This window comes from Brachyistius frenatus, unplaced genomic scaffold (genome assembly GCF_029030835.1).
Source record: "Brachyistius frenatus isolate BFR_SWC_R1_liver_20210118 unplaced genomic scaffold, ASM2903083v1 Contig_22, whole genome shotgun sequence".
Lineage (NCBI taxonomy): Eukaryota > Metazoa > Chordata > Actinopteri > Embiotocidae > Brachyistius > Brachyistius frenatus.
In genome coordinates, this window is record NW_027210621.1 from 4,734,396 (window position 1) to 4,787,579 (window position 53,184).

General features: G+C 41.5%; 3 protein-coding genes across 3 annotated transcripts; 1 reads left to right on the plus strand and 2 right to left on the minus strand.

The window, feature by feature from the left end:
- Positions 1-4,562: 4,562 nt before the first annotated feature.
- abcb7 (ATP-binding cassette, sub-family B (MDR/TAP), member 7) lies at positions 4,563-27,192 on the minus strand. Its single transcript, XM_069697036.1, has 16 exons — positions 26,953-27,192; positions 25,380-25,463; positions 25,214-25,291; positions 23,094-23,213; positions 19,548-19,680; positions 17,491-17,759; positions 16,760-16,848; positions 16,560-16,647; positions 13,696-13,870; positions 12,981-13,138; positions 10,613-10,776; positions 10,320-10,449; positions 9,707-9,878; positions 7,914-8,017; positions 7,093-7,200; positions 4,563-4,863 (listed from the first exon to the last, which is right to left on the minus strand). Exons 1-16 carry the CDS (start codon positions 27,094-27,096, stop codon positions 4,645-4,647), a joined length of 2,235 nt encoding a protein of 744 aa, XP_069553137.1. The 5' UTR covers positions 27,097-27,192; the 3' UTR covers positions 4,563-4,644.
- Positions 27,193-27,254: 62 nt separating this feature from the next.
- Positions 27,255-32,183, plus strand: uprt (uracil phosphoribosyltransferase (FUR1) homolog (S. cerevisiae)). Its single transcript, XM_069697037.1, is given in 8 exon segments — positions 27,255-27,575; positions 27,578-27,717; positions 28,541-28,583; positions 28,669-28,738; positions 28,891-28,953; positions 29,517-29,678; positions 30,339-30,437; positions 31,959-32,183. Coding segments are annotated over 8 exon segments (759 nt in total). The 5' UTR covers positions 27,255-27,500; the 3' UTR covers positions 32,066-32,183.
- Positions 32,184-32,276: 93 nt separating this feature from the next.
- Positions 32,277-39,633, minus strand: zdhhc15b (zinc finger DHHC-type palmitoyltransferase 15b). The gene is made up of 11 exons (XM_069697038.1): positions 39,462-39,633; positions 39,064-39,090; positions 38,858-38,952; positions 38,610-38,730; positions 38,264-38,333; positions 37,918-37,950; positions 37,711-37,831; positions 37,423-37,555; positions 37,115-37,241; positions 36,656-36,774; positions 32,277-34,811 (listed from the first exon to the last, which is right to left on the minus strand). Exons 1-11 carry the CDS (start codon positions 39,577-39,579, stop codon positions 34,768-34,770), a joined length of 1,008 nt encoding a protein of 335 aa, XP_069553139.1. The 5' UTR covers positions 39,580-39,633; the 3' UTR covers positions 32,277-34,767.
- Between the last annotated feature and the right edge of the window lie 13,551 nt (positions 39,634-53,184).

Here is a 53,184-nt window from a genome sequence, read left to right on the forward strand (position 1 = left end):
TATCAAGGCATAGACGCCCTCGGCCACATCCTCGTTCCATTGTAGTGGGATGGGAGCGAGCTGACTGTCTGGTGCAGAGGGATCGCCCTGAGTCTCAGGCTGCTCTGACTGTTATCAGGATGAAAATAAACGCAGAGGTCTTCAGCAACAGGCCAAGAAAGGGTCAGCAGGGATTTGACGTGTGTGGTTGAATCCTTCTTATCACCTGTGCACTCTGAACAGCTTTCATGGGACCACAGATGCAGCTCTTTGGGCGTGTTTGGAGCATCTCCATATTAAATCCAGCACTGAATCACCGAGCAGGGTAATAAGATATAGTCATGTAAAGAAGGCAGCAGGCTCTTTGAAAATCTCTTCTTCAGTGGAAGGTCGTGGTTTGTGTTTGGCGCAGACTCCTGCTGCGGTCCACATTAAGGACATTATTAGAGTCCTTTGTGTGCTTGCCTTCCTTTGCGCCTGGAGAAAGCTGCATGGTAAACAGGAAAATGGCTTCCTCATTACCTCCTCAAAACATGCAGACAAACAGCTCACAATAGTACTAATCACATGCATGCCACACAGAACAATTAGGGGTCATTGAACAAAAGACTGAGTGACTCAGTTTTTGAACATGGACAGAGAGAAAGCAAACACCCTCACTGTGTAAGTCAATCTCGAATTGCTTGGTAACTTCAATACTTGAGAGTGTTATGTCCTTGACTGTATCAGACACACACACACACACACAAAGCTTTGCCTCAGCAAAGAGGAGGAAAAGCACCAAAAAAAATTCAGCTCTGTGTAACATCGAAGGCTTCTTCAGAGAACCCGGGCAGATCATGGTGAGTTATGTTCGCTGAATAATTAGCGAATAACCTGTTCAGGGCAGCAGCTGAACGTTGTTGGGAGTCACTAATGAATAGTCTCATAATCTCTTCCGGGGTTAGATTAGAAGGACACCATTAACATCAACTCATCTGCCTGGACATCTGACGCATGAAAGGAGACCCATCCAAGCAGCAATCATCCAGTTGGTTTCCTTTTAAGCGGGGCTTTATCAAAGTCTACTTTCATCTATAATGTGTGACTTCCTCGGGAGGTGGTGGAGGCATCACAATGCGGTGCAGCGGGGCCGGCTCTGTCACGTTATGTGAATGTTTTTGTTATTGTCGGTTTCAATTATAATCCTGCCGAAAGGCCTCACAGAAAGTGTCGTCTAATGTCTCTGGTCCCAGAGGAGGATCGAGAGAGCTGCAGGGGTTCTTGAGGGGGGATCCACTGTCATTCTGTCCACCAGACAATGAACACAATGAGACAGTGTTAGTGTCACTATTGCGTTCACAGCTTAAACGCTTCAGCCTCTATGACAGCTCTTGTCCACTTGTTTTCAGTGGACGAATGATCAATAATAGGCCACACTAAATACAAAATCTAAAACAATTTATTTGACTGTTGTCATTGGCGACACGGATTATTATCTACAAGTAGTTTGATAATTAATTAAGGGATGCGTATTTTAATGTTGCTTTTCATGAATACACTTTAAATGTATTGAACTGTAAATATTAAAGCAACTCTCAGAATCGACAGGTCCTTTAATATAACAGGACTAATAATAATATAGTATTAAGATACATGTATCAGAGTAAAGTTTCTGAATTACGACATTTTAAATTTGGGTAATAAAATCAATTAAATACTTGATAAATAAGATTTTAATGCAAATATGATGCAAATCCAGTATTGCAAATATTTCCTGCAGTGTTGTGAAGCTTGTGAATCTTAACAACAGTCAACTCACGACTCCTTGTCCAATTTGCATAATCCATTTAAAGAAAATATTGTTTCTTCGGTTTTCAGATTGTTTAATTGGAATAATTTTAGAGGCTAGAAGAAGTCAAATTACCAGGTATTAGAAGGAATGCTTTGAGATTTGGGGGAATTTAATCACTTTCTGGTTGAGAGTGGTATTAAGATTGATTCAACTCTCAGTCATGTCTGCACATTAAGATACAGCTAGTACTTATTTAGCTCAGCTTAGTTTACCTTACCACAATGACTGGAAATCGACCTTGTAGCACCTCTAGAGCTCACTAATTATCACCAGTGGTGGAAGAAATATCCAGATCCTTTACTTAAGTACAAATAAGCAATGTAAAAATGTTCCATAACAAGTAAACATCCTGCATTCAAAATCCTACAAGACTAAAAGTACAGAAGTGTTCGCAGCAAACTGTAGTCAAATTATTTAAGTAAAAGTTCTCCTTTGGTCCCTCTGACTGATATATTATCTATGACATCATCAGATGATTTATACTGAAGCATCAGTGTGTAAGCATCACGTCGTTGTTGTAGCTGCTGCCGGTGGAGCTAGTTTATATAGTTTTATCTACAGGGACAACAGATAAATCTGAGCGGTTGTCAGATGATTACTGGGAGAGAAGAGAGGAACAAAGTTCAAATACAGAAATCTGCTTTTAAGGTTTTGGGGGTTTTCTCTAATCTTTGATTTTTTTTTTTTTTGCTAGAATATTGGATCTTTTGAACATTTATTGAAGAAAAAAAATCTCGTGAGAAGTTTCAAGGGTAAAAATCACAATTTGCTGGAGCTGTTAACAGCTCATACAAGCTGAACAAGTTGAAAACCACTTGTTTAATCATTAACAATGTGTTGTACTTTAAAAGTTTGTTATATTTCCCAATGTGTCATCTTCATATTAAAAGTAGCTAAAGCTGCCAAAGAAATAGTGGAGTGGAAGTATAAAGTAGCATCAATTGTTCATACCGTTGTAAAGTACCTCCGGGGTACCAGCGTACAGTGCAGAGCAGATGTACCGAGTTACTTTTCACCAATAAAACACATTATGCCCTATTTCTTTTAATCTATATGAAATGTAACAAAAAACAAAACAAAAATCAGATTTTTGTACAGGTGGTTATGTGCATGAGTACTTCCTACCGTGGCTCCATTTGATCTAAGAAATAGTTTAGAGAGCTAAGAACTAGTCAGGCATTTAACCTGCTGCAAAACAATTTTTGGGGGGATTTTTTTTTTTTAAAGAATTAAACAAATAAGGTACATTAATTAGCAAGTCTTTATGTTAAAATGAGTGTACCAGCTTCTGTTGCTTTAAGTTTGAGATTGTATTGAGCTTCTCCTCTAATTCTTTGCCAACAAAGAAATAAGCTTGTTCCTAAAATAGAGAACCATTACTTTACCAAGTAAAAAACAATAATAAGATTGTGACCCCTCAAAGGGGTACCAACCCTCAGGTTGGGAACCACTGACGAGTGTAACACAGACACAGGCATTAAAGAGATACAGTTGCTCTATTGGCATCAAAGACAAATAATGAAAATCATCTTTCAGTACATATCGTCATATTTCTCAACACTGATCAGAAGTCTCTGAAAGCTGTTATTTAGTGAAAAGCCAACATTTATTAATCAATCTGTACTCACATCAACATGATACTATGCAACAGGCTTTACATTGTGTGTATTGTACAAGACACCCAACTATTCGTTTTTCATTTATAGATACAATATCATAGCAGGGTTTGTAATAAAATGTGCAGCGAAACCAGCCCTCAGAAAATGAGGACAAGAGGAGTATGGCCAGTCTTTACACAATGACATGTGACCTTCAGGAGGAAGACTAATCCAAAGAGCTCTTTTAGCACTGTTAAAAACTCCACCAATAAGTTGTTTTTGAGAGGCCCGTCAGCCAAGGCTAAATGATATGTAAAAAAAAAAAAAAAAGGCTTTCAAGTTGTTGCCTCTTAATGTAATGAGAACCATTCATGCTTTATTAGAGCTCCTTCCTGTTATATTTATGTTTGCGACTGTGACATACTGCCAATTCACCGGGGAGCCGTTTTGTGTGTTCACAAGTCCAAACATCCAAATTATGTTGCACGTTGTCTCTGATTTGATTTGATACCAAATTTGACATTTTTAGAACAAATGTTGAAAACAATGTCGTGGGCAATGTGCATTAAGAATCTCAGAGGAGTAGCCGCTTTGTGAAATAGTGTTACTCAAACAGACATACTGCAAAACGCTCCTGTCATCTCAGATTTGAACTGTGATCCCTTAATTCCAGAATAATGTCTACACATCCTTAATACAAAAAAAAAAAAGCAAATTATCAATTCATATTATTTTGAAAATAAAAAAAATTAAATCAATAGCAATTTTGTGTCAACATCAAGGCATATGTAAGTCATTACATGTGCTCTCATCTGTTTCCAGTGCAATGGAAGATGTCAATAAACCTGATGTCAAAAATGAGCAGGGGGGGGGGGCAACCATGTTGACTAACAGATGTCTTACACACACGTATGTGATACACAAGGTCTCTTATGCTTTGCTTCAGCTGAGACAACTGGCATATAAGCTCTATCTCTGGACACCAGCCAGTGCTAAACACACTTGCTCCCTGTTCTGCTCCTCCTCCTTCATTTTGGCGAGCGGTGGCCTTTATTCACATGAAGAGGAGGAGAGAGATTGCGTGGGGGTTTGGCTGGAGTGGGAGTGAGTTGTGGAGGGGTGTGGGGGGTGTGTGCCCCCCCCCCACCCCCCCCCCCCCCAATACCGCACAGACCAGGGATTCCAGCGTAGGCCATCTGCGAGGGATGAACAACAAGGAGGTGGCAGCTTCTCTCAACAGGAGCAGTTCCCACAGCCCTTCACACTGTTGAGAATCTCCTCCTGCAATTTTTTCCTCTCCTCCTCCTTCTGGGACAGACGCTCCGCCGGCGGATCGGGCGAGTTCTTGCTGTTGTCCAGGATTTTGCTGTTTTGGGCGTTCCACAGGTCTGCGTACAGGCTGCCAGGGGTGCCCAGGAGGGCGTGGTGGCTGCCTCGCTCTGCCACTTTACCCTGGCAGAGAAAAGGAAGACGTCAAAATGAAGGTGCCGTTGAGTCCTGTAGTTAGCATATCTTCATGACCACACAACATGGACCACACTCTCTGCGGAGACTCGGCTCCCCCACCCCCACCTTAGTATCCCTGCCGCCTCCCCAACAACTGTTGCATTCCTCTCGCAAAAACACAACTCGCAGACACGTACGCACATCCACACACGACAAACACACATCCCTCCCACGCAGTCGAACACAAACGAAGGCACCCCCTCCCCCCACCTCCCATGAGCATGCAGAGGTGTTGGCATCGTCTTTAGTGCGCCCGAGATGAGCATGTGACTGCTTCCGCTCGTTATTTTAATGAGCACCCCAGGCGGTCCTCTGCTGGTGACACCAGCAAACGCCATGGCGACATCACACGCAAACATGCCTCCTCGCCACGACCCTCTGATCCCTGCCATCTGACTCTGGAAACGTGGAACGACACAGGCTCAACTCGCCGCAGTTCAAAGAAGGCTCTTCTCATTTTATCTAATCTGACTCCAGCACTTGTGGAAAATGTCACTTCACCCGTTGTATTTTACATTAACTCTTACTTTCCAGATAATAACGACTTCACTCGGTCTCTTTTGTGCTTTGCGGCGGCTCCAAGCCGTACAATTTCTCTATTCACCGACTATATCTCTGACGCAAAGAAAATATTCTCTGTTTGCTCAGTTTAAAAGACCCCTCCAGTGGCGTTTTTCATTTCCTAGAAGACTTAACCTGAGGGAAATAAGCAGTGCATACAATAACTGATCATTTCTGTTTCGCAGCTTCGGTGACAGTCTGACAGTCTTTAAAACACACATTCAATTCATTCAATTTGTATTCGTATAGTTGCCAAACCCCACGGCAGATTCAGACAGCCAGGAGTTCTGTCTAAAATCACGTCACATATAGCACACTTACATGTTGATACTCTTACTTGCGCTGGACATGAGTTTCGACAGACTAGCGTCTCAAATCGCACACTGTGGCTGTGCACTTACTGGAAATAACCGTAGCATTTGAATGCATCATTTTTGCAACATATTGGCAACTTTTTTGACACATTAAAAACACTAGTGGTGTCTGTCCAACAACAGTATGGTAAATGCTTTCGGGCGATTTTATGCAGCAGCTGCAGCTTCTTCAGCCACCGCAGTTTAAAAATACTTTAGGTCGGTGGATCCTCCCTTTCTGCTACGGAGCCACGATGGCGACCGTCGAGGGTGAAAAGCGTCCAGCATTTCATGTTTACTGCTTGACAATGTTAACGCACGCGAGAACTCAAAATAGTGAGTGTTAGTACATAAATACGTGATTCTAGGCGCAGCCAGGGTCTCGTATGTCACACGTGAAACCAATCCAGTCGAGTTGAGGGGTGGAGCCTTCCGTGTCATTGGTCCACAGGTGAACAGCAAGCAGCGATCAAGGCGGAGACTATTTGCATATTCATAGAGCCACGTAAAGGAGTAGAGTGACATTTAAGCCACGTTCAGGCATTAGGGAAATTTTTGCTTCAACAAAATTCTAAATGCGTAATTTTGATGAACAGAGATGAGTTGTTTGGATTTCATCAACAACAGCAGAGAGACTTTAAAACAATCAGGTTTGTGCCATTATGGCACGTCTAACCTCACCAGAAACACAACTGATCAAAACTGCATACACCCATTTGAATGGTGATCTCCGTTGAAAGACATGTTTAGTCCTGGATAAGGCCTCATCAGTGTCTGGGAAGCTGGCCCATACATTATTAGTCACCGAGACAAACAAGACACGCCATCTGACCAAAACAGCCAGTCGAGTCTGACTGCTTTAATGAGCCCTTATGGAGAAAATAATACATTCACTTCTACCAACAGTGTCCTGTTGTTGTTGAAGTTAATGAGAAAAGCTAAACAAAGCATGTTTTCCTCACGTACATTGAAGAAAACTAACTGAAAAATAAATAAATGAGTGCCAAAACCAGGGGCAACTTGCTAAATTCTTGCTGCTGGCAGATACAGTGCGCTGAAGGTTACGCAGAGTGCAGGTCATCGTCCTTCCCTTCAATGTGAAATCATCTAATTGGACTGGCAATTAACACAGGGCATGTTTATACTTGGTAACTCTCAACTGTCATGTAATTTGCTTTTCATGAAACTGACATTACAACTGAAAATGTTAATCAGGGAAGGTACAGGCTCAAGTAAAAAAAATAAGTGGATGAGGTCTTACCTCATTGAGCACTATAATCTCGTCTGCGTCTACGGTGGTGGAAAGCCTGTGGGCGATGAACACTGATGTCCTGTCCTTCACCATCTCCTTCATTGAACTCAGGATGTTCTGAACGCACACAAAGACAAATAACACATCATATCGTTAAGCTTTACAAGAGTATCCCCTAATCCAAAGTAAAATTTGCAGTTTGCAATAATGGGAGGCTGAATAAATAAGGGGGGGAAAAAAAAAAGTGCATGACTGACAGGATATATATGAAATGTACCCCCTCAGTCAACACAATGTTGCCCAGCAACATCCACCTTCATATGCTTCTCTTTCTACTGTTTACATATGTTAATTTAGAAACACCATCGCGATGAGAAGGAACAGAAAATCTCAATTAACAGCCACGTCTACTGCCCGACTCTTTTTCCAGAAGTTCAGAGAGGGCGTGCTGAACTTTCTCATTAAAAGTAACATTTACAAAGACTGTGTGATTTAAGCTGAGCTGGAGATTAAGTAGGAGAAAACAGTGGCAGGTGGCAAGGGAGAACATGGGGGTGGTGTGTGTGTGTGTGTGTGTGTGCGCGCGTGTGTGTGTGTGTGCGTGCGGAGGGGTGTGTGTGTGCGTGCGGAGGGGTGTGTATGTCACAGCAGGTATGTGACGCATGAGTGAGCTGAATTATTGTGTACCTACATCAGGTGACTGAGTGGGTGCTTGCAGTTAAATGTGTATGCAGACGCAATGAGGTGGAGGTGCAGCACAGAACGGGCATTTGTGGGTATGCCATGTATGTCAGTGTCTGTCACACGTCTTCGTGCGGTGTCAGGCCAACCTCTTCAGTGATGGAGTCGAGGGAAGATGTTGCTTCGTCATACAGAAGGATGGGTGGGTTCTTTAGTATTGCGCGGGCGATGGCGACGCGTTGCTTCTCTCCTCCTGAAATAAAACAACAGACGTCATAAATAGGAGGCTAAAGCCAAAAGGTGCGATATGCGAGGTTAGAGCAGGTCTCTTGTCTGGCCCTTCTCATCAGATAATTACCTCCTAACAGAGGGCTAACACTCAGACAACACCGATGCATCGGGCTTCAGTCTGGTAAAACAGACTTCCATTTAATTGTGAAGAAAAAGCAGCGGGACTCAAAGACTTCTCCCACTGTCGGCCTCGGCCTTTATTACATACGAGCTGTGCGCGGCCTCTTGAAAGCAAGCGGCATTCAGCGAGTGTAAACATTGCTGACAGTGGAGAACAGCAATGAAGGAAGTCAGGAGCGTCAGAGCCCAGACTGCCCCCTTCCCGGTGCCCCCCCCTCCTCCCCTAAACTCACTGGCAGCTGTCACGTACGGCAGCAGTGAAATTAATGAGAAGTTAGTCATGTCTTTATTTTGTCCGTTCTCTCGCTCACTCTGTCACTACACATAAGGAAATCTGTGCTGCCAGTAATTGCATCTTGAATGTTGAGTGAAACTGCTCGCACACACTGTGTGTCTACGTGGGCTAAATGAGTTGCAGAGTGATTCCAGGAACGTAATACTGCACATTCTGGTGTCAATCAAGTGAGGGTGACTTTGACTATAAGGCCACATTCAATCAAACAAGTTCATACAATAAACTGAACAAAACGATGAAATAATGATGGCGTGATCACAGGTTTGAGAAATATTTAAAATGCCATGTTTATGATTGCACTGTAATCTGGAGCCGTGCAAACTTGAATCGTCCAAGGGAGATCCTCGTGGCCTCTCGGTAAATCACGAGGATGTTCAGTCACAGTCCTTTTTTCCCAGACCGGTATTATTAGCAGGGTCAAATTCACAACATGAATATATGATTCTGGCCACATTGTATTGAGGATTGTTTGCACTCATTAAATCCTAATAGGCGTAGAGCTCGGGTTAATTTTGAAGCTACTGGAGCAGCCTTTATGTGACGCATGTTGCGCACCAAAACTAACAAAGCCGTGAACAACAGAACCCCTCCTCCCTATGTGCGTAAATTGCGACACCGTGTCAGTAAGCGGCCATTGGAGAATTTTGAATAAAGTTGCAGGCATTGTTATTGTACCGGCTTTAACACCTCCATATTGGCTGGCGTGGCTTCAACTGCTCGTGTCGGTTCATCTAGCTCTACAACCGCAGCCATTGTTGGAGCTACATTTCAAAACAAATACTTGACTTCACCATCATCACACTTAGCCACCCCCACTGATTGCTGATTGGTCCGCCCATCAGAGCTGTCGTAATTAAACAACAAAAAATGTAACACTCAATCGTCACGATCAATAATAATGACCATTCCTGCTTTAATAAGATACTGGGTGAGTCACAAGAAGAGGTCATTCATATAATTAAGTTCAATAGCTAAAAAAAAAAAAAAAAAATCTTATGTTCACATTATTTTATCATTTTACCATAAAGCAAAAATATAAAACAAAGAAAACGAAGAACCAGTCTTGCATCGCAGCATAACATCATTATGACTTCAATATATTCCCCTTCCTGAATTTCTATGTAGGAATTAAACTCTCTGTTTTGTTCAGTGTACCATCCAGGGGAAAAGACTAAACACACAGCTCTTTCACTTGCTTCTATAGAGAGATCCTATTTAAACAGTGGTGCAGCAAACCTGACAGCTTGAGGCCCCGCTCTCCAACCTGGGTGTCATAGCCATGGGGCATCCTGAGGATAGCGTCATGGATGCCTGCTAGACGCGCCACTTGGTACACCTCCTCTGGTGTGGCGTTGATGTTGCCGTACTGCATGTTGTAGAAGATGGTGTTGTGGAATAAAACAGCATCCTGTCAACAACACAGTAAAAAAAAAAAAAAAAAAAAAAGGGGGAAAATGAGGCTTCAGAGTGTTTTTCTTAATGGAGCAGAGACAGAAACGGAGCACTGCAGATACAAAGACAAGGATAAGAAGGAGAACGAGAAAGAATGCAAATGACAAAAATATGTTCATGTACCATCTGTTCAGATCAGCTCACTGCAGTGAAAACCTAACTGGAATCAGCTTATTTCTAATGCTACTGTTAACTATCCATGTTACATTGTTCTATGCTGCCCCCTTGTTGTGCATAATTACAAACTCTCAAATGTAATACATCTACTATTCAAACACAAGGGTACACATACATTTCATTCCAGATACAGAAAAAATATCTATGTGGTGTTGATAAAATTACTTCTTTTTTTTCTTGCTTGTTTTGGTTTATTTTTTTGTGTTGGAGTGTTTCAGACCTGAGGTACAACCCCCAAAACCTTCCTCAGGCTGTCAAGGCTGACGTCTCGGATATTCTGCCCCGCTATGTAGATGTTCCCCCGCTGGGGCTCAAAGAAGCGGAACAACAGCCGCACAATGGTGCTCTTCCTGCAACCAGACGTGGAACCAATCATTTGCATCATTCTGTCTGTGAGCTGCACCCCCACAGTCTACTGATGATATTTGACGATAAGACTCTCTGTACTTGTAAATGAGATGACACACACCTGGCTAAAGGTTTGACATTCAGTGTATTTCTCAGGTGACCTACCCTGATCCGCTGGTGCCAACTACAGCCACCTTCTTCCCAGCAGGCACTTCGAAGGACACTCCGTCTAAGACTTTCTGGCCCTCCAGGTATTCAAAGTAGACGTCCTCGAAGCGGATGGTGGCCTCCTGCGGTGCGATGGTTAATAGCGGGGCGAGATCCCTCTCCTTGAGCAAACCATCAGAGGGTTGAGACAAAATGGAAAGAGAAAAGACTGATACAGAGCAGCCACTGGAGAGAAGGCCCGACATGATGCAACGTTACTCCAACACCGTGTAAAGAGGCCTAATGCTGGAGCATGGAGCCTACACGGGCTGCATAAAGCAGAGACATTCACAGCAAATTTGAGAAGTCGTTTTAAAAGATCGTCTGAATCTTCACACGCTGCCCTTCATGGTGACTGAAGGATCAATAGGCGTAAAAACCTTGGGTACATACTGAGCTCAGCCGTAGACCTCGGATGCAGCAAAGGTCAGCAGGGAATAAAACACTGTCCTTAGCCTCAGAGTAAAAGCCTGTTCTGCTCTATTTCTACACGACCTAATAGCAACATAATCACCCACAATCCACCTGTCAATTAATACAAATAACGCACAGTCCATTAGTATAAACAGGTGATCATTTGACACCCCCCCTCCCCCCCAATGTGGAAAAAAGCCAAAATCTTTTTTTATTTTGGTATTTTGTGGCACAGTTTGAAGTGAGGGGGAGTTTTAAATAATTTTACATCTGCATAATAGGCCAACGTGTTCCACAAAAAAAAAGGGGAAAAAAAGCATTCAGATAGTAATGGCCTGCTGGGTAATGCCATACGACAGGGAATCACAATGGAGAGGAATATTACTGATGAGTTAAATAACAACTGGACAGATTCATTTCTCCTACTGTAATTACAGGCTGGAGATGGGAACGGCCTTCGTATTGTTCGGCAGCAGGCACACATTTGCACTTAAGTGCACTCTTCTGATGCAAGATGGGCTGTTGCGTTGTGTTAAAAAAAAAAGATAAATGCAATGAAATGTCCCACAAAAAATAATTGATAGCCATTACATTGAAGAAAATAAGAGGCTTATATGTTCTAAATCTCAAATGTTTGGGCAGTTTTTAGCTGTGAAGTTGAAGAGCATGATCCATTTTAAATAGCAACTTATTATTCCTGTGTCTTTTAAAAGGTCAGTTACTAGATAGAAAGTGCCACAAAAGCATATAAAGGGCAGTCAATGCTGGTTGGCACTACAACTGAATTAGTCATAGTTAATGAATTAGTCAATTGACAGATTTATTATTCAACAACTGATTTGATAATTATTTCACTCACTTTTCACAAAATACTGAAAAAGTTGTTATTTGCAGCTCTGGCTGGCACAGTAAACCACGGAGGCGCAACCGATAAACGCTGCACTGCAGATAAGAGTCCATTCAGAAGAAAGTGGCTTTTGTTAACAAAACCATGAAAGAAACGGAGGCAAAAATGAACCTTCAGCGGCAGTCGGCTACTCTGGGATTTCACCTTCACAGTCTCTCTGGAAAGTACCACCAGCTCATGTGACCACAGGGTGAAATAGACCAAAACAAAGCTTTCAAAGAACAAAACATAAACATTTCTGTCAATAATGATAGTCTAAAATGTATCTACAGGCACATCTGCACGAGTGCACCAACTTGAACAGAAAACCCTTTACTTAAGATCCTTTCCTTTATCTTCTCGAGTGCCCAGTCACTCTTCTGTTTCTCTCTCTTTTCACTATCGCTGATCATAATCAAACTTGGGACCCAAAACAACACTAAACAAGCAGCTTGAGATTCTATATTTGCATACTGATAAATTATTTAAAACACCGGAGTGAATTAAAAAATTAAGACTGCAATCGGTAAATGTTGGGAAACCGGTCCTTGTAAAAACAAAGGAAAGTGAATATTAGTCACAACCATGAATGCATTAATTAAACTGACCTCTGGTAACAAGCGTTAGAACCAATCACCAAGAAGAAGCCACCGCTTTGCTGGAATTTGTTATAATATCAACGAACAAGTTACATAAATGCAGCGAGTAGTCATGCACTACAAGTGGAAATAGATGAGGAGGCACCTGAGTCACACCAAGCACGTAATTACTGTTTGACTACAACCTATAATTTTTTACAGCACATGTGCAGTCATAAGAATAAACTCAGTCCCGTGTTAAAATCTTTTACCCCTTGCTCAATTACACACGCCGGGTAAAAGGCTTTATCACGTTTTGACTCTACTTTGACTTTTCAGATGTTAACTTTCGATTGTAAACTTCGTCTTCTATGATCCGTTTCACTAGAGGAAGGAAAAACTACCGCAGCAATGTGTTAGAAAGTGCGTGTCGGGCGGGACGAGTTACCTTGATCTTGGTGTCGACACTGAGCAGGGTGAAAAGCGTGTTCATGTCTATCAGCGCCTGCCTGGTCTCTCTGTACACCGTACCCAGGAAGTTGAGCGGGAGGGAGAGCTGGAAGAGCAGGCCATTTACCATCACCAGGTCTCCAACGGTCATCGTACCTACGTGATCCCCGCAGAACAACTTTAAGGGAAGCATGTAACCGAGCTCTATCGTATCACGTATTTATCTTTCGATGCAACAACGGAAAAAAATAACTGTCAAACCAATTGTTTTTCTTTCAAGTTGTGAGAGCAGACAAAGCATCTCCACCCCCTGTGATTTCATTTTCTGCATCAAGCCTATTTTATTTCCTATTCATGCCACTTTTTCATGTTTGCTGTGCTTTGTTCTCATTTGGTCCCCATTATCCCGTTCAGTCAGGGTTTTATTTGGCAGTTTCATGTGTCCATTGGATTTTGTTTTGAGGTTGTTGTTGGTGTTTTTTTGTTTTTTTTTAAAGCTTTCATATTTTTTCACCCATTTTTCTGTTGCTCCGAATCGTGGGCTGGAGGAGGTAAATTCAGACCTGGCATTTTTCACCTTTAGACTTAGATGCTGTTACATTTTGTCATTTATGTATTAAAAGAATGATTTCACAGAAGTTGTAATCCCCTCTGCACCTTCAACCTTAACCCACATTTACACATTAACCACCCAAAACTCCGGCCTCACTCACCTGCTGCGATGCCCTTGCTGGCCAGCAACATGATGCCGGTGAGGCCGACACTGAAGATGGCACTCTGGCCAAAGTTGAGCATGGCAAGCGTAGACGTGGTTTTTAAAGAGGATGACTCATAGATCTTCAGGAATCCATCATACCTTTCAGCCTCGTACTTCTCATTGTTGAAGTACTGCAGCCGAGAGGAGAGACGTGAAGAGAGACAGGAGAGGGGAGAGAGTTGAGCACAGGCCAGAGACACAATGAAAGGATTTACAAAGGGGAAGGAAGTACGAGTTGAGAGAGAAAGAGGGAGAGACACAAATATGGTTAAGGTTAAAGGTTACGGAAGCAGTGTCAGGCAGATGGACACTTTAGCGCAGCCTGCCTCAAGGCTGCATTTGTTCTCAGTGACCGCTCTGGGCATAGTCTGCATCTCAGTTGGCCTCTAAAGCTCTTTTTCATGTCTCCTGTCCTCATCTGCTCTCTGCAGATTTTAAAGGGCGATAGAACAAATCCAGAGTCTGCTTTGCTGAGCAGGCTGCGGATCTGAGCCGAGAATAGTAATCGAGGTAAAGCAATGGTTACAAATATTAGGCGATTATAAATGGAAGGAAAGCCTAAACGTCACTAAACAAGAATTACCGCAGAGTATTCATCACTGGCACTGTCATCACCCTCTGTATTTACATCTGTAGCAGCGTACAGAGACACCTGCATTACCAAGAGAGCACAGATAGCTCTAAAGTGTTACGCCACACAAGCAGCACTAATTCTGATTAAGACATACAGCTATAATTTACAGAAAAGCACCTCATGAATCAGCCACAAGCACATCTTTTAAATTCAGCACATAAAACGGCAGCATAATCATAACAACAGTCCTCCACAAAGTCTACTGCCAATTACTTAATATTGTTGCTCTGCTGCTATTTGTTTAGCTTGCAGTATTGTTTCTCTCCTCTGGTTAAGTGGGCGATTTGCTTCTGTAGCTAACGGCAGTGGGTCTGTGCAGTTACTGACTTGCCATTGATTTGCATATAAGGAAAGGCAGCGAATCAGTGAGCGAGAGAGAGAGAGAGAGAGAGAGAGAGAGAGAGAGAGAGAGAGAGAGAGAGAGAGAGAGAGAGAGAGAGAGAAGAAAGTAGCACATGGAGGACAAACCGAAGCAGTGCAAGGCACGGTGTTCAGGTTCTCATCCAGCCCTTTGTGAAAGTGGAACGGATTTCTGAGTGGGCGGAGATCTAATTACATATGCACACTCACAGCTCACAGTGATGCTAAATCCGGCCGCATTGACACAGATGACACAAAATAACAGAACAAAACGTTACGAAAAACAGGACGCAAAATAATACAGCAAAGAAAATAACATGGTAACTCAAAATATATCTGGAGCAACCAACAAAGCACCCAAAACTCAATGTCGATTATGTTTGCATGTGTACAAGAGTCTTAATACAGCAGAAGATGCAGATTGAAAATAAATACGACAGTGAGAAAAGTATGAAGAAATGTTTACACACCACATCACATCCGTCAGGCGTCTGTGATACACACACTCATCCATGAACCACCCGCGCCCTCAGCTGACATTTCTATTCAAAATAAAGCCTCCATTGGCAGACACCTTTCAGCTCTAAACTATAATTGAAACACAATTTGGGTCACTGACAAAAGTCCTGAGTGTCCAGTGAGAAATGTCTCATTGTTTGTAGCGAGTCGAGTGACATTTCCACAAATGGGTGGACAATTTCACAGAGAGAAGAAGAGCATCGCAGACAATGGGAGGAACAGAGACACAAAGAAATATGATAAAAGTAAAAATACACAAAATTGTGTTTATAAATGTGCTGGGGCCAAAAAGATTAGTCAATTATTCAATTGACAGAAAATGAACCAACTATTTTTATATTCATTTTTCATGCAAAAAAATAAAAATAATAATTCCACTTCCATCTTCTCAACTGTGATAATTTGCATCGTTTTGGCAATTCATGTTTTTCAGTAGTCTATGACCATTTACAGATAAACATTATTAGCTGAAATGGAAATCACGACTAGTAGTATAGAGTAAAAGTCTTAGGTCAATACGTATAATTTATCAGAATAGTTATTGCTGCATGATCTCACGGTTGAAGGCTGACAACAGTTATTCAAGTATCACTAGAAAACAACTGAAATTTATGTTCAACCATTTGAGTTAAATTATTTTTCACAAATGTTTAAGGAAAGATCCCACGATTCTTTTGGGAATAACAGAATTGTTATCTGTGACTGTGAGAACTGTGACCCACAATATCTTACAGAGCTTTTCATCACAATACAACTACACTGTATGGAGAGACATACAATAGTATTGTATCGTTGGTATGTCCTCACTGATTTTCTTTTTAAGGGAAACAATTTGACTGATCAGTTCAATTAACACAATCTAAGACGTACCAAACAAGACAGACAGGGAGCAGTTAAATATCCAAGCGCCATGGAAGAGGATTATTTATAGTTAAGCTACTTATTCATTAACCATAATAACAATCATAAAACATAGAGCATGTCAATAATTGAAATTTTCCTAAAACACCGAATCCCTTCATAACAAGGTCTATGATCTTACTTTGGTGTGACACTCCTCTATAATAAATTGGACAAATACAATAACAGTAAAAATTGGCTGTCAACCAAAAACTTCACTGCTCTCAAAGACATTTAAAATGATTTAAAATTTTACAAATTAAAAGACAAATTGTGAAAGTAGTGATCATGCCAGAAACCCCATCAAAGTAGGAATGACGCGGTAGGAGGTGTTGAAAGAGGAGCCGCTGGCGTGTGCGTGTGTGTGCTTGCGTGTGTGTGCGTGTGTGTGTGTGATTGGAACTTACCTTAACAGTCTCATAGTTCAGCAGCGAGTCAATAGCTGCATTGCCTGCTTCATTGTCTGCTCTGTTCATTTCTATCCGGAAGCGAGTCCTGCGTGCAGAGACACGTGCACGATCAGAGAAGCACTATATGTTAATACATATTTCTGTCTAACCTTCACAACACGCAGGCACAGAAAAAGTCCAGAAATCCTAATTCCTACCTCCACTGAGTGATGAGAATCGTGAAAAGGGTATATGTTGATAAGGTGCCCAAGGCCACTGCTGCAAACTGTCCACCACACTTGTAATACTGCAAAAGAGAAAAGCACAGTAAGAACAAGCTGTAACTCAACAGCTTTGTGATAAAAGGTCACCAGAGCACCGCACTCCAATGGTGGCATCACACAGTACTTTGAGCGGGGACTGTTTTTGACCATTCCACTATGAAATTAAGTGTTACAAATGGACGGGAAACTACAAGAAGTAATCGTGCTAATGCTTTAGCTATTTGGGCAATGAAGTCTGCCCTCATTACAGGCAATCTAACATTATGGTCCAGAGTGGAGTAATATCATGAAGCTATAGATGAGTCGTTCTTTCCGTGGTGGCCAGGGAGGGGGGCATCTGTTTAGGGCATATGCGGCAGGAAGACATTAAGCTCCTACAAAGCTTTGGGATTCATCACTGACACTAATGGACTCTCTGTTCCCATCAAAAGTTCACGGGGATTCATATTCCATTTCGAATGTAAATGAGACAATATCACCGAAATTAATTTCCGCACAATCTGCTGTGAAGAGTGTCAAGGTGAAGTTTAGTGTCCTGAACTAACATTAAGGACTGAAACAGCAAAAGCAACAAAGAACAAAAGCTGGTTGTTTCTGGTAGTATGCTACAATAACAAACCTTGGGATTACCATAATCTGTGTCTCAATTTAACCTTGGGACTCACCAAAATGGCCCCTACGAGTCCCATCTCAAAGACTGTGGGTCCTAGATTGAAGATGATTGCACTGAGGACAAAGGAAATGCCCCGGGTGCCGCGGTCAATGGCTTTGGACAGTGCCCCTGTCTGGCGGCTGAGATGGAATCCCAGATCCAGATTGTGCAAGTGGAGAAAGACGTTCTTGGCAATGCGACGGATGGAGCTCTGGGCCACCTTGCCGAACACAGTGTTCCTCAGCTCGTTGAAGAGGGCTGCACAAGCCCGTGAGGCACCATCTGGGATAGCGGCGGAGACAGAGAGTTTAGGACACCTGCTGTGAAAAAGCAGGGTGGTTTTAGCAGCAGGGCTATCAAATGAGAATTTATTGTCATCTTAAAACACAGAAGACTGCTATGAAGCAGCAAAACAAGACTCTGACCCATACTTTTCCCATCCTATTAGAGGCATATTGAGGCAGTTGACGTTAGACAGGTTTGAGGTTCATTGACTGCTCTGAAGCGAAGGCTTGCATGAGGCAGCAGGACAGGTCTTTCACATCATCTCTGGTCTGCAAGCTCTGCAGTACTACAGCAGCAGCCTCCCCTCTGTAATTACAGAGCAGGATGCTGTCTGACGCCTCACTAGTATGGCGGGCCAGCACACTGCAGACTGAAGGGAGGGAGGGTATCTGAGTGTACAAGTGTGTGTGACAAGGGAGTAGACTACATGCGTGAGCAGAATAATAGAGGAGGGAGAGGAGGTTTTAACAAGAGTGTGATGGAAAGATGTGAGTGCGGGTTGTCAATGAACAGGCTTAATTTCACCACCGATGAGTGTAGACTTTCTCTGAGGGGTGAAGCAGCGATTCAGCCTTTCTTTAAGGTCTTCTTATTAAAGCTTAATTCGGGAGGTTTTTTTTTTTTAAAGACCATACTTGACATGCAGCAAAACCAAAGTAGTTCAGTTCAATAAAATCTCCAACCTAATATCAAAATTTCAAATTTCTTGATCTCGCACACTGCTCATAAATTGTTATAAAAGCAGATGGCTAGCATGACTGTTGCAAATTGATATTAGCCTGTGTTTGAATGACACACGGTCATCCTGTGGCGATATCACCGAGTTGTGTGAATACATGACTCGTCTGCTGAGACCAAAGACAGGGTAATAATCGTTCTGTCTGCCTGTCTTCATGGGGCTGTAATGTGGCGTTAAATAGGAATGCTCGTGTAATGAACAATGTGTCCACATCTGACAAGGTAGGATGAGCACTGTGCAACCTTTTCAGCCAAATTACACTGCAGGCTCCAAATACCAGGTCCCAGAAGTAGCAAACAAGGAAGCAAATAAATGTACACGATTCCTTTCTTTAAGAGCATCAACTACATTCTTCCTTATCATCCTAATTCATCTTGTCTGTAGTTCTGATTATGTCGTCCCCTTATTGAACATGTAGCGTTAGTGCTCATTCAAATACAGTAAGTGGCTACAGGGCACGTGTACATTGCATCCAAGCTAATCCGAGTCAAGACCAAAGGGACTTTGGGGTGTGCCATGGGTACACAATATTTATTTATTTTATATTGCTTTTCATCAGCAGCTCAGAGAAAAGCAACTCTAATAAGGAAGGAACTTGACATTCACATCTCGCCTCTGATTCCTTTTGTTCTCACAGGCCCATTTGGACAAAGACGAGAAAAAAAGTGAGGTGCTCAAGGAATGATGTGAAAGAAACATCCCTGAGCCCCGAACAATGCTAAAAACATAAACAGCCACTTTCAAAGGACATCTGCAATTTCTTCTCCAGTGCTTTAGAAATGCAGCCACCTCTGTTTGACTTGGGAGCACACAAGTGTCATACTGAATAGTCATCAGTAGTCACAAGAGGGTCGTGAAGATTAAAAGCAGTAAACTCAGACGCAGAAAGAAGCTCATAATGTAAACAATTTGAGGGAGAAGCAGAGGTTGCGGAGCAGCATTGATATGAATGTGGTGAGAAAGGTCAGACGGTAGATAATAGGCAGTCCCATAGTCCCCTCTGATGAGCACGGCACCTGCCAGTGCAATACAAGTCTGGGACTTACAGCCAATCAGCACAGCCGTTGCCATGGTAGCCACAGTGCTTGGCGCGTCATTCAGGTTCAGCATGTGTCCCGACATCTGGTTAAGCTCGTCCACTGCATACTTAAACATGAAGGGCACCGTCACATTGGTGATCTGGGAAGGCAGAGAGGGAGGGAGGAAACATGCAGAGAGGGGGAGAAAAAAAAAAAAAAAAAAAAGAGTGTGGAAACAGTTTCAAATAGCCTATTACTCAGACATATGCTCGACATAGTCCAGTGCCATTCTTCTCGTCCTCTGTGGTGCCCCTCTATGCATGCACACCCCACGTGCCTGAAAAGTGGATTTCCCTTGTTCCTAACATTACCCATTGAGATGCATTCAAGGATGTGCATGTATCGTATGCAGTGTGTGCACGTATATGAATTCTTCTCGACTGGCTGTGATGGTGCTGGTGAGGAGGCTGCTGCTTCCTGCTAATGGAATTGAAATGGTTATTAGGGCTAATTAAAAGCACAGGGACAGCTGTGTGACTCAGGCTGGGCAGTCCGCTGCACATTAGGACTGAGAACACGGCGTCATACTGCAAAGCATTTTCATTTGAAACCCATTTCATTTGAGCCTCTCAACCCCTAACACTGGGGACGGTTACTCTTTGTTCCTTCACTCCCGTCGGATACAGAATGATATCATTTTAATACAATAGTAACAACAATTGTGAAAAATTAAGAATATAAAATAAAACCATGTCAACCATAGTGTAAAAGGAGACCTTATAATGCACCGTTTTTGCACTGCAAAACCTTCATCTCCAGGGCTCTTGCTTTATACACTTGGGTATTATAATCAGACAATAGAAGTCCTCCGAGTTCCTCAAGGAAAAACAATATCTGCCACTTTGCTACCAAGACAACAGAACATGACACAAAAATAGCCCGAGCCTATTATCACAGGGCCAAAACATGTCTTCAATTTTACCACAAATACATGATAAGGTTTGATGTGCTCTTTTAATCCATTAACGGCCAACACTGGAGATGAAATCGACACTATGTCAATCTGTACCTGGCAATAAGCCATCCCATAATAGAGATGCTCTGTCAAGCAGCAGAGAAAAGGCTGCAGGCTACGAAGAATTAGCCTTGAGCTTATAGTAAGACATACAGACTGGCACACAGACACAGAGGGCTTTGTTTGAGGCCAACAAAAACAAGCGCTTGTCTATAATCATTTACTTGAAATGAAAATGTCACTGATAAAGTGGCTCGCAGAGGTGGGATGCACTGTAACCACATAATTATTCAGTTGATTTAAAAATTGCATCCACACTGCCGGTGGTTTAGGTTCAAATAGGCAAGCTGGTGAAACCGAGGTGAACTTCAACCAAGCAGTAAAATAGGGGGAGAAGATTAGATTGCATTTGCGTGTTCTCTCCTCTTTAGCACACACTAGAGGGAGCCATGCTGAGTGGCAGCAGGACGTGTGCATTTAGGAGCTGTGAATTTGTGATTGTTTTCCAGGGTGTAAATTAGAGACCATCAACAAAGGAAGAGGAAATAGATCAAGCACTGATTAATGCATGCAATTAATTCTTTAAAAAACAAAACAACACTATCTGTTTTAAATGCACAATTTTTTTTTAGTTTTATATGGGTTCTTTACTAAGTGCAATCACCTATTGTGAGTCCTCATGTGGTTTGAGCACAGGGTGGTCAAAGCAGAGAGATTATTTAATTAAGCATTGATACATTTCAATTATTATTTTCACAACTAGACCAGTGCTTTGATGTGTTTTGGTATTGGCTTTTAACCAACACTTTGACAACACAATCGTAGGTAATATTCAAAATCATTAACTTCTCAAGGTTTACAAGCTGAAGTATGCACTTTATAAAAGTAGTGATTAGAGGCAAATTTAAACAAGAAGGGCACCATCACACTGGTGATGTGGGAAGGCAGAGAGGAAGGGGGAGGGGGGTATGCAGAGAGGAGAGTGGAAACGGGTTTCAAATCGCCTATTAGACAGACATATGCTGACATAATCCAATGCCATTTTTCTAGTCCTCTGTGGTGCCTCTATATGTCGATGCACATCCCACATGCTCAGAAAGTGCACAGAAAGTGTATTTCCCTTGCTCCTTACGTTACCCATTCCCCGTTCAGGCATTGCTTGAATTGGATGCCTCCACGTAAGTACAGTCATAGAGAAACAATGTGCCAAAAATGGCTATAAACTAATGAAATGTCCAACCCTGTGGATTTCTCTGGCTACTCTTTTCAATTGCTTTTGAGGCAACAGAAGACCAAAAGACATTTTATGAGCGGTGATTATAAATCCATTCATACAGAAATAGGGATGCGCGGTTGCAAAATGTATTTACTATATTTATTTTCTTGTCATTTAGGAAAAGGTCAGTTTAAAAGTCACGCTTTGAAAAAATAAAGCTGACTTCCAGTTTCACACTGACTGCTACCACAGCAGTCAGTGTGAAACTGGAAGTCAGTCGGTGTAACTACCTCAAACGTACCGTCCACAAGCCATTTTTATGCAAATGAAAAGCATAAGCTATTAAATATTCAAAATGATAATATAAACTGTGTAACTGCAAAATGAGGCATTAACCTCTTATATTTTTTCAGATTTCCATATTTGCTTGTTGCCTTGCAGGCTCAGTTTTCCATAAAAACAAATACTGTGGGTGATGAACGCAATGTGGTGTTCTCAGCTATTGGACTTCAGAGCATCTTAGCAGAGCACAGACACATCACATGACCAAGCTTTTCATATCGGTCCTGTCTTCCAACAGCAGTGCCAAACAACAACGATGTGCTGCTGACAAATAATAAAAGCAGACATGATGTTTACCGAAGCTAGTAGTGCCCCATTTTGCTGTGAAACAGGTTTTAAACTAAAGCAGTGACTCTGCAATCTTCTCTGAACGTGAACTCTTGGTTTGTGTTTAGAAAATGTGTCATGCCTTTTCAAACTTCTTGGGATTCCTGACATTGTGTCAGACAACGTATGAACTTCGATTGTCTTCTGACACTAAAGTATCTTGATTCTTGGGGGTCAGCTGTACATTGTGTTTGCAGGCAAGAATGACTCTGCAACTGTGAGAATGGATGCTGATTGAAGACCGATGAGGGGGTGTTTTGTAAGTTACCACAAAGGTAATGGTGACCAACAGTGAATCAGATTTCATACCGGCAGCACCGTGTACAATCAGCTGAGTTTATTTTGTCAAAGCATCTTGCTTCAGTCTTTTAGCTTGATCAAGTTGTATCTGTAAATATCTGGGTCCCAGTGTAATCAAAGAGGGCATTAGCTGTTGTAAGAAACTTTTACCTTAGAGTGGAGGATATTAACAAAAAATAATAAGACTAAAGTATAGTGAGGACAAAAATGAAGCAGGGACTGGAGCTTATTCCTCAATGACAAACAGATAACAATATCTTCATTTGGGAGGTCAAATCTAATTTAAAAAGACCAAATTAAGTGACAAACAAAAACAAATGAGTACATAAGAAAGATGTCATGAAATTGAATAAACTTGACTTTGTAAACTTACCTTGGCTCCAGCGAGCAGGCCCAAAGAGATAGCAACACGGGCCCGCAGGTCTGGTCTATCCTTTGGCCAGACGTAAGACAGCATTGCAGACAGAATCTTGGCTGAATTCACCTCCGTTAACTGTGCAGAAGAAACAACAACAAAGTTTCTTATTAGATTACAGTACAGCGTTTTTATAAAATCAGTCTTTCTTTTGAAACACAGATCATACGTGTAAAATGGTATTTACCATTTTCTTAACTTTCTAACCTGCCTTATGTTTGCCAGTGTTTGCTACTAACATCAATTTTGCAGTTAGTGTGACAATCACAATAACCTAAAGATTTCTCTCTGGGCAGACACATGGAACATCAAATGTCAACGGGACTCCCCTGGGAGATCTGGCTGCAGCAACGACAGCAGATTCTCCAGGTGGACTTGAGGAACCAGTCTGACACTACAAGTCCCAGGAGACACCTGGGCTGTCATCCCAGCTGAGGCTGAGAGTCCACTGGTGCCAACATGGCTGTTTACCCACGCTCCAACACACATCTGCCACAGGGACTCTCCGCAGGCCAAAGAATATGCAATAATTCCTCTAATCCACTCAATATGGTGGCACCATGTTACAGCACGGCTGCATGGCAGCAGTTCCAAGCAAATTACAGTGAAAGTGTGCCCAACACCTGCCTTTAATCAAATACAATCAAGCAATGTGTAACGCTGTGATGGGGGGGATTAACATTAACACTTTAATGCACCCTGTTTCCATCTGAGAGGTGGATGTTGATATGGTGGAGTCCTTTAAACACCTAGGAGGGTACATGGATAATAAATTGGACTGGACAAGCAATACTCAACACAACTACAAGAAGGGCGTGAGCCGACATTACTTTCTTAGAAGGCCCAGGTCATTTATTGAATCAAGAACAACACTGAATTGATTGATTGGCAGTAGACTGTACTATTTTATCTGGTCGATGGAGGCAGGGTCTGTTCTGGAGACCAAACTGGGCGCACTGAAGGGGGTGACTGAGAGGACAATACAGTCCAAACTTCTGGACATCTTGGACAACCCGACTTGCCCACTATGTCATTCTATGGACAGCAACAGAAGCACTTGATTCAGAATGTACATATTGTAGATGTAAGTAATATATTAAGATAGTTCCTCAAACACTCAAAGTGATGTTTTTTATGACAACACTTGGTCATGTTTTTTTGAAAATATGTTAAACCACAAATGCTGCATATATCCCTGTTCATGTTGTTGTATTTTAGTGTTTTTTTTAATGTTTTGATTGTAAAATGCATTTTAGTGTTCTGTCACAGAAATTTTCCCCAGGAGGATAATTATAGTGCATTTTTATCTGTCTATCTACCTATCTCCTGATAAACATAAAAAACTTTCAGGCCTAACAACATTATTTGTTAAAGTCTATCTTAGCCAAAACTCTTCTGTGTTGTAGATTAAAGGCTCTTCAACTTATATAAAAAATGTTGACATGTATATATCATTTTGTCTACAATTAACAAGTACAACAAAATAGTTTTGATAGCAAAGTCTCTTGTTAGAGAAAAAAGAAAAAAAGCCGTGCAGACACTGTTCATGTGACAGCGCAGAGATTACTGTTGTAGTGCTTAAAGGATTCATTTAAGTAATTAGTCAAGGGTTTCTAAAACTTTTGGCCTAAGCCCAATTTTTACAACAGAACATTTTGTAGACATGTGACAGCAAGTAGACATGAGTGAGAAATTAATTTGTACCGAATTTAAAAGAGCATGGAGGAGGAAATAAAATATTAAATAAATATAGCTGCCTTAAAAATCTTATACAACAACATTGACACATAAAACAACCCCGTGGCTGGATCAAACTGAAATGATACGCAAAGAAACGAGGAAAGACAACAGCTTTTAGCTTTGGTTGATTTAAGGAAACCAGTTTGTCAGTGTTTTTGAAAATGATAAACCGAAAGATGAATAATAAATTTTTTTTTTTTTTTTTTTAAATCAATACTGACATTAACCACTGGTTGCAGCCAGACTCCAACGCATTTTATAAGTTCAAATGTGTTATTTATCTGATGTGCATATGCAAAACAAAAACTCATTGAGTACTGACAAGGTCCTGTGCTCACCACATTTTTCGGATCTGCACTTAGACTTCCTCCTGCGTGTCCGTGCCAACATGTCCGTTTGTCTGTCACCTGCAAATGCTGGAAACATCATCAGAATAATGTTGTTATTCTATGTTGGATTTTACTAACAGACACAGATTCACGATTATTTCTCAAACCCACTCACTTTTGCCGCCTCCAAAATCTGCCGACTGTTTTCGCTCCCGTGTGTGCTCCATGTTGCTGCTCGTAGGTGTGGATGGGAACTTAACTGAAACACATGAGGAAGCATATTTGATTGCCGTTTTTCTTTTCTAAATTCAGAAACACTGAAAATACAAAAACAGAAGCAAAACAAACAAACAGAGGTAAAATCATCTGTAAATACATGTAATCCTAACAGAAACAAACAAGCAAATAATATTATCTTCCCTGGATGTATTTACCAAAATGCTCACAGTTTAAAGTCACCAGTCTGAGTTCAAAGGTCATAGAAGGGTTGGAGGTGTGCTGAGCAAACACAAGAAGAAGCTGGTTAAACTGCAGGACGCGTTGAAGAAGCTTCCATAGATGTTTAAAAAGCTGCGTTTTTCAGAATCGACTTTAAACAACATGATATTAGTTGAAGCAATAAAAATTCTGAATCTTTTAGCGATTGTGAAATCGTGTTCACAAATTTGAGAACTACAGAAACTGAAACTCAATTTAAGTTCAGTCACGGGTTATAAAGTAGGTGCAGCTGCTAGATAAATACATAATATACTGACCTTAAAACTTAATAAAATCTCCTCTTATCTGTGACAATTTAGCACACTGTAAAAAGATAGTGAAAACAAACATCTGGGATGAGCTTACAATTGATCTTACTTAGACCAGTGGCATACAAATACTTCACACATTAACTGAGAGTGTGATCATTGGTTTGTAATCCATTTTGAGTTCGTGATGCCTAACTTTTAACCTCTAGAAAATGCAGAGTTGGAGGCTTATGAAGTATAAGTCGAGCGAAGACTGCTGCTGTGAGCTTCACTGACATGGATGGAGAGCTGGAGGGAAAATAATGGAAACACCGATAAAAGCTTTCAAATAAAATCGGGACCCCCAAAATGGCCATAAAACATAAAACACCACACCAAAACATTGTAGACAACACATGTCACCTTCATATGACTGCATCGGTGAGGGCAAGATGTACTTCACAAACAAGATGTCCATAAACAGTTAACCAGCATGGGGTCAAGTAATCAACAACAGTCTGTTTACACGAGTTATCACTCGTATCAGCAGGTCAGTCAGGTCTTATCTAAACTTGACAGTCGGGACGAGAGAGACAACACGTGACCGAGACCTCCGACAGGCTGCAAGCTCGACTGCTATTGTTAAGATAACAAGACTTTGTACAGTAATTCGTTCACAAAACTAAACGGAAAAGGCACAACTACTGTCACCATTCACCGTAGATGTTAAATGACGTAACGCCACTGTTGACACAGGTGACCGGACCGACTAGTGAAGTAAACCAATGTTCAAGTTAGCCAATTAGCTGCCTGCCGTTCAACGAAACCTTAAGACAGCTGGTTGAAAATAAGTCGTACGTGTCCATGAGGGTGACCAGTCTGTCAAACAAATGACAAAGAAACCGTCCAAATCACCTGAACCTAGTTAGCTTCCCTGGAAGTTAGTTAACAACTCTTCCCATCTCTGTCCTTGCTGTCGCACCAAAAGCGGCGTCCTCTTCGACCAGCCGCCTCGACACTCACCACATAAACGCGTTTACGATCCGTCCCGTTTTCAACGCGACTTTTATTCCAAACACGATACGAGCTCGTCTGCCGAATGAGAAGCGCTAATTTCCGTCTTTGAAAGTGAAAGCCGCATTTCAGCGGTGCCAACATCGGCGCCATGTTGACGAAGAAGGACCGCGGTTAGTCAACACGCCGGCTACGTCACATCCGGGCCTTGGACGACGTCGTCAGCGTCAGAGCGAGCGCGCACCAAAAAAAACGAGAAAAAAAAAAAGTCTGCTATCCGCTACGATTTTTTTTTTAAATTTTTTTTTTTTTTTTTTAGGAAATAACAGTCGTTAAATTGACTTCAACACGACGTGGTAGAGTACCGACACGTTTATGAATGCGGTCCGGACGGGGCGGTCTCCATGCGGTAGCTGCGTAAGCCGTGAAAACGGGAGTTGAAGCTACAGGAAGAAAAACACGTTGCCTCCTTCGTCGGGTAGCAGCAGGTAACTGTCGCCCGGTCAGGAGACGCTAAACCGGCTTCAGCTCAAAGCCTTTCTGCCCTCGTTCTCAGGATGCCATGCCACAATCAGCAGCTCAACAATGTCAACAGCGGTCAAGAGCACCCGATGAAGCAAGTACGGTTTGCAAAAGCAGCAGCAGCAGCAGCAGCGCTGCAGTCCTGTCCAACTCTGAGCCTCAGCCCGTCAGCCAGGACGACCTGGGACCGCAGCTCAAGCTGCTTCCTCTCAACGACCAGATCCGTGAATTACAGACAATAATCAGAGACAAGTGAGTCTGACAACACCGTAAAAAAAAAAACACACCAAAAAAAAATCAAGTTATTTGTACCTCCAGTTCAAGACGAAACTCTAGGTGCTATTATGAAATATTTTAACTGTGTTTACAGTCTTTACAGGACAATATAATTAGTAGATAAATGTGATGGCCAAGAAGAAAATAATATATATTTAATTTGAATGAAATCACGTAAAGTCAAGGGACATTGGGTATTGAAGGGTTAAATTCAGTTTCTTAGTCGCTGACGTAATAATTTCAATGACACAATTTTACAACGACATCAAGAACAATATGATTTATAATTTTGTACTGGGACCAAAAGAATATCTGTGTGAACTAAAGATGCAACAATTAGTCATTTATTGTAGTGGCTGATTGACACAAAACTAATCCCCAATTATTTTGATAATCAATGGATTGTTTTAAGTATTTTTTTTTAATAAAAAAAATGCTCACATTTTAACTTCTTAAATTTGAACGTTTTCACGTTCCTGTTGTCCTCCATAATTATGAAGCGAATATTGTTTGGACAGAACGAGACCCGTCGGCCTGAACACTGGGCTCTGGGAAACACTGGTTAAAAACGTTTTGCCAGTTTTTGCCATTTTGATCAAGAAAATTATTGACAGACTAATCGTTAGTGAATATAACTGTTATTTGCAGCCCCATGTTACCCAATACCATCCAAAATAAGGGATAACCCCTATCAGCTCCACACAATCATGTTCAGATTTTAATCTGAAGGAGAAATAAGATCACCAGTAACCACCAATAACCACGTTTAATCTAATAAAGCTCATGTTTATATTTCCAGGACAACCAGCAGAGGAGATTTTGTGTTTTGTGCAGACCGACTGGTAAGATCATGATACACTTACCACATGCTGTAACTGTGTGTATGTGTACGTTTAAAATGCGTATCCCTTTTTTGCTCAATGACAGATCAGATTAGTAGTTGAAGAGGGCTTGAATCAGCTCCCCTATTCAGAGTGTACTGTGACCACACCAACAGGTGAGTCTCTCTCCAACAACAAAGAGAGTAAAAAAAAAAAAAAAAGGACTTGAGTTCCCATTCGTCACTGTTTTACCTCCAGCGTGATATATGATGGAGTGGGCTTGTTCAGAACTACGTTTGTGACTGCTGCTGCTTCATTCTCCCCTCAGGGTACAAGTATGACGGTGTCAAGTTTGAAAGAGGCAACTGTGGAGTCAGCATTATGAGGAGCGGTGAGTTAAAGCTGCTGTAGCATACCTACCAAATTAGAGTCTTTCCTGTCTAAGGACATGCAAACGATGTACTCATGCTGTACATACTGTTCTTCACTTATTCATCAGGTTATAATAACCTTTTGTTTAGGAGCACCCAGTTCTTTTCTCCCCGTAAAACTGAAAACAATGAATTCTCCAATAGATCCACATCATGTGAGGTGTTTGAGACGGATACCTTTCTGCACTGGTCTCTGAATGCATCTCAGTCAGCAGAACACGCACAGTTCACTTTGTATTCAGAGAAAATCTGAATTTATTGTCCTTGAATGACTATCAGGAATGTTGGTCATGTTGTCTACTTGCCAGTCAGATTTGCAAGAGTAAAATGAACAAATTCAGCCAATTTGATGATTTTTATGATGATGAGACACACATGGGCTCCTTTGTGTCTCATCAGGAGCGCGATAGTTGACACATATCACATGAAGTGCTATTGGAAATCCCCACTGATGGAGAAAACACCACCCCCAAAATACAAATTTAACCTTTTCGACCCTGTTCTGTTCTGTGTCCTCCCACAGGTGAGGCCATGGAGCAGGGTCTCCGCGATTGCTGCCGCTCCATCCGCATTGGCAAGATCCTCATCCAGAGTGATGAAGAGACACAGAAAGCCAAGGTCTACTATGCCAAGTTCCCCCCAGATGTGTATAGAAGAAAAGTGCTGCTCATGTACCCCATTCTTAGTAAGTAGCAGAGCCCAGTTTATCCTCCTAGTAACTCTAGTTTACCTCCTGCAGTGGCACATACATGTGAAGAGGTGTCCAAGTTTTGTGCAAATGCAAATCCAATTTTATGTATTTATTCATTTTGAGAAATCTCCCTTGAGTTGACCTTCACCACCAAGTCTGCATTACCACATCATACAGGCCCATTCACACTGCTCTGATAATTATAGCCCTCATGGGGGAAATTATACACTGCCTGGGAGATAGCCACCAGGCTGCTGAATAGCATAATAAGGGCCAACAAAAATAGTAGCTTAATAGCCCTTGTTTCCCAACCAAGCAGCATTTTTCTGTTCTCAGTTTTTTGAAAAAATGCCTTGGTGGCCGAGCTTGGTTGAAGGTATGTTGTACTGTGTCAGAATGATGGAACATATGGTTTCATTAAGGCATGCTAACAGGGGGAGAAATTAAAGCTTGTCAAGAGCCCAGACTCATGAGCAGATCAGTCATCGGGCAACTGTTCCCTTTTGAGACTCTTGCATAATGCAGCAGCTATATACATTTTATAAATGAAATTTTAAATGAACACATATTGTTTAATTTCTGTAAATGACATGACATTGTAAACAGGTGAACGTGAGGCAAACACGTAACCTTACATTTTCTGTATGTGTGCAGGTACGGGGAACACTGTGATTGAGGCGGTGAGGGTGCTGATCGAACACGGAGTCCAGCCCAAACACATCATCCTGCTCAGCCTCTTCTCCACACCTCACGGTAAACCAGCCAACTGCAGCTTACCACCCATTTACTTTTGTTTACCTAACAGATCAAACACTCAGTCCTGAATCTGCTGTCATTGTCTTCATATAACACGCTGCTGGTATATTACAAACACAAGGCTTTTCTACCACTAATGACGACTGGCTTTAGAAAATGGGGTTGCACTTGGTTAAAGCCCATTTTTAAGGGTTTAAATATAATATTGGAATTTATTGGTTAATTTGTGGTCATATAATCTAGTTTTCGCTCCATTACCTATTGGCCAGATTGCCATGACATTGAATATAAATACTGATGGTTTCCCAGAGAAGGATTTCTAATGATTTTAAACCCCTTAACCTTTTTTTTCTAGTGAATCTGTCAGGTGAAAGATTCCACTTAAACAAATGTGAAGGGCATGATACATTTACTACTCTGAAGTGGATAAAGTATTTTTAAAACACTTGCATTGCAGTGTTAAAATGTTTTTAATGTTATTATGTTAAAATGGCAGCAGAATCACCCCACTGTCTGTTACCAGTGTCTATAAAGCTGCTCTCAGTGTTGTTGTTTTTTTATAATGACAGTGTATCTATTGACAATGTTAAAAAATTTGATGGCCACAGCAGACCGTTGCTTTCATCAAAAAAAGCACTTAAAACCCACTGTGCACTACCGGCTCAGCACCAAACGACAGACGGATGAAGTAGCAACACCAGACTAGCTGCTAAACATAGTGGAGCAGAAAGAGAAATTTCCCTCAGGGGATAGTAGAGACAAAAAAACAGCTTCCAAATAAATGATGATGCTGTTCTGTAACAGCCGGTCGTGAAGGAAAGCCACCGCTTGGTAAAAGGTTTGCCATAACATCTTGTCAATATGACAGTATGTTGTGTTTAGAGCTGCAATGATCGGTCAATGAATCAACAAGTTGATTGACAGAAAAATAATGGTCAACTATTTTGATAATCAACTAATTAACCATTTTGAGTCATTTAAAAAAAAAAAAAAAAACATTCTCTGATTCCAGCTTCTTAAATGTGAATATTTTCAGGTTCCTTCAGTCCTCCACGATAATAAACTGAATATTGTTGGTCAGGACAAAACAAGACACTTTCGGCTTTGGAAAACACCGATCGACATTTTCACCAGTTTCTGACATTTTCAAGACCAAACAATTAATCCATTAATCAATAAATATCCAATAGATAAATCAATAATGAAAATCAATGAAAATAATCATTAGTTGCAGCCCCAGTTGTGTTCTCAAGTTTTTTTCTGAAGCCCGAGACTATCCGTGTCTTGTCACAACTCAGCTGTGCTTAGGCTCGCCACAGAGAGAGCAGCTGAGGCTGGCAGGAGTTCAGTCGTTCCTTCTGGACATTTGTCATCCAGTCATGAATTTCCTGGCAATCTTGCATCAGAAAATAATTTAGATAGTCAAGTTGCTGCGGCTGTGTTTACCGACTCCTAACAATCACGCCAAGGCATTAGGATGCCTTTAAAAACGTAACCTGATGTTTACGTCTCTTCCAGGAGCTAAATCTATAATCCAGGAGTTCCCCGATATAACCATCTTGACAACAGAGGTTCACCCGGTGGCTCCGACACATTTCGGACAGAGGTACTTCGGCACCGACTAAACTGAAGACAACCTGAGGAACATGATCTGCAAATTGCTTTGGGTATCTTTTTGCTATACTATGTCTTGTTTCTCATGTTCTCCTTGTTGTGCCAAACACTGCAACTTAATTACAAAGTTCTGATACCGATACAAAATTATAAAAATTTTGTATTTATTATGTTTTTGCGGTGTATGCTTATGCTGTTGAAAGAAAATGACTCGACCATATAAAGAGTTCAACTTGGATCATTTTATTTTGCATGTTACAACAACTGATGGATCAATAAAGAATTTATATTTGTTTACAGACAGAACAGCAAATGAAACTGGATTGGGATTTTTGGTAGTTCTCGGGTGATGAAAGAGGGAAGCGCCACAATCACATAATGCAAACAAACCGTTCAAAAGGGACCATATTACTCCAGCGATATTTAACTCTGGTCTGCCAACTGGGTGTAATTTCTCATCGTCTCATGCTATAAATGTCCTATTTGATAAAAACACATCGCTTCAATTAATGGATCAAAATATACAGACACTGCCAGCAGCAGGTGTGAATTAACTTAATAGACAGGGAAAAAAAGCAGAACATTATAACAATAAATAGACACGAGATGACATGAAACACTCGATCTTTCCTAACGTTTCTATACAAGCTTTCAAACACCAAATCGGATCTCGGATAAAAACATACAGATTTAATTGATAAATAAACGGAAGCCTTTCTCAGACAAGAGTAGCATTCAATTTGGCTTACCCAACATAGAAAAACAGATCTAATGAATCAATTTAAAGTGTCAAGCTCAAACGGCATCAAGGCTCGATAAAGTCTCAACATTTTACTCGTACTGATAAATAGGCAAACTCGATTACAGAAATGATTTTCAACTAAGAACGCCGGCTAAATACAACAAACAGTCTCGATGAGGAGGATCTGTTTCATTGGTATTAAAAAAATTTAAAATACGTAAACACGGGTAAAAGAAAAAAAAAATCAGAACATCATATTACAGAAGACCATTGCCCTGCACCAACCAGTGGATGAGGATCAGTCAAGTGTATACATGTACCGTTATATGAATACTTAAAAAGATCAAAGATGGAAACAGACATAGAAGCACCCATGTCCTCGCCTGTGCATGATTTTGTGCCGATGATAAAAGCTGCTTTCACTTCACTTGCATCATCCTGCATCCACACTTCAGTGTAATCTCACTAGGGATGGCTGATATGACGGAAAACAAGATCGTGATAATTGTTTAAAAAAAATGTCTATCACGGTATGTCTCATACGCTCTCCTCAGACTTAAAGTAATCATCTCAAAGATTTTCATTTAAATAAATGTCTGTCGCTATCTATCGCCGTATCAGGTAACCCCAATGATAATCGAGGCTGTGGCCCACGGATGACAGCCCTTCAATTAGCAGTATTGTGAAGTGAACGAGCTGGGTGTCTGTGGAGACACTTCTGGGGTATTGCGCAAGTGGCGCAATAGTTGTTCTGCCAGAGAGGGTAGGCGGAGCGAAACGACGCAACAGACTGGTTCTTCAAATCCCTCATCAACTGCCACCTGACTGACGCCACACAGGTGACTCTGTCCCAGAAAAGTTGGAAAAACACAGCTGCAGTTACTGCTTGTCGCCACAGGTGCCGCCAAAGAGGGCAAAACACATCTTTGAGACTAACTTTAAAAAAAATCAAACGGATAACTGCATTTTTTTTAAAAGCAGCAATGCAGCCAACAGCATTTAAGTCATGATATACAATATATTCAACACATGACTACTCTGAAAAATTATAAACATTATATTAAGTGTGCCATAATATTCAGGAGTTAAATGTAACTCAAGTTTAATCTATTTTGTTTGCATTGTTAATGCCATTGTAACTGCAACAGGGACGCTAACATAGTCTATAAAAGCATTATATGATAGGTTCTTCCATAAATATGTGCCTAAAATATTGGCACACTGTACTCACAAGCAGGAGGATACATTCTCAGGAGAAACTGATTCCCACAACAGAGGAATAGTTGCATTAATAAGGCGCAGATAAAGTCAGGTATTATTATATGCTAATGATCATTGAGAAAAATAAAGTTAAATCTTATGTTAAATATGCTGCAAACCCCAAAATGGTAAGAGCTCAAACAACTGACCCACTCCAAGAGACCTCTGGAGCGTTATGGGTGTGGGGTCGCTTTAGATACCACCCTGTGAAGGCCAAGCTCAGAGGTGCAACACTGTAAACTCAGCTCTGAAACAGAGGCATACAAAAATAGCACAGTGCCAGACAGAAGCTTCCTAATTCCCCAAGTATCAGTAACAAACCCACTGGGACCGGTGCCTTCAACACAATCAACAACTACAGGCAAATACAGTACATTTTCTGTGGTACATAACAGTTGCCTTTTTGTAAGTGAGGTAATGTTCGACTCTTTTTTTTTTCTTTTTTCTTCTTCTTCCAAATAACACTGATGCTATTGTTTATCCATCCAGACAGAGGAGAGGTGATGCTGCCGCTGGTCATCCAATCAGTTCCTTTTTTCATCATTATGTAAAACAGCAGGGGGAAATTGGCAATGACAGTCCAAATGCAGGTTTTAATCCACTCGTTTGGCCCCCTTCAGCATGTCCGAACATCCACATGATTTGGAATGCATTTACCTTGTGGTACAGTGTGTGTGTGATTTAGGTCCTCATATCCTGTACCAGTGTAAATTATTCCTCCATCTCTATGGTAACAGATGGATCTTGGTCTCCAACTGGAATGAGAGAAAAGACATTTCGGCATGCTAATGCATCATGTTTTTTTGTGGTTTTGTTGTAGCTGATGCAGGTCATGGTTAACGGTGTGTTTCATATGACCACCAGGTGGTGGCAGAATATTACGGTTGCAATCCAAACACAGCAGCAGTTACACAGGCCGAGACTGATGCCTCCAGGTCATTGAAACTGAACTAATGTTGTATAAATCTGTTGTGGTTTGATGTGATTGCTGTAGCAGAGAAAGTGCACAATAATAAGCCTTTTTAATCCAAAGCGGCAAAGTGTGTTCTTCCTCCAACTGCGTATGCTGAATGGGAGAGGGGGACTTTCATCAGGTATTGGTTTGTTTTGTTTAATGTTTTGATGCACAAAATTTTTTTGCAATATTTTCGGACAATTTTTGCGGATTGCCAGAACCGATATAAGCATTTATTGTTCCACCTAATTGCAGAGAACAATGAATCTCCTGCAGTGGAATTACCTTATTACTATGCCTACTGTTAATGTGATGGCCCATTGACAGATGCTTTTTATGATTTACACATTGACTGGGCAAAATAAGAACTCTACTTAAATCTATTAATTTGTTATGTAAAACATTGCCAATATTTATTTTCCATGTACCATTTTCTTTTCAAAATAACTGGCGGATCCTTCCTACTTAACCAGGCTTGGATGAGGCCCTCCCTGTAACAATCATTACAAACAGCAAATTTGCAATCCCTTTCAACCACTTAAAAAAGTGTTAATTAAATTTTTTTTTTAAATTTTTAAAAATCACACTGCAGACATATTGTTGCACCCTCTGTCACACTGCATGCACACCCTCACACCAGGGATATCGCCTCAAGCATATAGGCATCATTAAAGTGTCATTTTATCTTCCTGCTATATCACCAGAGATGTTTATTTCATACTGATTTCAATATGTAATTTGAATGCCTTTGCTGGCTAATACCAATAACGTGCAGATGTTTACGTGTATCCCTGGTTTGAATACAAACCTTCCAAGTCATGAAGTAGAACATTTATGAGTTTTGGGATGATGTATTGCATGCATGCATTGTATTGATGCGTTTCCAGGTCCCTGATGGTAATTTCGTCGGTCATAGAAATGAAATTACCTGCAACTGAAGCTTTCAGAAATATTTTGCTATCAACCAAGGCATTAAAACAAGTGAGTAGAATTGGGATTACTCTCAACCAATAAAAGACATAACTTTCAGAGGAATCCACCAAACACAGACAGCTTATAGGACACAGGCGCTCATGTATCTGTTCATTTGTGTGCAGAGGGTAAAACATTTTTTAGAGAGTAGAGTTTAAAGTCAGCAGCTGCCTGCATGAATTTGGCTCTGATTTTATTTTGTTTGGCATTTACAGCCTTACCACAGGAAACTGCAAAGCAATTTGCAAGGTGAAAATTACCTCCCAATACACAGTAATTACCCACATAAAAGATTTTGGGTAAAGAACTACACACATTTTGTTTTTGAAGATGCTTTCAATGGACTGTTTTCACACCATGAGAGACAATAATTCCAGAAGGAAAAAGTTTGGATTTCTTATGCCATAAATCTTATCTACAGGAGTTTACAGCCAAGAACCACACTTCTTAGGTCCTATATATTTTGGTGAAACGCCACAACTCTCTTTAGACTCTGATAATGAGACATATTGACCCAGTTTATCGGGTGATCTTTATCACAACACAAAGATTCGTCTAATTTAACTTGAATGTCAAATATATTTTAGTTGTAAGATTGAAAAACCTTTGTGTTCTGGATACTAAAGACAGTGTGTGTAAGTATAAATAAGATAAAAATTGAATTAAACTCACCCAAGCTTCCTTCCTCAGACCCATCATCTGACTCATCCCACATGTCCTCATTCGCCAATAAGGGGTTCTGGGATTCAGAACTCCGATCCTTCAAGGGAAAGTAGTGGCCGTTCCCTTGGCTGACAGATACGACATACAAAAGGAGAGTCAAGACTATGACCAAAAGGTCCAACCATTGAGCCAACTCAACATTTTATTTATTAGCTCCAACACTTCTACCTGTAAAATCACAACTTCATATTGTCTATCCAATCAACTATCCCTTATGTTTTGAATATTCAGTTTACTATTTTAATTATCAAATACTGCAATTTATTTTTTTTACCTTGGCTCTGTAATTTTATTGTCTGTCTGTTGCAAATAAAAAAAAATTATAGGACAACAACTCAAGTGTACAGGTTCACAATTGCCATCCGTTAATTATGCATCTAACCTGCTGTCTCCTGAAAGTAAACTCACCTTGTAAAGACAGGGATGAACCACAGTCTCCTGTCCTCTCCAAATACCTGCTGCAGGTTTCTGCGTATACCGACATTAAAGCCATTTCTGTCTGGTCCACTGACAAAAGCTGGAGCCGAGAAGGCCTCTGGGAAAGGAAAAAGACCTGTATGTAAGAACATGTCTTCACGCTTCACTTCTCCATGCCTATTTCTGTAAACAACCTGAATTCATGACCCAAAGAAAGACCAAATAGATCCTCCATTTATGACATTAGTGGTAAATATAGGGAATCTAAGAAGTTTTCCGATAAATATGTAAACCCTCACCTAAGGTGGACCTGTTCTTGGCCACCAACCAACAGTGGTAGCCAAAGAGGAACATGAGACTGACGAAGAACATGAGTGCCACAAACATGAGGAAGAGGACATGGAACTTTGCGGGCCCATTTGGCAAATCCCCCTGAAAGAGAGAAACAGGAGAACTAGAAACTTGAGAAAAAAAACAGGTGGCTTTAAAAAGCCATAACCAAAGACAGTAGGCCCTGTTCTCTGTTGTTTTGAAAAAGGAAATAGTGACTGAAACTCACATTATCAAATGTTTAACATGACACTCACCACCCAGAACTTGAGGAAATACTGAAACACTGTTGCTGCGATGAATACGCAGTACAACATCGAGTAGGAGAGGAAAAGAAGGAAAAACTTGTAGTTGGAATAACCAACACAGTTATTCACCCTAAAAGAGAAAGAAACTCTGGGGTCAGAAAAAAAATGATAACAGGAGTTCATTAACATTGACATGTAGGCTAACTTACAACTTACCAGGGACAGTGATGGTCCATCTTCAAGACACACCTATAAAAGGAAAACAAAGTTGTTGTTTTTCTCCATTATTTAGAGAGTATGGCAGCTATGTTAAAGCATTAAATACCTTAATACTATTCCTCAAATCATAAAACTTCCAACTTTTATTACAGCCTTCTTAACATGTTCTCTGGCTACCTGCCGATTCCTTTTGCTAATCCACAGCACTGATTGATCATCAAGATATCGTTTCTAGGAGATAGCAGGCCAACAAAGCAACATCCTCTAATTATCGCCAACAAATATCTCCTTGCCTACGGCGACCTCTCTAGATGAATGGATTGGGGAGGAAAGGCTGGCTTACGTTTCACAAACCGAGCAGTGGTGACAGCGGTCGGGCTTCAGTACCTGGCAGCGGTCGCAGAACCTGATAGCTGGAGACAAGAGGATGACCAGTTGAGGGAACGACATTCGAGCTGAGCGTGCCCTTCACATCCTTCCTGCAGCCTAGAACTTATTCTCAGCAATCAGCACTAATGAAAGAGATACATGGGCCGATTGCGCTGGACGGCGACGCTCGAGATCGCACACGAAGCTGCCATTGCCCTAACCTACTTGCTCTCACCACACACAGATTATGTGCGAGATGACGGACGGCGGCTATCGTACCTGCCTCGTGGGTTTGACATGCGTGTGACAGGAAAACTTACCTCCGGACTGAGCGCGGGTGAAAATGGGCAGTTTCTTTGCGATATCAACCAGGATTTGTTTCTGAGCATCTGGCCTCTCCTCCATCTCGTATCTTTGCTTGTCTGAGTAGGAAAGCTGAAACTAAAACACACCAGATTTGTTTTTGTTTTTCCAAACAACAGATATGAATATATGATACAAAAAAAAAACACACAAAAAAAGAATATTGTTTTATATTCAGGCTTTCATCTTCCAGCGCTTAGGCTACCTTCTTGCAAGGTGTCGCAGCAGGGGTAAATATGGACTTCCAGTAAGTCCAGGAGAACATCACAAAGCACACATGAAATACCAGTAGATATGCCACTGCAAGCACAAAATATACAAAATAATATCACAACAATGATATACAAAACAACCGTGACATGAACTTAGCAAAAAAAAAATAAAAAAAAATTAAATTAGAGGGTAATTTACCTTTTTCCATTGTATTGGTGAGTGTAACTGTTAAAACAAGAACATGGCATTAAAAAAAAACACAAGCTGGATGCCAGAAACAGGAAACAATGGAGCGACTGGTTTCTACTAACACGTCCAATAGAGGAACATTATTTACACGACGAGCCAGATTGTCAGGTTGGAGGTTTAGCAGGGAGCAACAACGGTGCAATAGTTACATGAAACCGGAGTTAATGCTGACAATATCAAATTAAAAATCATGTTCACCAAATAAAAGCCTACACCCGAAACCACTTCCGCCTAGTTTGCTAGCTCCTGCTCGGTCTATCACGATATTTGTTGTCAACACCGCTGTGCGGTAATCAGTGGTGAAACGCTGCAAATCACAACAAACCAAGCCAGCTGGTCATACTTACAGACACACAGCTCAAAGACGTAGGCGTAGTACGACCACAGCACGACGGCGGTAATAATAAGAACAGGTATCCAGGAGAAAACCCTTTGACAGCATCTCAAACCTCTGGAGAGAGCCATATTCCATCTGCCTTCCGCGCTCCTCTGCGCTCGACTACCATTCCTGGGATTTATGCATCCGTGACATCGGGGAGCGATTCGCTGCACTGTAGTGCCCAGACCCGTGTTTTTAGTCTTTTATTTATTTATTTTACATCGGTAACGAACTCGTTACTTTTACTGCTTGAATATGATTTATAATCTTATAAAATAAGCTAATAGGTGCTGCGTCACAGGTTAATGGCAAATTCCTGTGAACCCGTCACAGGTAGGTTTTGTTTATAGACACTGTACACTGGCAATACATTTATTAAGAATTAAAAAAAAAAAAAAACAGTACAGTTTAACCTTACATCATCTTTTCTGGATTTCATTAAAAATGTATTTGAAATGTACAAAAAAAAACGCATTGTAATTCATATAACAAAAAGAAGATCATCAATAGGCAAAATTAGCTCTTCTGGTTGACATGACACTCGGAAAAGTGTAAAAAACACAATTTAATGATGGAAGAATTCTATGGGATCAAAATAGGGGCACAAAGATGTTGTGCTCGTGACATGATGTTCACAAATAATTTCACAGTCCGCACTTTTATTTCACGATTCCTTGTGCACCTAAAAAAAAAAAAAAAAGCATGCTTGTATCTTAATGTGTAAGCTTGTAAAAGAAAACTCTTCTCACAAATTTTAATCTGTGAATGTGTGAAACTGTTTTGTAGCTGCAAACATTTTTTGTGCACACAGATATAATTTACACATGTGCAAAATGTTCTGATTGGCCAGACAGCGGGCACCGTGCTGATTGGCTGGACAGCTCCGGCGTAAAAACGGAGTCCAAATTCGTCCGCGTTGTTGTAGCTCCTGTCTGTAACTTCAGTGTCATACTTGAAGGTGGAAAAAGTATGTGTCCGTAACTTCAGGGTCACACACAAAAATAGGAAATGTGTGTGTCCCTCTTCAAGACTTTGTACAGGCACAAAAACATTTTGCACGTGTAAATGATATTTGTGTGCACAAAATTTGTTTGCACATAGACAAACGTGTTTACAGCTGCAAAACGTTTTCACACATTCACAGGTTTGAATTTGTGAGAAAAGTTATCTATTGCATTCAGATACAAGCATGCAATTTGTTTTTACGTGCAGACGAAACGTGAAATACAAGTGCAGACTGTGAAATTATTTGTGAACATCATTTCACAAGCACAAAATCTTTATGACCCTCATTTGATCCCATAGAATTACATTGTATTTGCTTTGGTTTCAAGGCACCTTCATTGTGTCTGTTGTCCAAAAAAAAAAGAAAAAGGTAAATTTTTCAAGAAGCAATCAAAGCAAAGGTCTTAACAAGCGAAAGCACAAAGTACCAAGCTTCACAAGACAAAAGTCACGACAAAAAGATAATTGCAATGTACTAATCTACATTCTGTATGGTGGTGCCATCACGTAGTGTTTAACTTTTCCCTTCAGCAGACAAATTCCACCTTGGAAGTTTATTCTACGCCATGGCACCCGCACACCGAAAAGGCACTTCACCCACCATCTCCAACAGATTTGGGACTGAGAAAAACTGAGGATGAGCAGGACTGAGGAGGACTGTTTCAACATTTTTGCCTTTATTAGAAAGTGAAGAGTCGAGAGCTGGCAAGAAATGAGGGGAAAGAGATGTGGGATGACAAGCAGCAGGTCCCCCGCTGGACCTCACCTGAGGAATCATTAACATGAAACACTATTTTTTTCCAATTAAGAGTTTTTGTTTATTGCTGTAAGCTTAATTCGTTTGGCACACAACAGCTGTAGTTTTGTCAAAATAACTGCAGGCCACACACATGCAAACAAGAAATCACCTAATTGTTTTTGTGACCTCCCAAGAGCAAAACTGCATCAGCATTGTTTGAAGGTAAGCGGTGAATGCTGCTGTAGTTGATTAGCTTTTAACATAAAGAATAGTGTTCACCCTCTCCACAAAACAACGCGCAGTCAATTACATCATCCCGAGCTGTTTCTCATTAATGTAATAATTTTGTACTTTTTTTTATATAATTGTGTGTGTGTGTGTGTGTGTGTGTGTGTGTGTGTGTGTGTGTGTGTGTGTGTGTGTGTGTGTGTGTGTGTGTGTGTGTGTGTGTGTGTGTGTGATGGTAAAATGATGTCATACAATGAAGCCACCTGAAACACAATGGGAGTAAATCCTGGTCTTTACTGTTATCCGTTTTCTGTGTGTTAACGTTTTTCACGTGTGACTTGAAGTCTTTTCTCATCGTGTCAAATTGATATACAATAAAGTAAAGCTAAACTTTAACAAAGAGACAGCACTAAAGGCATGTAAAATGGTAGGAATAAGCAGCAGCAAAGATGAATTATAAAATGCTTTCGGTTTTTCCTTCCACATAATGTTGGAAGACAGAATATGCCCAAGCATATTGTACTGGAGAGAAATGCATGGCAGACTAGTTCAGCTTGTACTAGCTGCTTCAGCTCCTCTTTTTTCCTCAGTGAGAGGCCATTTGGTCAGAGAGTGGATCTCTGCCCAACACTATGATGCGGAAGTTGTAGGTGTTTAATGCATCTGCTCGTCACAGATGAGGTAAAACAGATTGTGCCTCCATGGTGTCCGGTTCAGCCCCATGACCACCAACCTTTTCACTACTTTGTTTATCCTGTTGGTCCGTCCTGTGGTGACCCTGATCTCCCTTTACGGCAGCGCTAATGATGATCAAGGAACAATTGATGGCTGTTCCACTGAAAAGCCTGTGACGCATTAAGAAACACAGTTTGTTGTGTTTTCTTGTGTTCAATGCCTGTGTCTTATCATTTTATTTGAGGAACAGGAGTGTGGTGTCTCCAGCTGCTCCCTCTGGAAGGTGTCTTGCCCTGTTGAAAACTTACTCGCAGCATCTCAATTGTACTTTTACCGATGATTCTTCTTTCACTATATTAAATACTTTTCTTGCAATCTTGCAATCACCTCAAAATACAAGGGAAATGTATACAGATTTATGAATGCAGTTGTGAGAGTGAATAGGACAGTGGGTAAGACTGCTCTGGATCCAGACAAACTGCTTTTGCGTACATTTTATTCCCCTGATGGCTTGTTACGCTACTTTTAAAGACATGGACATTTTTTTTTTTTTTTTTTAATGTTTTCAAAAGATTTAGACATTTTGTAACCAAAATCAACACCACGTGCACTTTGCGGGAGTGCCCAATAGGAGGCAATGTGAGACTGTTTTAAAACCAACGTAGCCTTGCTGCTACAGACGCAATCTGAGCAGCTCCCAGCACACCGTTTACTGATTGCACTTTACAGAATCTCACATTTGTATGAAGTCAAATGTTAGTTTAATGTGAACTCATTAAAGCTGCGTACATCCTGCTTTGCAACTTTTGATATCCGCATCAAAGGAGATCGAGTCCCTATAATGAAGGAGTGTGAACATCAAGGTATCCAATTATACTAGTAATTAGACTTGTTTGAACGTAGACTTGTGTTTTTGTGGCTCAGTCATCTTTGTGAAATAAAAAAAGAGAGAAAGAGCGAGAGAGAAAGCCCTGCAGAAATACACTGAGGTTATGCCGGGAAGAACAAGTTCATTGATGTTACTATAAGCACTGATCTCTGTTTATGAGTGTGCGACTCTTATCTTTAATATACCCCCTCCCCTTCCTCCTCCTTCATCCCTACAGAGAGATGCTGCTTTAACCACATACTCCTTTTGTTCTCAAGATTTATGACATGTCGTCATTCTCTTACGTGGCCGCCCGGCACAATGCGTAACAACCAGTGTAATTTTCTCCCCATTACTGAATGCTGTGAAACTTTTCATCGTGTCATGGGACCCCAGGGTTAGTGGGGCATTTAAGCGTGGACTTTAAACAGCCCAGCAGGACTGTTGATCGCAGGGCTGCGTAGAGTGGCTTTGTGTGCTTCACAGTACCACCTGCTTTCCCTCCTTTTACGTAATGCAGACTCCCTCTCTGCAGGGCCTTGTGGGACAGGGGTGTGAGGTGAGCTGCACCCACCACTGACCTCCACTCTTCCATCACACATGTTCTCCCTTCTCCTTTCTTGAGGCCTACTCCTTTTCGCTAATATCTACTCCCACTTCAACACATCCGTCCTTCGCTGGCTCTCCATCCAACTCCTGCTCCCTCCGCCACCCCGCCTTCCTCTCTCTTCAGGCAACAGTGTCGGCAGCCGGGTGATGACAGCTCCTCTCTCATTCAACCGCTCACTGGAGGCAGGGAGCGGCCATCCATCCATCAGCACGGCAGCAAACCCCTCCACTACAAAGTCATTGTGACTAGCAAAATAGTAACGGCCTTTTAATCAAAACATTTACCCCTGTGTAAAACTAAAACACAAACAGCTCATATCAGCAGGTCGAGGCAGACTCCTCGTCTCGGAGATGTGTGCGAGCAGATCGTGTTGGAAGTGCATTCCTTGCCGCCCTGGTGGTAGTCTACATAAACAGACAGTAGGGGCTGGACGACAGTCCGTTTTTGGGGAGAAGTCGTGCGTGGCTGCAGAAAAGTGTGAAAGGACCACGGATTACAATGAGCCACCATGCCGGCCTGTTAACCGGCGAGAGGAGCACAATGGCCGACACAATCCGGTGTTATTCGAGTCTGCTCTTGAGCTGCTGCTCGCTGTTATGCCTTGAAGATGAAGTGGCACTTAGAGTGTGCATTTCATTTGACCCCGGAGACTCTCATGTCATGCAGTTGAGCTCCGCAGTCACGGCTGATTCAGGGAATGCTGATGATGCTAAGCACTTGGGAGGGTGATTCATTTGGGAGGTGTGTGTTTCCATGTGTGTGTGTGTGTGTGTGTGTGTGTGTGTGTGTGTGTGTGTGTGTGTGTGTGTGTGTGTGTGTGTGTGTGTGTGTGTGTGTGTGTGTGTTTGGGAGCAGCAGGGCTTGTGCATGTGCGTGTATGAGGAAGAGGAATGGTGGTGGTGTTTGCCTTGTCTGTTTGCAGACTTTATGTCTGCCTCTGTTTTTTTGCAACACCACAGGATGATGCAGTACGGAGTTTGATAGGATTTCCATTTCATTCCCTGCATGCTTGTGCGTCTGGACGGGGGAATTCATCCTGCGTGCATCCGCTTGAAGCCAATGTGGAGCACATATTGGAAAGTCTGCATTCATCTCAACATATTGTCATTGGTGTGCGTCCAGGTGATCAAAGAGTAGCTGTTTTGAGCTGCCCGCATTTAGACAAAAGGTATGTGTGCAAAAATCAGACATGAGCACAGGAGTAATTAGAGAGACAGACCAGTGCAAGAAAACAGCTATGACTTCACAGAACATGGTCACGCACGTCATTTGCAATTTAGCTTAACACAACGCAGAAAAGGACTTAATTCATTCTAACGCTAACCTATTAACACCAATGCACTGCAGTGAGAAATGTCTAAAAACTTGTTTTGATGAATTATGCATGTATGAATTAGTCAGGTTGGAATCAAGGAGAATAATGCATGTCACTTCTGCATTTTTACATCATACAGCCAAATGTTCGGACTCTGAGGACGACTGCAGAGCGTCAAGGCCTGGTTCTCACCCCACTGATGGACACAGTGGACTTCAGACGTCTGGAAAGCGGTTGAGCTGGTGTGACATCACCAAACGGCACTCCGCGGAGCAGGAGAAGCCCTGAAACGAGACTATATTTCTGCCTAGCCTCTGCTCATATTCACTCTTAACAGCAGAACAAACAATGACAGGGCAGGGAGGAATTGCAGACACCTCACCCAGCATGTGTGAAAATAAATCTGCTCAAGGGTGGAGACCTGTGTGTCTTCAACAATCATGGAAATTTCAGTGGCCACGCCACGAAGGAGGACTACATCTGTTTTAATAAAAGCATTTCATTACACAGAGTGCCTGTCATGCGCTCGTGGGCAAATTCTGTGTTTCCTTGAAGACTGTTCATTGCCTTGATGGCAAAAGGACTTATACTGAAAATGTATTTCATCGGTATCATTGTTCTTGATCTCTGTGCTTGTCATCAGACAGATTAATTGCCTTTTTCCAGGTGATCAAGTAACACATCGTGTTTAACCACACGATAATATTTGGGGAAGAACATCAAAGGGGAATTGTAGCAGCTTTGTCGCTTTCAAGAGCCTTTATGAAAGCTGAAACACTGTCTGTCTCCGTCTGAACTACACCACATCTTCGCCACTGAAAATGCCTCATGGAAAGTCTGATTGGGAGATAACCCTTTTCTCCTCAGAGATAGTGAGAACAAAAGGCAATCCTCTTACATAGGCTCGTTTTCATCACTTCAGGTTGACTTCCCATGAATACAATTGATTGTAGCAATATGTGTTATTTGGCCGAGTGAAAAGAAAGTGGTTGTTAAGTGCCACCGGTGAGATACAAACAGAGAGAAGACAGAGTAGTGCACTGGACACAGAGGGCAGCTGGAAAGTCTATCATCTCTCAGGGTTAGATGCTGATTGCTTTGTATTGTATGCTCGCCTCCAGTGTCCCCCAAGGGTGCTTATATTGTGACAGTGGAGTCTTTCCATGAAACACAGTCACAACACACACAATACCATGTACAAGGAAAATGTACTGATGGGCACCCCATCCCCCCACCCCCCTGATGTTTTGTACTGGTTGTGTCAAACTCTGAGCAACCAGTAGAACTAGAACACAAATATGTGAGCGCTCTTTTTTTCCCCACACTGCCTCAGAAAACAGATTACTCACTGATGGTGCAGCGGGGAATAGACTGAGGTAGACAGTGGAAGGCCTCATTGGGTTCTGATGATCCAGTCCTACTGACGCAACTACGTCAGGTTCACATGGGACCAAATCAGTCTTCCTTCACCATTGGTGTCCGTCAGTCAGCCTCATAAATAAACACTGCTCTGCCTGTATACACACACAGAATGACCTCTATAAATCAGTCAGTCGCTCTCAGGATTAATGATATGGAACTATTTGAGCATACTTAAACTTTAAAGACTTCTTGCCATCTGTATGAAAGGCAGTAAAGAAAAATCCTGGTGGCACTTCGCAATAATCAAAAATGGTATTTATTTCTTTTTTTACCTATCCTACAATTGGGTCCCCTGTTTCCCCGTGTTGCAGAGTTTGCACTCACCTGAGGCCCTGGTTTGCAAGAGGACAGAGTTGAACTCGAGTATCAGCAGTCCAGATGTGCACAACTCTATCAGAGCCAGATCATGCAAAGAACTGAGCTCTGACAGAGCAGTAATGTGGCATAAAGAAAACCTGGGTGACAACAGCTCATCTGTCTCCTGCAACAGCAGTGTGCAGTAATTTATGAGCACCCCATCTGAACCATACACAAATGAATGCTTTCCAAGATTACAGGCTCATAAATATTCTGATGAAGACCTTGAGTGAAGAGGTGACCCCATCTATGAATTTACATTTCAAAAGTTGCAAAAGCCCTTTAATGGCCTCTTCTTTTCTCTCTACTCTGAAAATTTGAATTTGGGTTTGACTGTTTTACCAGCCCTGCATGGAAAGGGTCTGGAGTTATCATCCTGTAGGATATTCCAGAGCAGGTACTTAAGGGAATCTGTTTCCATGCTCCAATTTAACACACAGGGGCAGAGAGGCAGACTGGGGGATAAATAGAACGGAGAGATGAATGTGGGAGGGAGAGCGATGGAGAAAAGGACTCGATGGCTGAGGAGTAGCAGACAGCAGGGTAAACAAAGCAAAGGTAAAGGAGATTAGGAAGATACATGAATGTGGGGGTGCTGACAAAGAAAGATCCAGGTACAAGGAGAAAATCAAAAGCATATGGAGGTGGAAAGGGGCTTATTGATTCAGTAATGCAGTCAAGAGCTCCCAGCACAGTGAGAAGGCAGCCAAAGGTGGCACAGTTACCAAGTTGTAAACGACATTAAGTAATCTCAACCTTTGCGTTTAAAGCCTCCTCATGTAGGCACTAACGTATTTCATGCTCCGGGTTACCAAAACAAACGGGGTGACCGTGTTGTGTTCTGTTTTGTGAGGAATGTAACAGATGCAGTCTGGAGCCGCGGGGGGTTTGGTTAGTAGTCATAGCACATGTTGTTGACCTTGTCTGCACCCCCAAGAAACCTGGACCGGTCGCTGTATCTGATATGTACATGCCTTTGAAGTGCAGACAGACAGACAGACAGGCGAGCACACAAACAGGGCACATGTGCCATTTCAAGTCGCTGCCTGTGCCAGCAGGAACACTTCATTAGCTGACGTTGCGTTTAAAAATAGAAAATAATACATAAACCATGTGTCTTGCAAGTTGTTACTCATATTGCAAAGAAATTTCCTCCCAGTTTGTACAATGCTGCCTCGCGCTTCGGGGAACATACTGTGTCATCAGTTGGGAAGACAGAAATTTACACCAACCAAAACTTGAATGTTGCCAAAATAAACTTATTGTTTCATTTGGTGTAGCTTCTGAATTTTGGGACTTTTTTTGCTGAAAAAGAAAAAAAGAGTACTTTTTTATAGTGTAGGGGCAGATGGTTAGGTTTAGTACGAGACCGTTCTCCAGACATCCATGGTGGAAATCCAGCCATGCTAAATGCTAATATCAGCAGCTGACATGGTCACATATAACAATGCTACCATAAGCTGGTATAATATTTACGATGTTTACAGTGGACATCTGGACCAGCTGGTGGTATTTCATGAAAAACCATGGAAACACGAAAGTCATTAAGATTGATCCTCTGGGCACCATGAATGTCTGAATACAATTTAATGGAAATCTATCCAAAAGTCATTGAGATATTTCAGCCCAGACAAAGTAGTAAAACAAAGAACAGATAGATATCTATGGATGCAATTAATCTAATAATATTGTGAATGAAGACCTTGTCTCTAATTCACCTAGAATTTCCAAGAAAAACCTATCAATGAATGTGAAATTTATAGTGACAGTTTGTCACAAAGAGCAAAGACTTTTTTTTTTTGGTCAAAGCACCTTTTATCAGTAGGGAAAAGCTGGTTTCATTGAAGGTCTTTCCACTGATGTATTTCATTTTAAACGCTCCATCTTTCCACTGGCAGTGTCATGTAAACCCTGGCAGCTGACTTTGTCTCCCCTGCTTTGGATCCAGTGTTACAGTGCCACTGCTGTCAGGAGCCACCGGCCAGACCGACAGCTGCCTGGAGAGGGATTCTCGTGAGTCCAAACAGAACCTTAGTCGGGGTCCTTTGGGTCTCGGCATGACTGCAAATCCTCATCCAGTCTCTGATGACCAAAATATTCCCATTGCGCACGGATACATTTACTTCCACAGACCGGAGACTATACCTATACAGTCGCCCCAAACGCTTACTACGGCATGCCATTCCAAAGACTATTATAAACTTGACAACATAAGTAATTACTGTCAAAAGAGTGCAAACACAAATTCTTCTTAATGTGTGTGATTCATTGATGGGAAACAGCAACCGAACAAGTAGAAACATGTTTCTCTTGGATTGTCATGTTAATATTAATATTAGGAGCAACTCTTGTACGTCTGGCTTGGATTTAATTCAGGCTAGTAAGAATGGCACTACTGCTGCTTCTCTTCAGTTAATCTTCACTTGGTTTTTGTCATTAGTTATTGCGTTAGAGAGTTCCTGATGTGAAATACCAGCAGATGTGCAAACTCCGAGCTGCAGGAGTTGCGTGAATGTAAAATCGTACTGCCAGTGGATGTTATTGCCCTGCAGCCAGAGATATGCATTGTATGTACGGCAGTGTTTCTGTCTCCATGACAACAAATTCAACTTGCCCACATGTCATCAGGTGGCTGATAATGGACACATCTTGTGGTGATGATGTCACTACCTCTATACAAAGGAGAGCTCCAGCATTAAATAGAGTGTGGAAGAGACTTCTCATTCGCAAAAGATCTCTGTGTTGAGTTAGGGATTAGGGGGGAATTAGAGTGCCAGTGTCACCTCCAAATAGTTCCCCCATCTTTTAAAGTCACATAAAACGTTAAATCTATGCACTTGGACAGCAACGAGAACTTTGTTACATTGTATTTTCCATTTGGTTTCAATAGCCAAGAAAAATATGGCATAACCAGCAGTGCTACATCAAAGTCAGGGTTTGCAAAGGGAGGAGAGGGAAAGAGAAAGCGACAGAGAGGGAGGAGGGGTGCAGTTCATACAGCTCCTGTGTACCTGGCAAGTAACAGGCATGCACTGCCTCAGTGCACCAGTGCTGAGGCTCGTTGCTGGGATGGCAGCTGAACTATTTTTACACTTGACACTTCTCCCTGCAGTCCCTCAAAGCATTAGCATAACAAACTTTCCACCTGTGGCAGTTCTCTAGTAGTTCCATTTGGTTAAGCAGGGTCTTTATGCCTGTTTTGCTGGTGAATAGGTGGCCATTGGATGGGACAGTCACTACGGTCTGCCGCTACGGTCTGCCTTTCTGGTCTCCAGGGCTCTCATTAAGCCCAACCCCTTGTTAAAGTGCCTTTCATGTTACCTGGCTCACAGCAGTGCTCAGTGGATCTTTCATGTTTATGAGTCTTGCTTTTTCTCACACCAAGGTCACAGTTTAATACAAGGCCTGGCACTTACTACACCCAATCTGATTGTTGTCAGACTATTGAAGAGGCGGTTATCACACGTTTATCCCAAATATATGGGCTAGTAGGAGCCTACTAAACTTACTTGCGACCTCTGGTGGCCATACTAATTATCATTGGAGCAAAGGAGGAAGTCAGGTGAGGTAATATGAAGAGTTTACAAAGCCCCCATAGACAACCAGGTTGGATGGACCAAACACAGTCTTCTCATCCAGGAGGCCACTGTTCGTGATGAGTTTGTGTCCGATACGACAGGAAGTTTCAATGTGGCCTTATTTAAAGTTACGCACTAAGTTAACTTGTGTTGTGTTTTTAGTTACATGATGTTTTCCTAAGCCTTACTAAGAAGTTTTGGTGGCCAAACCTATCCAAACTACAGCTGTCACAATATTATATCATATTATATTATAGTTGTTTTTGTCGTTGTTGTTGTTGCGACCATGACGAAGGTCCGGTACGCCTGTCATTGGTAATGTCTAACAGTCAAATACGTTGTTGACAACGGCCTCCTGAACCTACTGGTAGTTTTAATGTAGGATTGAGCACATCAGGTGCTTATTCAAAATTGATATTAAAGCTGCTAAAAATGATATTCTTATATTTACAATGGATCACATGACCCTCTTGTACGTTAAAGGACATCACCACAGAGATTTATCGCCCAAACTCTGCAGTTTTCCTCAGATCTATGGAGCGTTTTAGCATCTTTCAGCCTATTGTTTTGTTTCGTCTGCCCCGTGACTGTTACTGTTTATGTTCAATCTCACCTACTGTAGAAAGCAGCTGCAATGGGCAGCGTTATTCAACAAAAAACACACACCGTTCTGGCCAGAACCAGACAGACAAAGTGTGCAACCAGCAGGTGAACATCCATCTCAGCAGTTGGTTGACAGCAAAAACAATGCTACCAAACCATGGTCAGAATATTAGACAGACGTTCAACATAAAAATGCTAAAAGGAAAGTTAGAAACGCAACTCCACATAAATGCTTATGTTGCTCTTTATATACTGAGTGTTTAAATGGACAGCTGTCTGCGAACATGTCACTAAACAAAGTTAATAGGTGATAATTTTAGCGGTTGTTTCTGCCTCCCCAGAGTGGCAAAAAAAAAGTTTAAATGTGGGTTTAAGTAAGGTATTACTTGTAGTAACTGAGTGTCACCTCTTAAAACGGCCTGGCTGTCAAAAAAACGACAGAAAAAGAAAGAACACAGCTGTCGAGACAGCCTTGCTCACAGGAAGGATTACGCCTGTTTTGATTCTGATAGACACTCATATTCTCGCCCTTCAAAGCCAGCTCTTCTGCTGTGTCTAAAGCAGCACACACATACACACAGTACATATTATACAGAGCAGAAATAGTATCTTACACCCCTGGGTTATGTAAGTCCTCTTACTGACGCCCTGAGCGTTGCAGTTGCATCTGCAGGTGTGAGTTGTACCACCCACTGCAACCTTGACAAATAGTGATGAGACTGTTATTTAGTTCTTTTAGGAGGTGACATTATTTTCTGTGAACTCTGCCGCACACTCTACTATGAACTCCAGTGTTTGGTCGTGCTGAGGACAGATGGGGTCATAGCACCGGCCAGATAATCCCCATCCCTGACGTCTGTGTTCAGCCTCTAATAGAAAACAGACACCATTAATAGCAGATTCCTGTCTGTGATTAATGATATTGATTCAGTTTTCCAAGCCAGTGTTTTTGTCTTTCTCTCCTTCTGAAATATTTCATCTGTGTTGCCATGGCCAATTAGCCTGATTGCTCTGCAGTGGCATCAAAGCCGGCTGGGAGAACAGGCCTGATGGGTCCAGGGCTGAGTGTTCGACATGCACAAGGACTGGAAACAAGCCTGATGTCTCTTATTAGGACCTTTCTCACATAATCAAACAAGACTCAGGGAAAATGTCAGCTATTTCAGCTATGCTTTTACACCATCTTACATAAATGGTTACAAGGACTAAAATCTACCCTAAATAGCCACCAGGGGGGTGAGATAGGTGAGAGCTGCCTGATCCAGAGACATAGAGGTGCAGAGGTGGTGGGATGAGAGGACTGTTAATACAGGTGCTCTCACAAATCACCTTTTGTTATGCAAATGCATAGGCACTGTGTTTGATTGGGAGACATTATCACTGGAGAGATTAAAGAGGAAAGTGGAAATCTTTCCATAATTAAATCATTTATGAGGAAATGTCATTCAAAAAGCAAACAACAGGGGATTTACAGATGCAGCATTAAAAGGACAAGTGGAAACAATCAGAACTGAACCAGGAAAAGACTAGCCAGAGAATCAAAAACACCTACAGCTGTCTTCTTCCCTCAACCTTCACATTGTGCTTAGCCACTGGACCGGCGGTACCTTAGGACACCTGATACAGGTACACCCTCTCTTCCATGCATCATTTTCCTATTCCATTCGGTTCAAAATGCGTCAGCGACACAAATGTTATAAAAACAATATTCCATGAGCTGAGAAGTCACAGAATGATTTGACATTTGATTATAACCCTGACCATGATAAATGATTTAATGATCATAAAGATTCTGCACTTTTCCTCTACAAATACCAAATCTAACTTGTAGAAGTATGAATACATGGAAATAGATGGCCTGTCATAACTAAATAATACTGAGGCACCACCTTAGTTTTTTTTCTTGTAGTTTGTTTGGCTTCTGCATTCAGGCCTTTTGGTGCTGATCAAAGGGATCTATCATGATTGTAAAAATCATCTTTAATTTTTATGATTATCCCTGGAAAATAGCACGGGAATGTCACCTCAGGCAACAGATGTAAAAACACAGTTTACAGTGAATTACAGAGAGATTCATCTGGCACTGACAGGTTTAATCAGCAATGTGTGAAATCATTAGGAAAGGGCTTGAATGTAATGGACATTAATGTATATGTAAAAGTCCCACACTATAGATTCAAAGGAGTCAGAACATTAGCCCTAGTCATCAAAATATAGTGAACTGTTGCAAACACATCAGCTTTTATGTCAGTGTTTTGTTTACAGTTGTTATGGCAGATTTATCTTGTAAT

Coding starts and splice junctions, on each gene's coding strand:
- abcb7 (XM_069697036.1), bottom strand. CDS start 27,096: ATGGCGCCGATGTTGGCACCGCTGAAATGCGGCTTTCACTTTCAAAGA. Junction 17,760..19,547: donor AACGGCTGTGCTGATTGGCT/GTAAGTCCCAGA, acceptor CCGCTATCCCAG/ATGGTGCCTCACGGGCTTGT. Junction 10,777..12,980: donor GTGTCGACACCAAGATCAAG/GTAACTCGTCCC, acceptor GGTTTGCTCAAG/GAGAGGGATCTCGCCCCGCT.
- zdhhc15b (XM_069697038.1), bottom strand. CDS start 39,579: ATGGCTCTCTCCAGAGGTTTGAGATGCTGTCAAAGGGTTTTCTCCTGG. Junction 38,731..38,857: donor CTGCGACACCTTGCAAGAAG/GTAGCCTAAGCG, acceptor GGTGTGTTTTAG/TTTCAGCTTTCCTACTCAGA. Junction 37,951..38,263: donor CACTGCTCGGTTTGTGAAAC/GTAAGCCAGCCT, acceptor TTCCTTTTATAG/GTGTGTCTTGAAGATGGACC.